Raw genomic sequence first — 60,948 nt, forward strand, 5'->3', positions numbered from 1 at the left:
GATTTATATATTAAATACTTTTTATTTAACAGTTAAATTATCCAAATTTAATATAGAAATGAGTTATTGAGAGAAATAAATTAATTTCTCCTTATATATATATATATATATATATATATATAAAAAGAGATTAACTTACTTTAATAATAAATTTATTAAAACTTACGTTACTTAATAATTTATGTTTTATATCAAATTTTAAAGATTAAATCATTGAATTAAAAGTTTTTAATGTAAATTAAGTTTTAAAATTTTAAAAATTATTTAATATTTTATTTTATTTATTTAAATTAACGGACAATCATAAAAATATTTTATACTTTGATTTAAAATTTTAAAATATTTACATACTTAATCTATAAATTAAATTTTTTTGATTTAATGGATAAATATAACATATATTATTAAATAAAATAAATCTAAATAAATTTATTCTTAAAATAAGTATATATATATATATATATATATATATATATATATATATAAAATGTGCAGTGTGCTACATTACAACTCCACTCTTAACAGAAGTCAAAGATCAGTCATCAAAATTGTCACGGTCACACTCGAAGGTGAGAACATGATCCAGTAATGTTCAAATTAAATACTATCTGAGAAGAAAATAAGGGAAAAAATTAAACAATTTTTTCATAAATTTAATTTATTTTTTTGTATGAATTAAAAATATATTTTTCAAAAAATTTAATATAAAAGAGTATCTATAAATTAGTTTATGATAAAAATAACTTTAATCTATGAAAATTTTATTTTATTTATTTTCTATAAATATTTATGAAAAAATTTATCTCAAACACACTTTATATAACTTGTCGTAGGTTTTTGAAATGAAATTTTCGAAAGTTCAGACAATGTAAGATACACTTGTTTGCACCTTTCCAACTTATGTTCCAAAAATCCTATATCATCAAAATTATTAGATATTATTCTTACAATCATGTTAGATTAACTATAAAAAATGATAAACAATGTTAAATGAAATAAAAAAAAACTTCGCAAAAAAATAAAATAAATAGAGAGAGACGGGTTCTCACTTCTCTTTAGAATTAAAAATGAGTCGAGTTAAGTCAAATTTGATTAAGTTCGAAAATATTTTATTTTTTCATTTTGAACTTGACTTGATTCAAGTTTGTTTATAGTTCAATTTAGCTTATTAGTTCGATTCACATGAAACAAAAGTGTTTTTTTCAATCTTATATATTTCAAAATTTTAATCTAATAATAAATTTTAGATAAAAAGATTGTTCAATTTTTTTAAAGACAAAACGTAACTTATTTTTATTAGTTTTGTAAAGTTACGATGTTTGATTTCAAACAAACATAATTACAACTAAAATCTGTATAAATAAAACTACTTCATCTTGTATAAAATAATTAAAAACTCAATTCATAATCATGAAATTATAAAGTGTTCACTTATTAACTTATAACTAAATTTTGAAAGTTCTTAAAAATTTTAATAAGTCAAGATTGAATAAAAAAATTATATAAATTATATATGTATATGTCAAGTTGATTCACATAATAAACTAAATAAGTCGAATTATACACTACTCAAGTTTAATTCATTTATTTATTAAGCTCAATCTTTAATTAAAATTAATTCATTTAATTTATGAATAAAATTAAACAAGTTAATTATCAAATTGAGTTTAAAACTATTTTTCAATTAGTTTGATTTACTATCACCCATAGTCTATCCTGCCATTGTAACTCTATTTTTTCCTTACCTTGATGACAAGTGACATGTCACATGTAAGAGAATCTAAAAAAATAAATAAAATAAAATAAAATAAATCAAACTTTTTATATAATCTAAAATTAACTTATAAAGTATACATATAAAAATTTAGCAGAGTTATGCGAATTTTATGAGAAGGATCTACTACTAGAAGTATCTAATGATGATATTGAAACAAAGTATTTATAACCAGAAGTATTAGTGTTAGGAGAGAACTAATGACATCCCTCTCTTCATAAAAAAAAATTATGAAAAAGGTCAGGATGGATAAGATAATATTAGTACAAAATATTTACTATTAGAAATAATAACTAATTTCTACCAGCAATCATCATCACCTATAAGATATGTATTTTTTTTAAAAATAGTTTATTCCAAATTCTAAACAAATTAATTAATGGAAATAAGTTAGTGTCACTTATGTCAACCAATTTCGATTAATCAAAATTAATATTCGACACTTGAGAACCATGTCTGAACCAAAATCATGTGACAATGTCTATTTTATTTTGCGTCAACATGGTTTTTGACTTTTTTGGGCTGATGTTGCAATAGGTTTAGTTGGGTACATAAAGAAACGTAAAACTACTGGGCCTCTTTTCGGGTACTACCAATCCACCATTTTCAGCTATGTATCCTACTTAAGATAAAGCAACATTTGGACTAAAAAAAATGAAGGAAAATTAATTTTTTAGACTAACCATAGATAAAAGTTAATTCATCTTATAATGGTTACAAGCATATTATGTTTTAAAGAGTTTACCTATGACATCATTCTCACTCTACCTTTTTATTTTTATTTTTGCATTTTCTGAAATCTTATCTATTAAAACGGCATTTAAAAAAAACTTTATATAGTTCATATATGAACTTTTTATTTTTATTTTTATGAGCTATATGTATTCTTACCGGTTAAAGACGATTCTACTTAAGTTGAAAAAGACAATTACAAAAATCTTCTAAATATTTATGTTTTTGTATAAGGATAAAAATTAAATACATTACATGTTATTTTTTAATTAAAATTAAAATCTCAATTCGGTAATATAAAAATTGTTCCATTAAATATTAAGATATGAAAATTCAATTTTGACCAACACTAACAACTCTTATATATTACATATAAGTTATATTTTTGCATGACTAGGATTTCGAGTTACTATACCTCGAGTGCATGCAATTGTCATCATCCCAAAATTCTCCCTTAACCCCTTCTTCCATACTCTTAATTTTTATGCACATTAAACAAACACATACACATTAATGGAGTTGGCTCTAGTTGTAGATTTGTGACGCCACTATTTTTTCTCTCTTTTCCACTTCTGCCCCCACCCCCTTCTTCTTTATGTCTAGATTTTATTTTTTCATCATGTCACAACAGATATGCACTTATGGAAGAAGAGAGGAAGAAGAAGAGAAAAAAAGGGGACACCAACAACCAGAAATTGTCTCCAATAGTGATGCACGGTGGTTGACGCCACTTTATGACTGCATGTTGTGGTGGATGGTTGGAAAGAGGATGAGATGAAAATAATAGGACGTATCATTAAAAATGTGAATGATAAATTAATTTAATGAACAATAATTTTTATAAATAGTAGACTATCCATAAAGGTAGATCACCGTAAAATTCATCATAATTAGTAATATAAGTTCATAAATGTGTATTTATTTTAAAGGTTATAAAAATAAATTATGTAATACGTGACCTAAATACTAATATATTATCATCCCTAATAAATAAGTATTTATTTTAAAGATTATAAAAGTAAATTATATAATATCTGACCTAAATACTAGCTACTGTATTTTCATCCCTAATTCACTAGGGCACAAAAGAATGGTGTACCTAACTTGTGTTTTTATTTATTTATTATTTATTTTTTTATTATCATTTACTAGTATGAACTGCCCAATGAAGATGCATGTGAGTTGTTGTAGCAAAATTGATGTCCCACGTTTTTGTTGTCGTGCAGCTGACCATCTCTCCCTTTATAATTAATTTCTACTTTTAATGCTCTTTTATGCCACATTTAGTTTGATGTTATTAAAAGTAAAAGAAAGTGTTATTAACATAATATATATGCTCTTTTTTATATTTTATTCAAAATTAAATATATTTTTAGTTTTTCAAATATAAGATAAAATTATTTTTAATTTTTTAAATTTAAAATTGATTATTTTTAGTTTTTATAAATTCATAAAATTTTATTTTAATTCTTATACTGAAATTTTGATTAAAAAAAATATGTCAAATACTATTGTATAAAATTTACTTACTAATACGTTTTACTTTCGGTGAAAACATCATATTAAATACAAGTATATAATTATTTTAATTTATTATTTTCATATATGTTATTGGTGATTTAAGAGTTTAAAATAATTATTTTAAAAAATTATAAAGATTACAAATAACATTTTTAAATTTAAGATATTAAAAATAAATTTATTCTAAATTTAAGAAAAAAATATATTTAAGTCATTTATTTACTTATCACATTACTAAAAAAAAATATATTTACCTATCACATTTTCCATTTATTTTCTTTTTCAGATAAAGCTTTTTATCTTTGTCTTTCTTTAACGTATATAGCCAAGATTAGAGTGGACATGTAACATTTTGCTTTCGTTTCTCAATCATGCTCATATACATTTATGTATACCAGCAGTACGAAGATTGAAAAAGGAGCATTAATTTCTGTTGACATAGCTATTATTTATAGTATTTTTTTTAATAACACAGATATAACACTAAATAAAATTATGTTCGAATCGGATAAAGATAATATGTACCAAAATTCTACTTCATATAATACTTTTATACTCTATATCATTGATTACGTTATACCAATCAGAAGTTAATTGATTTACGTATTCTGTAGTTATTGTTATAATTATTTGAAACACTGTTTCATATTCCAGCAAATTTCGTTTGTAAAATATGTTGCCATGAGAGAGCAAAAGAAATCAAGAATACTGATCCATAGTAGGTAACTTCGAGAAAGAAAGAAAAAAAAGCACATCAAAAAGCTTAGTGATATAAAATGTTATACTTGAAATTCTTTTCACAAGCAGAAGATAATTAGTGAAAGATTTTTTTTGGGTAAATTTTTTGAGTTAATATAGATAATAATTTATTAACTTATATAGACAATAATTTAATTCTATTTTTCATCATTGTTTCACGTGAGATTTGTGAGTGAATATTTTTTTTCACTAAAATATATTTTCATGTTTAATTTTTTAATTATTATTTTGTGAGAGATTTGCGAAGAGATTGTTCCCCTCAAAATTATTAAATTTTGTAGAGCAATAGGGAGAGAAAATAAAATTGTAGCTAACTATCTCAAATTTGCAAGAAAATAGTGAAAGATGTTATTTCTTGACAAAATGAGTCAACTTAGACTGCCCCGAAAAAAAAAGTTTGTACATTTATTTTAAATTACTCTTGCATATTTTTTTCTCTTAATATATAAAGGACCTACACAAATCATTATATCTAAATAATAAAAAAATCTCAAATAAATCACATCTAATTTGATCTGATTTGCTACATAACAAATATCAAATTACTTATAATAAAATAAATCAAATGCACAACAAATTTTTTACATAATAAATTACAAATTATATTCAAAATAAATTTGAAATGACTTAATTAAATTTATATTAAAAATAATAAATAAATAATTATTAAAAAAGGGGCTAGTGGGCAAGCCTGCCTTGACATGCCATTTGACCCAACAGATTGACAGGCTAGGTGGGATGGGCCAAAATACTTTGTCTAACCTGCCAATTTTTTTACTGGTCAACTCATAGGCCATGACCCATTTTATCATCGCTATTCATTCCATGTCCAACGTGACCGAGTTAGAGAGCTCCTCAGTAACTCACATCTGACTCTACCAATCTCATGTCTAATGTGGTCAGAGCAAATAGTACCTAACTTGAGTAAATCCCGACACCATGAAGGTGCATCCAATGTGATGAGAATTTTTGCATTTGGCAAAATCTCATTTTAGCTTAATCCACTTGAAATACAGAAAAGGCTCACATGCAACATATAATACAATATTTAAGCATCATAAATAACTCAAAATCAACTTAGTACACATGTAACCATTACATTTCATTAACCATCAAATTCTCCACCAAAACACCTTCTAACACCAAGAAAACTCAAAACAACCTTACATCCCTTTTAAATTCAATCAAAACAACCAACATTCTATGAAATTAATCACTGCATAAGTAGTATTATACATCAAGTTTAAATGATTTTTTTTTTGAAAAAAACTGTTGACAACTGAAATTATAACCACAAATTTTAATTGTAAGATTGGTCTTTGAAACTAGGTGACCAATATTACAACAACTAATTTTGTAGTTCTAGCAACGTCTACATTTAATTGTTAAGTTGTAACGAAAACAATTTCAATTGCTATTAATAATAGTAACTAGGGTTTTAGTGACAATTTTTTGTCCGTCTCTAATTCGATTATTTAACATAAAAACGATTGAAATAAACTAAATAACAACGAATTTGATTAGTTGTTAAAACATTTTTTTAATGACTAACATCACATAATTTAATAAAAAAACACGTTACTTAAATCACTATAACCAATAGCGACAATATAATAAATAATTCCAAAGATATACATAATTTTAAAACACCCTTATTTACATAATAAATTTATAAAACTATACTATAAGAGTAAAAAACCATGATTTTATATTTATGCAATAAGAAAGACGATAGTCTATAGTAAATAAAATAAAATATGAAATGTGGAGTGCGGTAAAATACCACTAAACCCATTATTTTTTTTATAGAGGAATTCTAATTCCTTCAAAAATATGATTCAAAAAAATGTCGACTCATTTAAAAACTTATACCTGTCAATACATTTAATTATAAATTAATTAATTTTAACTTTTTAAAACTTTTATCTTTAGTTGAAGGATGATTCGGCATATTTGATTGGGAATATATATATCAATTCTCTCTTTTTTTATAAAGAAAATAAAAAATTATTTATGTTTAAAAAAATAATTTAGACAAAATTATTAATAAATAAATAAACCCAAAGTGAACCACAATAAGGCAAACACGAAATCCACCTTGCAGTAAATTCCTATAAACTGTTGGAAATTTAATTCATGTTTGTTGCGTGACAAGTTGCAGCTGTAGTAGCTGTCCATCTGTTGCATGGGTCCATCACATGCCTTTTCCAAATCTGAATGCTTCCTAACATAAATTCAATTGCATTTTTATTTTAAAATATTACAATTTATACACTTTTCAATTCATTAAATTGTCATCGATTAACACAAATAGTATATCATTCAATCTAAATTTATGTTTTCTACTATGAGAGTTTGAAATCTAATAATCATAAAATCTTATTTTAGATTGATATATTTACTAAAAAAAAACTCTTGCTGTCAAGAGTGAAATTTCTCTGATAAATTTTTATTGACCCTTAAATCAATAAGTGAAATTTTGAGTTAAACCAAATACTTTTAACTTCAACTAATTATTAAATAAATAATGATGTCTAATCTATTTTTTACTACTAGCCATGAACTATCATGAACTTACTACTTGATATAGTTACAAGAGTAATGATTTAACCTCCGAATTTTGTGTCCAAAATATAACGACCCAGCTAGTTACTACACGCGGCACAGCACACCGGAAACACCAGACAGATAGAACAAATATATAATATAGGATCTAGAATATATATATATACAAGGTCCCAATCCGACTAGAGTTAGAGTGTATAATAAAATACAACAAAATTACTCTACTCGGTAATTAAAACAACAAAAAGATCCAAATCAGATCAGCTTCGTCTGTCAACTATAGACTCACCATCAGCCACCAACCTATCCCTGCTCTGCTCCCATACATAGTATGATCATTGCAGTCCAAACAACATGAAGACAACAAAGGGTAAGCTAGTGTAAAGAAATCAACATACATATATAAATATGTGAATAGAAAACATCTACAGCTATCAGCACATCCGCACGGCTTATAATACACCACAGCAATTCAGCAATATCAGCACCGCTCAGCGGCTATAACAGCACCACAATAGTGGCTAACAGCAGCACCGACATAGCGACTATAACAGCACCACAATAGTGGCTATAACAGCACCGACATAGCGGCTAAAACAACACCACCATAGTGGTCATACACAACATACAACTAAACAGCTCACAGTACAACACATCAATATACAGCACAGCACAGCAAATCAGCATACAACACGGCTAAGTAGTATTCAACACAGCCTACTACTCACAACTCAGCTCATCATTCTAGAGCACCGCAATATCTTGTAATACAACATTTAAAATCATCAATAACAGCCCATTTCAGCACATCTATATTCATGTATTTCAGCTTAACAACAATTTTCATCTTAACTCAGCAATAAACATCATCTATCTAAGATTTCAGCAAGGTTTAACAGCTATTGATATATAAATCATCATCATCATACGCGCCCGGCGCATTCATGGTCGCGCCCGGCGTGGCACAACCAGAGAGCACCAGGGACCAGCGCGCCCGGCGCAAGGGTACTCGCGCCCGGCGTGACCCAGCCAGAGAGCTCAAGGCTCTCACGCGCCTGGCGCAATATTAATTGCGCCCAACACAAGCCCAGGCAGAGACTCTAAGGAGTCTCACGCGCCCGGCGTGGCCTAACCCGCGCCCAGCATGGGGAAGGCAGAGACCTAACAAGGTCTCGCGCCCGGCGCAATTCGCATTGCGCCCAGCGCCCTCTTAGCAGAGACTCCAAAGGAGCCTCCGTGCCCAGCGAGTCCAAACGCGCGCCTAGCGTGGCACCAGAACACCCAAAGTATGTCACTATTAATATCGCGCCCGGCGCAGCTCAAGTCACGCCCGACGTGGGCCAACCAGAGACTCCCATTTGCAAGCTCGCCCGGCGCACACAGCTTTGCGCCCGGCGGGATTGCCTAAATAGAGTCCCCTGGTGGTCACGTGCCCGGCGCGAAGAATAGCGCTCAGCGCGAAACTCAGTAGCAACTTCCCCAAGTTTGAAAATTGCCCAAATCCTACAAAACTTAATAGAAAACCAGCATGCAATCTAGGGGTGAGCAACGGGTGGGTTTGGTCGGGTTCGGGTTAAAAATGTTCAACCCGTTGTAAACCGACTTTGAAAAAATGTGACCCATATCCGACCGACTGAGCTTTCGATTTGAGGCGGTTCGGGTTGAAACGGATTCGGATTTAAGCGGGTGGGTATAATCGGGTTTGAATTTTTTTGTAGACCAATTTATCTTAACGAAGATGAAGCTTAAAACGATAAAAAATATTTTTAAAATAGTGTATAAAAATAGAATGAATGTGACAATAGATGGTGTAAATAGATTCGTAGTTAAAACATTTACAAACTAAAGAAGCAAAAATAAAAGATAACAAAATTCATAGTTGTTACATGGAAAAGAAATATAAAGTTAGATTACAAAACCATAAGAAATCACAGTCACACAAAATGTAATCAAAATGGAGATAAGAAGATGGAAAAGAAAGACAAAGAAAGAAGCAAAAAGATAACTCTAAAAATGGACTAGTGTGTTGAGAAGTTGAATGAGGAAGGAGAAGACAAAATAAATATCTAAGTTATGAGAAAAAGGAAAAAAAATAAGTTACAAATTGATGGCTATATTATACTTGAAATAAAGACTTTTAAATTTGGACCATTGTTGTTTAGTTATACAAAAGTAATAAAAATTTAAACTTATCTCATTTTCGGTTGGGTTCGGTTTTTAGCGGGTTTAAAAATTCAAAACCGAACCCGCCCAATATAACCCGTATAAAATCAAAATTTTAACCCGATTTACCCATAAGACCCGCCCGAACCCACCCAAAAGAAATATTTTTTTTCGGGTTTTTCGGGTTCGGTTCGGGTGTCGGTTTAATGCTCACCCCTAATGCAATCTAGCCAAAAGTTCTCATTTTCGTCAAAGATCAATATAAACGCTACATTTTCCACATGCAACCACAAAACCAGAATTTCTCAAAAATTTCCTCAAAGACCCAAAAACCTCGAAACCCTTAATTTTCATCCATCTCAGCTCAAATCATCAATCATCAACAATCAAGTGAGTTTCTAGACTCATTTTCAGCCAAAATGCAGCAAAAACTAACTTCCCTTACCTCGGTTCGAAGATCCGAGCTCCGGGAAGAGAAGGACGAGAGAGAAGATGAAGGAGAAGAAAGCTTGAAACGAGCGGAGAAGAGAAACCACTTTAGCCAGCTTCGCAACACCTACCCAGCACTTTCAACCCAAGAGATCACCACAAGGAAAGGTTAATGAAAAGGGGAGAATGGAGTCAAAGAGAGTGTTTGAGTGAGAGTTGGGGAAATGAGAGAAAAGTGAAGTGAGTAGGGGGAAAAAAGAATTAGGGACGACTCACACAAAACTTCGTCCAAATAAATAAAATAATAATATTTTTTAATAAATTTATTATAAAATATTTTATAATAAATTTATTAAAAAATATTATTATTTTATTTATTCGGACGAAGTTTCGGACACAAATTACTGTATCAATACTCTAGTTATAATGTATCATCCACTTTTTTTTAATCATTTTTTGTGTAAAAAAAATTCAATTACCTGCTATAAAAAAACAATTCATGAACATATATATATGCTTTGCTGAAATTCCGCGGTAAATCTGTTTTTATAACAATTCCGCGGTAATTCATGTAACATCCATGGTCTCCAATTAATGCCATTAGAAGTTATAAAATAAAATAAACTTTTAAAACTAAAGTTAAAATTATGAGAAAATTTAAAGATATTAATTTTACTTCTTTAATTAATTTTATTTTCTTATATATATATATATATATATATATATGTTTTTTTCAAAAAAACTCAAACATAATATGCTTAGATAAGAGAGAGAAAAAAAGGGAAAACACACATCTTTATTTTTAAATTAAATTTCAAAAATTTCAAAGTATGATTAAAAACAATTTTATATCGCTATATAAATTGTCAAGGTCGACGTAACGGTTCAAATTAAAATTTTCTTTTTCTTTTTCAATTAATTTTTTTAAAAATTTCCTAATCCATCGTTGTAAAGGGAGCGCAAATGTTGTCATGATTATAGCTGACGTTGGTTAATCAATTTATGAATGAAAGTCACGAATGACACAGGCTGCAGCGCCAAAACCTAGTACCAACGAACCAATGCAATGCAATGCTTGATGCGTGCTTTCACAGATTGTGTTCTAGAGGGCATGTCATTGTTGCAGCAAAGGAGAGGGGGAAAAACACGTAAGAAAGCTGGGGTTTTCTTTGCAAATTCGAACCGGGACCTCAAAACTATTTTCACAAATTTCAAGCATTTTTGCAAGTCATGTATCACTAATTATTTCCAACCGTTTATGTACATCACAGTAAATTCAACATCGGTGTGGGGGGCCCTTCTTTCTGAGGAGCACGGAAGAGGTGAACTGTTTTTGTGTCAGTATACTTTTACCAATTACCATGCTCGGAATATATGAATACTGCCTCACAATTACACCTTCCCTCTCTAGATTTCACATCAATTCCAACCTTTTTGTGTACAATTCAAATTCTCCATTTATTATTGGTTAGGTTTCATGAAGAAAATAGCGTATGTTCATTATGAACGCAACTATATTTTTGCATCCAATTGTATCTTAGACTAACCTGTCTATTTGGAGTATATTGAACCCAAATAAAAGCTCGTTTAGTGCCATTTATTAACTTTTCTTAATTCTTCTAAATATTACGATTTTTTTATTATTTAGTCTTTACTTTTATATAAATTACATAAAAGCTCGTGATGTTTAAAAAAGTTAGAAAAAATAACAAAAAGAAAAAGAAAAAAAACTAATAGAATAACTATTTAACAGACGGACAATATATCGTTCTAGAGGAAAGGAGATTGACCTTGACTGGAAGATGCAATATAAGTAATGTAAGTTGCATTAAGTATGACGTGACCTTAAAATAATGAGCAGGTTACCATGTTTTCCTCTTGAATAAATATAAAAAGCAAGAATCCACGCACAACCCCACAAAACTCATATATAATCTATCCAACAACCAGTTCATGAGGAATTGATGAAAATTATATATATTTTTTAAAAAGGAACTACACTGTTTTTTATGCAAAAAAAAAAAGAAGAAAGTATTATCACATCCTATTAAAACAAATAAAAACTAGGAAGTACAAAAAAAAAAAAACATAATACCCTTTTAACAGTGCGCCAGGCTTCAATCAGTCACATTAGGAACTGCACACACCTTACTTATTAGGTAATGGACCCTTGAGGGATTCATCAATAATTATAGTTTACATAAAAATAAATACAGATGCATAGTGTGACATTGATGCCTGTGTTAGGAGAAGCTTAAAATGTAGAGTTGCCTTTTCTTTCTTTCTTCTATTTTTTCCCCATCATTTTTCTCCTATTTAAAATGAGATACACAATTAATTAATATAACCTTACTTGAGAAGAAAATCAGGAAGTTTGAATGTGGTTGCATCCTCAACATTGTTGATCCATCCAAACTTCTCCAAGAAAGGGTTGGCCAAGGAGTCTGGTGGGTAGCAATCAATGCAGTCTTCCCACACATTTGCATTCTTCAGATCCTTCATTACCTCCCACAAACAGCTGTTGCATTTAAAGCCAGCACCAAAGCTTATCATCAATACTCTGTCACCTTTGTTGAGCCTCTTCTTGGCCTCCATGTACCCTAGCACATACCACAGGCTACTAGCTGAAGTGTTGCCAAAACGGTGCAGTGTCATCCTTGCTGGCTCAAGATCATGCTCACACAGATCCAAGCTCATTCCAATCCCATCAATCACAGCTTTTCCACCTGTGTGGAGGCAAAAGTGATCCACACCCGTCTTGAAGTTCAAAGGAGACTTACTAGATTTGTTAGATCCCCCACTTGAAGAAGACTTGAGTGAACTACTTTGCCTCAGTTTTTTTATGAGGGACACAATCATAAACCTCAGCAACTCCCTAGTTGGCAAAACCTTTGGTGACAACACCCTTAAGTTCTCAACAAAGGCTCTTGTAGCAGCCTTGGGGAGATTCTTCGCAAGGTAAAATCCAAGCCTTCCTTGCTCATCCTCCTTCTGGTTGCAGCAACTATAAGCGTCTTCTCTAGCCCCATGATGAGTCCTCACCAAGCACTTCAACCTCAACATGGCTTTGTGCTTCAAGGACCTTTTGTTTGTCAAAAGTATGACACAACCCCCAGTCCTGAACAAACAGTTGGCAAGAATCATTGATCTGTCGTTGCCATCGTACCAGTTTGGACTCAGAGATTCAGAAGTGACCAAAAGAGCACACTTGTTCTTCTGGGACTTGAACACGTTTCTTATGATGTCCAATGAGATAAGGCTAGCACTACACCCCATACCAGTGAGGTTATAAGCCTTTATGTCATCCCTCATTTTGTAATGGTTGATGATCCTGGAAGTCAAAGAAGGAACACAAGCGAACATAGAGACATTCACCACAAGGACATCGATCTGTGAGGGGGACATGCCAGACCTCGCAAGAAGCTTGGCAATGCTGTCGTGGAAAAACTCCTCCATCTCAGTAACACCATCGAGCAACGTTGGATTTGCCTCACGACCCTCGATGACGTTGCTTGGAGCATAAGTTTCTTCACCTATGCCAGAGTTGACAACGGCTTTGAGGAGGAACTTGTACTCGTTCAGACCCAAGTGCTTGTTCCTCCCTATGATCTTGCCACAACACTCGGTTCCAAGCTTTCTCTCATCGCTTGGCTTGTAGAGTTGGTAGTCCAATATGTAACACTCTCGGTCCCTTCTCTGATCAAACAACTTCCAGATCAGGAAGCACAAGTACAATGCTGTAGCACCATAAAGTAAAGTGAGGAACTCCATTGGAGAGAGAGAGAGAGAAGAGAAGAAGAAGTGGACTTAAGAGTTAAGAAAGAATTTGATGGGTTTGAAATTCAAATAAAGGGAGTAGTACAATTTATAATGAGAGAATGAGTTGGATGTGTGAAAAAATGTCAATACTCAATAGTAATAGTGTAGCTATATCTCAACCCCCAACAAACTTGTTACGTCGTTGAAGCTTTCGTGTGAATCTTTATTACTAGAAACAAAGGAAGTACTAGTCACACCTTGAGCATGTGTAAGGAAGAGTTCCCTACTTTCCCTGGTTTGTGTGTATAAGTCTTTATTCCAGAATAGGACACTGCATGGTCACCTTTATTATCAATATTTTTCTCCAAACGGCCTATATATTATATTACAAACCAGCTAGTTTACGCTGTAATAATGAAAAATGCAGCAGTTGTGGGAAACAAAATGAAAAGGCCGCGGATAGTAGGTTACCCAATATGGTTATCCACATTTAAGGAAGAAGAAGTATGGTAGATACAGTGGAACACATTACACAGTAATATTGCATAAAATTATTAAATAGATATATATGTCTGGCGCCCGTACGTGATAGAATTTAATGAGTATGCATTTTCACGGTATAAAACTTTTTAACCATTATAAATATGACTTTGAAGTAATTTTTATAAATTTTAATGGACAGACTATTTTCTCAAAAATATATATAGAACATAAATGAAACGAGGAGCCTCAACATCTTATGCCAGTTTTCTTATTTTTAATTATTTATCAGATTTCACATCCACTAGTCATAATAAAATAATATATATAAATTAGAAACAAATTTCACTTAGCATACTAGCGATTAGCACAAAGGAAACAAGCAATGACTATAAGCTTAAATTATATATATATATATATATATATATATATATATATATATATAAAAGATTTGATTATTTTAAAAATAAATTTATTTATACTTACTTAATTCAATAATTTATGTTTTATGTTAAATTTCAAAGATTTAATCTTTGAATTTAAATTTTTTAATACATATATCAAATCTATAAATTTTTAAAAGATTTGTCCAATTTATAAGATGTAAGGACCTACTTGTCCTTCTCAAGCTAGAGAACTCACTTATAGAAGAGCTTAGCTGCAAATCTGACTTGAATAAGAAGGGCTACAACTCTTCTAGTATGTCTTTTCTTTCTCGTCCAAGACCATATAAAGAATAATAGAAAAAGGAATGAATTTGAAAAATATTTGATACTTAATTTTATTAATTCAAATAAACGTATAAAATATTTTTATAATTATCTATTAATTTGAATTAATAAAATAAAGTATTAAATAAATTTTAAATTTTAAAAAATTTGCATACTTTTTATGCAAATTTATTCTTAGAATAAATGAATTCCTCCTTATATATATATATATATATATATATATATATATATATATATATAACATTTTAGAATTTAAATGTGAAATAAGTTTTACATCGATTAAATTTGAGAATGTTGAGTAGTATATAAATAAAAAAGATTTACTTACTAGATGTTTTAAGGTTTTGGATTATATTGTGATGTTTCTTATGTTTAATACTCTCCAACCCAACAAAGCATACATGCAAAGTACACCTAGTTTAGTGAAAGCTTAATTAGATAGGGAAATTAATCAATAAGTGCTCCATTATAATATTTTTCTTAAATTACAGATGTTGAATTGAAATATAGATGTTTAAATCTTAATTAAGGGTCCTAAAGTATATATAAATAAAAGACAAAAACTTAAGAGGCTTACCGATTAAGTTTTAGTCGGGATTTATACTTATATATGGCTTACCAATGAAAGATTATCGACAATGATATATAAAACTGAAAAACCATTGCCATTACTAGCTAGTTAAGTCAACCTTCATGAGTGTTATATTATGTTAAAAGTAAACAATTTCCTGTGATATTTATATATGATTTGTTCATGAAGATCCAATTTTAATTGTCGAAATCTAGACCTTTCGAGCATCGCCATCATATCTTTTTAGTTGACTCCGCTAGCCTTAATTGTTGTCAATATCATAATAAATATTAATATTGATATCTCACATCACGCACATGACAATTTCGAAAACTGATTGTTGTTTACGGCGATTTGATGAGCAATGTGTGACTTGAATTCAGTCCATTGATAAGTTTATTACAACGCATTTGTTGTTCGATGCACGTCTCTTGCAGCCTGGTGTGACCACAAGAAGCAATGTGCATGTTCGACTGAAAATGAAAATGAAATAAAAGTCAAATGAAAGAAAACAAGAGAAAAAATAACTTGAATTAAATTGTTAGAGTTACACATTTTGGCTTCTTAATGTATCATGAGATTCTATATTAGCGCCTATATGTATATTGTAGGTATATGTTATTCTTAAGCTGGCCTTTGCTACTCTTAATTAGCATCTTGCTATAAATACTTATATACGCGTGTAATTCAAAATTAGAATTGAAAAACACAATTTTATTGATTGATTAAGTAAAATATCTAACCCCTAAAACATTGTATGAACTACTATTTAAAGACAAACTTACAAATTTAATTACACGTTTTATTTAATAATTAAAGACTAACTGATTAAACACCATGTGTAACTTGTGAACTTATCTTCACAACTCGATCAAGATTCGGACATGTCTCGGTCAACACATTCCCAACTAAATCGATCAATTCAACACTTAATACCCTATTTGACTCTCACTGATAATTGAATGTATGGATAAGCTTAAGTAGTAGTATTTTGCGTATAGTCAACGAAGGCCAAAGAAAAGAAAAGCTACTAAATTATTTATAATTAATTTCCGTGTGTTTACTGAGGCAAAGGTACAGATATTACATGTAAGAAGTCAACGGGCTGAAGATGACCGAAGACAAGTTGTAAAAGAAAAAATGTGTCTACTTTAATTACTTGGTTTGTTGCGAATAATGTGACCCACATGCGACCACAAATTGTACATTTGTACTAAAGCTAGCATAATGTTGGGGCCAACAATTTTGATTCACTGCGCTCTGATCTCTTTTCGGGTTCACAGGTATTAAGTTGCTCCAACGATCTCCAGCGAGGTGGAGTTACCTACACAGAGACAGACTCAAGTAATATTTAATTAACTCAGTGAGTCAAATTAAAGAGTCACTTGTATCTCCAAACTGCTTTTGAGAGATATTTATAGTGAGTGTGAGGCAATCACAAATCTAAAATCCTGTGTCATTACGGATAATTTTTAAAAAAATAAAATTTAATAATAGTCATCATCATAATGTATATACCAACAACAAAATATAAAAGTTGAAAACAGTTATGAGTTTAATATATAAAGTTAGAGGTTAAAAAATAAAGAAGTTCAGTTATGATGAAACTCTAATTAAAAAAATTAATAGTCTTTTATATATTAAAAATTGATAAGTATATTTTCACTATGAATTCAAAAAGGCTTAAATGCAAATGTCCCTATATGGTATTAAATAATATTTTTATATAGTCAATTAAAATTGTATCGAGTTAATAAATAATAAAAACCAAATGTTGTTAACCAAATATTATATATATATATATATATGAAATTTGATATGCATAATTTTGAGTATATTATCAAATAATTTAATAATTGAATAAGTTAATTAAATTTACATTACACAAAAACTTATTGAAAGTATTACGACTTGGTGTGAATTTATAGATTTAAACTTGGTGTTAAAGAGAATGTCAAATTCTGTTGACACCGGATGTAATTGTAAATACTTATATCAAATTTTATACTTTTAATAATTTTTTGTAAAACATAAATTTAACTAATCTAACCATTAAATTATGTGATATCAAACTAAAAATCATGCATATCAAATTTTACATGATTCTAAAATTATTTTGTAGTTCAACACATGACTTCATTTTAATGTATAACATGATACTTAAAATACGTAAATATTCATTTTTTGATAACATATCTAAAAAAGATAAAATTATATGAAATTTGATATACATGATTTTGAGTATAATATCACATAATTCAATAACTGAATTAGTTAACTTTGTGTTATACAAAAAATTATTAAAGAAATACAATTTGATGTAAGTGTTTAAACTCACATTATGTCAACGGTTATATATATATATATATATATATATATATATATATATATATATATATATATATATATATATATATATATATCATAAGAATAATTCAATTAAGATATCATAATTTATAACTAAAAATTATTTTATTTTATTAAAGGTAGTGAATTTAAATATTAAAATTTTATAAAATTGTTTCTTTAACTTCTATCAATGAAATTCAATTATAAAATTCTTTTTTGAAAAATATAAAATGACATAAATTACAATTTAAAAGTTATTATGATATATACTCCTATTATAAGAAATTCATTAAATAGAATCCATTTTAGACATTCAATCACTATATATAGGTTTAGAGACTTAAATAATTCAGTCTCTAAACCGGTTTCCTAAGTTAATAAAAATTGAAATATGATAGATTCTAAAGTCTATAATCAACTCAAAAAATTACTTATTTAATTAAAGATTGATTTTATCAGTTTCTATTAGAAATGAAGTTAAAGATTCATTTTCCCATTATAATCTCCTTTAAGAGACCGGTTTTTCTGTCTCTAACTGAAATAAAATTACAAACCCTCTGATTTCAGTCACTATTAACACATTTTAGAGAAAAAAAATAAAGAAAAAACTGTGGCTAACTATGAAAATATAATTTTAGATTAGTTATAGAATTAATATTGTTTTTTTGGTCAAAATAAAGATATTAATATTGTTAATACTATAAAATATTCATAAATAACTATGAAATTTTTATAATATTATAATTTTTTTCAAACTTAATATGAAATTATTATTATTAGTATAGTTAATCAAATATAAATAAATATTTTAACATGAGAAATTATAATGAAGTAAGTAGTCAATAAAAAGTCATTTATTAAAAATGCATTGTTATTACAAAAGACTACTATTCATAATAACAATAATTAATATAATTTAATTTAAATTTTAAAATAATAGTAATTATCTATTTTAAAATAAAATAAGATTTAGTATATTGGTGCTTTAAAATATGTATGGATAAAAATTATTTATCACTTTTCTTTAATCCATCATTTTAGTTATTAGAAATGAAAATATGCTGAACTTTAAATAGAAATTTATAATCTTACTTAATCTATTGAATAAAAAAAAAGTGATGTTTAAACTTTAAAAAAGTCTATGTATTTAAAAGTATTAGACTTATACTTATAAAAAAAACGGTTATAATATAACTATAATATTATATTATTAACAATATAATTAAATAAATAAATTTATAACTCAAACAATTTTAATTATTTATATTTTTTTCTATACTTAAACATTTTACATTTTCCATTCTAAAAAAATCAAAAAATAGAAAATAAAAACTTTAATTATTATATTTTTCAGTTGTTATTTTTCTTCAACTTCATTATTGATTTTTTAGAGTATTTCAAATGAAATAAAGGAAATATTTAAAAAAAATTGATAAATTTATTGACTTGTTAATATAAAATAAATTTTTAAGTAGACTAATAGATTAAACTAAACTTTTAAAAAAATAAAGTTATACTTATAAAAAAGTTTATAATAAATAATAAATCAGATTTAAACTTTTATTTTATTAAACATGGTCAATGTATATAGTAAAATCTAACATATTCCCATTCTTACTAATCACATAAATGGAATTTATCAAATACTTTTGTTTTTCTTAATTAACATGGACAGAATTAATAACCAAACCCTTAATCCTATCAAATAACGTACCAAAAAATTGACAATTAGTTCTGCTTATTTAAATAGGGTTACATTTGATAAAATGAAGGATGTCTTCTATTCATAAAAAATAAAAAATAAAATAACCTACGAAACACAATATAGAAGAGAATTGCAATGATGATCATATTAAAAGAAAATTCGGGCAGAGAAGAACACTTGAAAGAAGCCCCAGAAGAAGAACGAACACTTTCGGCCAAATTAATGAGGGTGGCTACGAAGAATGGAGGATAATACCATATAATTAATCTCCCTTCTTTCTCTACTTCAGAAGTTTCCATGTCGTTGTCTGCCATGAATGATATAGAAGCAATTTAGTTTCATGTATGCATCAATCCACATCTACGCTATATATACTTCTACCATTTTGCTTTTCCATTCAAAATAATAGCAACCATAGAGTGGGACAGTGCAAAATTAACTCTTTATTATTAGTAGTTAAAATCTAGTACTATTAGGCATATTATAGAATTCATTAAATAAAAAGGGATCTACCAAATTTTTATGTTTTTCAATAATTAATAATTAATAATAAACAGTATATACTAAAAAAACAAGCGTGTTAAAGAATATTTTTTTAGTTAAAAAGTTATTATCGGCCCCATGTCTGCAATGTTAATTAGCTCAGTTAATACATTATATTAAGATCCTGCAACTCTGAATCTGAACAATAAAAAAGGGTCATTTATATCTGTCACATGCAAAACTTAATTAGATCCGCACAATGTACAGTTAATTAATTGATCATATTCTTCTTCTTCTTCTTCTGTTTTTTTCCCCCTTTTTTTAGTTGTATTTGTGTTTAATTATTTTGTCTCTCTCAAAAGAATGGTTCAAAAGAAAGGGGCAAAGGCACACTCTCTCGTGATATTTGTATGCTAAAAACGATCATTAATGTTTTACCTTTTTTCGTGATGAATCTTAGATCAAAGGTAGCTCGGCATCTCTCTGTTTTGGGGCCAATTTTATTTTTCTTTTTTATATATAGCCAAACAAAAAATATGTAATCCCACAAATTTGTGCACTGAAAAAGAAGCTTTAGGCTCTGCTTGATTGGTTTTGAAATGGATGATGGAAAAGGAAGGGTAGTTACATAAAGAAAACAGTTGTTGTTGGCATATTTAATTCCAGGTTGTCTTGAATTTATGAATGCATGGGTAAGTGTTTGTGTTTGTGTTTGGAAAACGTGGGGTGGCTGCATCCAACAACAAAGATTGAACGTAACATAGCGATGGGTCACTTCTAGTTTTCTCGATTTAGAGCTATATATTAGTTTTGTACAGAATTTTTTTTTTTTTTTCCGATTCGTTCATGGAGTATTTACCGTCGATAACAGTGACTAATTTTCTCGCTACGTTGGAGGTACCTCAAAGGGTGAGATAGCTGGCCCCAAGATTTAACGCGGTTGCATACACAAGGCAGGATTTGAACCCCTGACCTTGCTTAAGGGTAGATCAACCCCTACCACTAAATCACACGTAGAATTTTAATTTGCGGCAGTGCCCAACGGTGTCCATGTTACATAATGATGCCATTTAATTTAATGCAATTCAATTCTAGCTATGGCCGAACTATTAGATATGCAAGTTTATCAAGCTTTTTCCAATTTTGGTTTCGTATACTATTCTTTTCAACTGATTCTTTGTCATTTCTGCATCTTCATAATGGAAACACAAACACAAACATACTAAACTTAAGAACCTAACCTTATTATGAATATATTTCCATTTTTAAATATTTAAATTATTATAACTTGTGATTTATAATTTAAATTAAGCTATGATTTATGATAAGGTTTTATTATCTGAAACATTAAAATAATTTCATCTCCCAGTTGTTTCGCCATAAAGCATTTCGAAAACTAATTTTGGGTTTACAAAAGAAAAACCGGTGAAGAGAAAATAATTGCGCCGGACAAATGTTTGTATAGTTGTCATTTGCATTGGGCCATTTTTCTTGTTGGTGGACACAAAATAAAACATTTAACAAATGTTTTTTTATGACAAAAAGACAAAAAGTTTTGGTCTCACAAAAATCCTCAGCCTTTAAGTTTTAACTTGGGCCAGCACCTTCTTCCTTCCCCTGCCCCCTCAAAAAAAAAGAAAAAATCTATCACTTACCAGAAAGATATCGAAAATAGTACAGTAGTACTTTTCTATGTTTTGATATAAAAAAAAAGTATAATACTTTTCAATATTTTGTTTTGATTTAATTTGAACTTGTGTGTCAATTGTTGTTTTTGTTTCAACTATGAATTTTATATTATTACGCTTACAGAAAATTTTCTTGATGATGTACTACAACTAATTGTCAAGCGATTAAGCAAAGGACATTCAAAGCCAAGGATTTTTGGAAATAAAATAAAATGCATTGATAAAATGACAACTAATGAGTGAACGTGTTTCAGTGTTTGTTATGAAAAAAATATCTTGATAAGAGACTTGAATTCAAAAGAAAGAAAGCAGCTTAAAGAATACCTTTTAAATTACGTCTTTTGGGGAGTAGAAAAGAAAATTATAATATGCTATATGTCATGTAAAACTGAAATATCTTATAATATAATGGCGTATTACTAAAAATGGTTTTTATTAATTAATTGTTAAGATCATCAAACTATAGGAAACAATATAAGTTATAATTATTAACGAATGTTTAACTCAGGTACTATATGTTTAATTTTTGTTAAGTGTTGGGTTTGATCTTATAAATTGAAACTTTCTCATTTAAATTCAATGAGCTAACACTATCTTGGCATAGACTATATATATATAATTGTATTATTGATTAAAAAAAATATTTATAAATCACGTCGATGAGTAATTTTTATTAAAAAATTTTACTTACTATCTTTAATAAGTTTACCCTTCCAATCATAGACATTTATAGTTCAAATAGAAATATTTTGTATGACAAATACATGTGATTTTTAGAAGAATAAAAAAATTCAAGTCAATCTTAATTAATACCTTCACTTAGTAGTATCAACATTGATGTTCTTTAATATATACTAAGTTTTCTGTTTATCTATTCTTTTTATGTGCCTGTTTGGAGTCAAACAAACAATGTGAATCAACATTCTCTTTCGACATCTAGCAGCATAGAGTAAATTTCTTATCAATTGATATGATTATAGTTTAAATATATATTCTAGCGGATGTGCATCCAATCATGTCCTAGATGATTTGTTCAGTTTAGAATCGTTTTTCTCGAGATATTAGAATTATATGTAACAATAAATTACGAGAACGTACAATAACAAAAATTAACAGTTGATCGATTATCCATCTGTGGTGGCCAGTGAATAGTGACGATGAAATAAATAATACTACAGAACCAAACAACGCGTACAAATAGATGGAGAAATTTCACCTTCTACCTCTCTTCTACATTGATTGCTCAGTTTTGTATTTTTTTTTCTTTTTAGATATTGTAATTGTGTGTACCAACAAAACAACTCACAGAAAAAAGCACAAAAATTAGCAATTAATTTAATTGATTAATCATTTGTAGTGGCCAATGAATTATAATGATGAAATAACACGGAACAAAAAGTTGGAGAAATTGGCACTTTCTTTAAGTCCACAAAAATCCAAGAAAAAAAAATTAAAACATTTAATCAATAATTAATATTGAGTCGTTGAAGGAGATAGATTTTCCACAGGTTGGATAATTGGTTTAGAAATTGTGGAGTGTGCATAGTGATTAGTGAACACCATTACTTTGCTTCCGTTGCGTTTGGCTCCAGAAATTAATAGCAAAAAATAGGGATCGGTGTACCTACTACTAGTCCTCTATCGTTTGTAGTAGGAGTGGTTACCATAAATTAAAATAAATCATTAAACCATTCAACATAAAAAATTAAAAAATCAACTTAATAAATTGAAATAAATTAGTTAAATTGAGGCAGTTTAATGATTATTAATTTGATTTGACCCGAACGTGTGTTTTAATTGATTTAATTTATAAAATTAAAATACATTTACTTGAAAATAATTTAATCAACTTTTATGTTTCAATATAATGTCCTGTAATAAAAAAAAATTCAAATCACTTTTTTTTAAACAAAATTAGTATTGTGTTTGATTTTGAAGGAAAAAAAACGACATACAATATTTTTTAAAGGTGTAAGTGGATACGAGTAATCAACGATCCTAAATTGACCTAATCCAATTCAATAAGTTTAGATTGGATTTTTTTGGTGTTTGAATCAGACTAAATTTAATCCGATCAAAATTCGATACTGTATGAGTCAAGTAATGAGTTTTGTGTTTTCAACACGGTCATATATAATAATAATAATAATAATAATAATAATAATAATAATAATATTTGAATGATCATTTATTCAAGACAATATTCACTATCATCACTCTTACTGAGTAACAAGTTTTGTATTTTAGGTTGATAATATATTAACAATATAATATATTATTTTAAATTTTATTTTGTATAAATTAATATTCATTTTTTGAGTTAATAATAATGTAACAAGTTAATAAATTTATTTTAGAATTTAATTTGTATCATTGTTTGTTTTGTAAGTTGATAACATTGAATTTGTAATAAGGTATCAAATGATTTACATCTATTTTAAAATATTTAAATTTTTACAAAAATAAATAAATATAATTATATTGACCCGATTAATTCAACCAAATTCAACCCTTTTGTAATTGGGTTGGGTTGGATTTTTAAAAAAATTACACAAAACCGACTCAATCTAACCCGTTAAAATTTTGATTGGATTGGATAGTAGGTTTATCCAAATTCGACCCAACCCAACTCCCTTACACCCCTAATATTTTTAAGTTATTTCATATAAAAATTTATAGTTTGTTTAACTTATTAATGCATATTTTACAAATTTTTCACATTTTTTTAAAATCATTTTTAAAAGAATTTATAAATTAAAAAAGCTCATGAAAACATAAGATTGTAACTATTTAGTGACAATATTATGAGTGTTCATGTGGTGGATGAAGTTGGAATGAGACTATTTACATTCTAATTAGACCCAAAAATTGATAGGAACAACTTGAATTTAAAACTAACCTGATTAAGACTCAACAGCTAGCATATAGTAAGATCAATTTAATTTATTGACATGGTATATGAATTATAATATTATATAGTTAAGCAGCACTTATGCAGTTAAGTTATATAATTAAATTTAACATTAACATAAATTTGTAGCATTTATGTATGAGTATTAGTCTCATAAAATCTTTAGATTGGTCAGTAAATATCATTACAGATAATCATTCATTTCCAAATTAGTTGATAACATTAAATTATATCTTAAATTTATTTATATTTTTAAAAATATCCTTAACAATAATATTGAGACCTTTATTCTATAAGTTACTCGTTGAATTAGGAGAAAAAAAACTTCATTAAAGGTATTTATATATATATATATATATATATAAAGTTAATGCAAGATAAATTTTAGAGATTTTGTTAAAATGACTAAGCAGCAAGATTTTTTTTTTTTGTTGATAATTATCTTAAACTTAGTTTTGAACTTATATAAATGTTTTGCTGTCATGGTTCATTGTTAAAATGAAAACAATTTTGTTTCATTTTCTTTTAATAAAGATGCTGATATTATATATATAAACAGCAATACAATGTGGAATATGTTACTAAATCGTTAGATTAGCATTTGAATAAACTATTCATATGAGTATGAGCATAACTTGTGTTTTTAACATACTTTCTAGCATACTTAACACACAAATTTAGATATCTAGAAAGGATGTTTCGGCATTCATGAAGAATAACTCCCAATTTAGAATTATCTGAAAAATTGGACTGAATTTTATCAACTGCCTCCCTGCAATCCATTTCAAACATGACATAAGGCATATCAAAATCAATCACCCATTTTTAGGCTTGAAGTAGTCCCAATCCAAAAGTTTTTCCTTCAATCGTCACTATGCAAAGATTTATCCAAGATGTTCTAGCTATCATGAATTCACCTTGATCATCTCTCACACATATACACCCAGCGGAATAAAAGTAGTCATCTACCTTGATCATCTCTCTAACACACACACTTGTTTTTTTATGTTTAAAATTCCAAATTTATTTATAAGAGTGCAAAAGCATTTTATAATGCACTGTAATTGTATATCATATTTTTCATTTCTTTACACCGCTTTATTTTACAACATTATTAAAATATATAAGTGAGAGTTTTAAATTATGTGATATACTCTATGTAATCAATGGCAGGTTCGGAATTTAGAATAAAAAAAATAACAACATTCTGCAATAGTGCAGACATATCTAGGATCCCAGGTACCATACGCACGGTGTCTCTGTACAGTGTACACAAAATCCTATACAGTATCGTATCGTGTCCTCATCTGGGCCACTTTCTTGTCTTTACCGTTAACCAAAAACCCAATAAAGAAACAACCGGTGGGCCCATCATGTTTTTCAAGTCATTTTGCTACGATTGGAGGAGGAGAAGGACCACGCCACGAAACGCTACGCGATTCTCCACTCCCACACAAAATCTCGCCAAGGTAATGCTCCATATCTTCGCTCCAAAACCCCGATACCGTTTCCGACCCGACCCGATACTTCCCGCACATCTCCTTGTAACGTGCCACCAGCTTCAAACCTATCGACGCTTTTATTTCCTCTCGCAGATTCGGGTCGGGTACGACCCACGTGGATTGTACCCTACACGCTTCATGGAACGCCGCGTTGAAACTCTCGAAGATTCCTCTGGCTTCCTCCGGCGTTGGATTTTCCGGCAGCAACGGGAAAGCCTTGCTCCATCCCACGCGCTCGTACTTGGAAACGTACTCTTTCACCTTCGCTTCGTGCTTCGTCAACCACTCTTCCCCGAGGATGAACCCTAGGTTCGATTTGCGGACCTTTACGACGACGTATTGCATGTTATTCGCCAGGAACAGGTAAGAGAGCGCAACGTCCTTGTAGAGCTCCGCTTTGCCGTCGAGCTTGCAGAGGACCACCAGAATCAGCCACGCGATCCGTTCCGCTATCTCCGACGACCGATTCTTCTCCTCGCGATCAGGACTGCGGTAGTAAGACTCCGGCAGTGGATTTTGCGGCCAACCGGCGACGATATCCGCCAGCGCGTCGCGGTAATCGGCGAGGAACGCGATGTAGTTCATGACGTAGCGCGTGAGCGGGTGGATCCCGCCGCCAGGGACTGGAATCCTGGAGGATTCCTTCTGAATCGCGGATTCGAAGTCCGTCAGCATCGTCCGAACGGCCTCGCCGAGTTTCACCAGAGAAGCGGTGGCCTGAGACCGGACGGAGGAGGTTGGTTCCGACGAGAAGATGGACGCGATTTGGTTCCAGTTTTCTGACATGGCTTCGTACATGTCCAGCGTCCTGAACATTTTCTCAGGCGTTTTCTTGCACCTCGCCACGTTCTCCGGAAATCCGAAGAGCGACGCGGCGCCTTCTCTGCAAACCGCGGCGAAACATGACTCGGCGATCATCCTCTCCGGCGAACCGAAAACATAATCGCAGAGCGTTTTCTCGGCGTGAAACAGAGTGCGGACGGCGATTTTGACAGCGTTGAGCCAGCACTTAATCTTGGAGTGGAGCGTCTCCCAGTCCATCTTCTGAACCTGAGAGAAGCTCAGCCTCTCCACTCCGAGATGATACAGCGCCTCATCCACGACCGATTTTCTCATCAGAATGTAAACCTTGACGCACTCTTTTCTGTAGCCAGCGGAGACCATGCACTCCGCAATGGCTTTCAAGTCCGCCATGGCGACCGTGGAGACAGAGTCTCCGGCGAAGCGGAAATCGTCCTCGGAGAAGTCGTCGTCGTCGTCGGAGACGCTGCTGCTCCGGCGGTCGGTGGAGGCGACGGATTCGGGATCCAAATTGTCCCTGTTTTGGGTTAATATTCGGTAGAACTCCATCTGGAGTCTGTTCATGGCGAGTTGCATTAGGGATTGGGCTTGGATGAGGCTGAGGGAGGAGGAATCCCGTGCGACGAGGTACTGCATAGTGGTTTGCAGGCTCACGACGGCGTCAAGGTACTGTTTGGCTTCTTGGCGCGTGTTCCTGAAAAGAGGAGCGGAAGCGGAATTATTTGGATCCCATTTGGAGATTAGGGAACGAGCGGTTTCGATGTTTTCGTCCATTAATGAGTCTGAGAAGGTCCTCGAGGGAGGTGGCAACGGTGTCGTTTTGGAGAAGAAGATGTTTCTGAGTCCCATTTTCGGCATTTTAGTTTGAAAAAAACGGCCACTCAGTGTGAGTTTCAGTTCCTTTTGGGTGTATTTATAGATGCGTTTAAGATTCCATTCATTGACCCTCTGACAATATGGCAATTAATGTGCAAACGCGGTAGAAGAATAAAATGTGAACCTAGTTTTTGTTTTTTCCTTATGAATTTTACGGCTAGGTTTAACAGAATGAGTGAACTGGGAGGGAAGAATCTTTCTTAAACACGTACAGTTCACAACTTGCTTTCAAATTGTGTTTCTAAAGCGTGTCATCAATTATGGGAAATATGATCTTGGGTTCTTTTATCGTACTCAAATGATTTTTCTCGAACCACTGTTTCTCTTTTCTAAATCCCTTTTTTAGTTTATTTTCGAAAACAGTATCTGAATCAAATGATTTTATTTAAATTCTTTAACAAAAATAGATACTTATAGTAATTATCCTTTAACTTATATCAAAAGGAGTATTATAGTATTTTGGAAAAATTTGTAAAAATTAAATTATAATTATCAGAGTTGAGTATTAATTGTTTAATCTTTAAATTTAAAATAATTTTTAATGATGTTATTGAATAAATAGCATCAACAGTAATAAAAGGTGTGGAACAAATCAAATGATCTTATTTAACTAGAGTTATATATTCAAATCGTGAATAATCAATTTTATCCGGACTCACAAAAATAATGAAATGCACATCTACCCAAAGTATGTAGGCAACACCATATGACAACAAGAAAGTTTGAAGAAAAAAAAGTGTTATGTACCCAAAACGGGCCGTTCCAAACTCGGAACGGGCTGTTCCAAATTTGGAACAGGCTGTTCCAAGTCAGTTAAAAGACCTACAACCCTAATCAGGAGCAGGGCATTTCGATCTTAGAACGGGCAGTTATTAATTTAGAACGGGCGTTCCAATATTGGAACGGGCCGTTCTAAGTGACTGAAAGGATCTAAAATTCCTTAAGCGGAACGGGCCGTTCCAAATTTCAGAACGGCCCGTTGCACGCTTAGAACGGGACGTTCTGAATTTAGAACGGGCCGTTCCAGAGTCACATTTTGCTTGTAACGGTATGATCCAGAACGGGCCGTTCCGATTTCGGAACGGGTCGTTCTGGTCAAGTCTGATGTCTATAAATAGACGCGTTGGGCACAGTTTTCAGGACCGGGAAAAATTTCGTCCAGTACACTTTAGAGCTCGAATTTTTTTTTCTCTCTCTCCCCCTCTCTTTTGTATTTCTTGAGATCTGTGAGACACCTCTGTAGTGTGAAAGGTAGCCAAAAAACATCTTCTTGATCATCATATTCGAAGATTCATCTCATTTGGTATCGTTCTTTTCTTAACTTTTTTTTTTCCTTCTTTTTTATTTATTTGTTTATTTTATTTATTTATTTATTTTTTGTTTATTTGTTTATTTATTTTTTGTTTATTTGTTTATTTATTTTTTGTTTATTTGTTTATTTCTTTTTTTTGCCTTTAAGATTATTATTTATAAAAATATTTAATATACGACCAATAATAATGTTAAGTGAATAACATTTTTATCCTTAACATTATTAGGACCTAGGAGTTTAATGACTAGTCATTTGCTAGCTTAAACTCTCCTTAACAAATTTCTTCTTTTAAAAAAATAAAGATATGTTGCAACCAATAATGTTAATTAAGTAGCACTTCTATTTTTAACATTATTGGAGAGATTTATTGATTAGCCATTTGCTAACTTGAATCCTTATGCAAAATCTATTTCTTTAGATAAAAATATAAAAATATAAACATAATTTTGTTTTACGTATACATTATTTTTATGGTTAATGATATTAATTGAGTAGCATTTCTACCCTTTAATATCATGTAAATCTTTTATTATCAACAAATAAAGATCAATAACATTTGATTGAATAACAATTCTATCTTTCATGTTATTGGAGGGGTTTATTGATTAGCCATTTGCTAACCTAAATCCTTATGATGTTTTTTTTTAATAAAAAAATATACAAAATAAACATCTCTCATATTTAAAAAAAAAAAAGATATATATATATATATATATATATATATATATGTATACACCTTTTTGAGGAATAAAATAAATGTTTATAAATTTATACAATTTTGCGCAATTAATTAAAGGTACGGGCGTTGTAGGGTGCTACTACAAGAAAATGACGATTTTGCGACGGTTATATGGCCTACATTGCGACGGTTAGAACTGCCGCAAAGACAACATTGCGACGGTTTGGGAACCGTCGCAGAATCGTCCGTCACCAGGCAATTTTGCGACGGTTATCAGAACCGTTGCACAAACCGTCGCAAAATTGGAATTGCGACCGTTTCATCAACTGTCGCACCAAATGCCTCTATATTAACATTGCGACCCTTTCATCAACTGTCGCACCAACTGCCTCTAAATTAATATTACAACCCCTTTTTTTACCCGTCGGAAATTATAATTTTTTTTTATTTTAATAAATTTATTAATGTAACAATCCTCATATTTTGGCCTTTCAATGATTTTATTTCACGATATTTCACTGTTTAGCATGTTTTATCCTTACTTGTGTAATTTCTGGGAAACTTCCCAGAAGGTCACCCATCCCTGTACTACTCCAGGTCAAGCACGCTTAACTGTGAAGTTCTGATGAGTAAGCTACCGAAATGTATATGTATGTTGTCAGTATAACTTGTACAAATTAATTCATTTAAGTCATCCTCAAATATACAATATCATATTTGTACTATAATAATAATATATAATAATTTTATATTACAAATAATAATAATAATAATAATAATAATAATAATATATTTAGTTATTCTTTATTTATATGTACTTACTTTTATAATTAACATCTACTTATTTCGATTTAAAATTATAATTTAAATTATTTAAATTTTTTAATTTATAATGACAATATAATTTATAAAATTATAAATATTTATTTATTACATACTTATAAATTAAATTTTAATATTTTAAATAAATTATTAATTAATTTAATATATTTATTTACCTTAAATCAAACATATAAAATTCAAAAAAAAATGTATTTATCCTTATTTTATTTTCTAATTATCAACTATTAATAAAATAATAACTTAAAATCTTATCTAATTATATATAATATTCTCATATCAAATTTAAAACTAGATATTAGTTATACAAAAATATTAAGATCATATAGTAAATTGTCAATAAGATTTTAGTTAAATAATTTAAAATAATTAATGTTTCAATTATATTGTTAATTAGAATAATTTATTCCAAAACTAATTAATTTTTTATATTAATTATTAGTAAAATTTAATAATTTTCAAATTAACAATTAATTGGATCGATGAAATTCAACACACACGATGAGTTATTGAGCGGAATAACTTTACCAAGAGTTATTTTGTAAGTTATCTTAAATCAAACATATAAAATTCAAAAAATGTATTTATCCTTGTTTTATTTTTTAATTATCAACCATTAATAAAATACTAACTTAAAATCTTATCTAATTATATCATAATATTTTCATATCAAATTTAAAACCAGTTCTTACATTTTCGACAAATATAAATTTTTCTGAAATATTCCATCAATAATATAGCTTTTTCTACAAAAATTTTCTCATCGAAAATATAAATTTTTCGACATATTTAAATTTGTTTTTATAAGAAATCATCTTCGATTAATATAACATTTTGTATATATGATTAACAGTAAAAGATTTTCAATTTAACGGTTAAATTTACAAAATTCACATTTAATATAAAGTTATTGAGTGGTTTAACACTTAGTAAAATTTACACTGATGTAATTATAAACCCCCTCATATATATATATATATATATATATATATATATATATATATATATATATATATATATTAAATGTGACTTTTACTAAGTATTACACCGCTCAATAACTTTATATTAAATGTGAATTTAGTAAATCCAACTGTTAGATTGAAAGTTCATATCTCTCATAGATTATATATACAAAACTTTATATTAACCCAAGATGATTTGATACTTCATTTTTATAAAACAAAATTGATGTAATATATTCATTTCAAAATACACTAAAATATAAACAATTTGATTACCTTCCAGTTGTTGTTCAATTTTAACAAAATTTGATATACACTTATAAAGTGATATGAACTTTCAATTTAACGGTTGGATTTACAAAATATACATTTAATATAAAGTTATTGAACAGCATAATACTTAATAAAAGTTACATTGGTATAATTATAACCCCCTATATTATATATATATATATATATATATATATATATATATATATATATATATATATATATATACAGGGACGGATGTACGTTTGGAATAGTGGGCACTTGCCCCACTACTATTTGACATATACATAATTTTTTATCTAAAAAAATAATATATTTTAAAAAATAAAAATTATATTCTAATAAAATAAAAATATAGATTCAGAAAAAATGTTTATTTATTTTATATCTATTAAATTTTTGAAAGAAATTAATTCTCATGTAATAAAATTTTTTCTTAATAATGAATTAATTTTTAAAAAAAGTTTAATTATAATATATATATGTATATATATATATATATCTTAATATTCACATATATAATGTAATATATTAAAATAAAAAGTTTTTTGATAAAATAAAATTTTTACCATGCATGTTTATCTTTTGTGTTTTTTATTTATTGTATACGTCGATTGAAAAAATCAAAATAGTAAAATTGTATATATTGATTACAAAAATCAAAATAAGAAAAATCAGAAGATTTATGTTCCATTTAGAATTGTTATTATAAGATATATTTTAAAATAAATTATCATCTAAAAATATATATTAGATATTAAAAACATATTTATATCATAAATAAATTAAAATGGATTTTTATAAAATTTAACATATTTATTTTTATATTTTTAATAGTGTTAAAAAGATGGACATTTAAAATAAAATTTATAAAATTTAACATTGTAAATTATTCAATAATATGTGATGTGATAACTCAAAAATTAAGTTATAAAATGATAATTATACTTATTTATATACTCTAACACATCTTACATACAAGATAAATTCATAAGTTTGTTGAAAGATAAATTTATATTCTAGTCACGATTTTGAAATTATATAAAGAAAAAAAAATCGTGTACCTCATGTTAAAGAAAGTATATATAAAATTGTTAATAAAATATAAGTTCATTAAGATAATATACATAATACTTAAAAAAAAAAACTTTTAAATTCTAATAAAAAAAATGCTGAAATTTTTGCGACGGTTTATGACTAACTGTCGCAATGTTAAATTTGCGACGGTTTATGATTAACTGTCGCAATGTTAAACTTGCGGCGGTTTATCATAAACCGTCGCAATGTTAAACAAATTTTGCGACAGTTTATGATAAACCGTCGCAATGTTAAACAAATTTTGCGACGGTTTACGATAAACCGTCGCAATGTTGAACAATTTTGCGACGGTTTTGAAAAACTGTCGTATGAAGGGTCGCAATATCAAAGCGATGACGGTTTCTAGACAACCGTCGCAATTTGTCCGTCGCAATTTATCATTTTTCTTGTAGTATAATACCTTCCCTACACGTAATCGACTCCCGAACCCAACTTTAATTTTAAATATTATCTTTTAAAGGGTTTTCCAATGTTTTTCCCTTGAAATAAAATATTGGTGGCGGCTCCATTGAAAAGAAATGTTAGCGTCATCCTGTCGTGATCCCGGTTACGACACAAATGTTATTTTAGGTTAAGTTGATTTGACTTTTTTAAATTATTATTTTATGGTCTAACTTAACTCATGTTAAGTGATCAGATCAAATTAGTCTAATTAAAAAAATACATTTAAAATAATTAAATCTATTTTTTTTACAATAAAAAAATAAAAAATATAATATAATTAGTTGATATTATATATTATCATGAAACACTTAGTTAATTTTGTACGATCATAAAACTATCATTATAAGTTAATTACAAAAATTTATTCTATCAATATTTCAATATAAATTATGTTGATTCCATTTAGTATTCTTTTCTTTGGAGTTGGAAGTCTAACTTGGTTATTTTCTAAATCATATTTTATTGTCCATAATTTAATGCTCAAATAACATGATAAATAATAATTAAAAGTCACAAAGCAAATATAGTGACAATGAGTCTATATTGTCATTCTGAGTACAAACACAAGCATATTGTGTCTTCTTTGACAAACGGATCAAAGATAATGAGTGATGGAGTCAAGGTGTCAAGAGGATAATGAGATTATAAAAGCAGTGAAACTCTCACAACAATTAACCCTAACTCTAAATTCGTGACTATAAATTTGTAAGCAAATACAAAAAATGTAAAAGACTACTATTTGTAGTACTATTATATTTTATTATATTATTTTATAACATAATATTATTTATATATTGATATTAACTTAGATTATTTCAATTACTAGTTTAACAAATGAGTCTATAAGCCTACATGTAAGCCTAACCTGCGCTTGTTTGGTCTATTGGGCCAAGTAGACTAGGCTAAAATGATTTGATTCTATTTCGATCATCTTTTTTAAGACTTAATAACTTGACCTTATTTGTAGGCTAACCTAATCGACTAAGGGTTCAAATTGATAGTTTTAAGTAGCAACAATAACAATAATAACAAAGGAAAAAAATGAGTATGATTTTAGTTAATTTTTAATATAAAGTTATTTAATTTAATGATTAAGATCAATTTTTTTTGTCTTAAGAATTTCACTATCATAATTATATATATATATATATATATATATATATATATATATATATATAAAATGAGAGAGAGCTTTCTCTAGGAGTGAGAAAAAATAATTTTGATTATTAAGTTTTATTATGAATGGTGAAAATTAAAATGAACAATTTCATGTGACTTTTAAACGGTTAAATGAGCTTTACCATACAATTACATATAGGGTTGGATAGCCCAGATTTTTCAATCTCTTTCATAAAAAAAATGGTTTTCTCACTGAGTAGTTGTGTATATTTTGCTCATGAAGAAGATGTTTATATAAATTTAGTATAGTAATTAGTTAAAGAAAAAAGTTATCCATACCTATACCTAGTCTACTCTTACAGGTTTGGTTTCGAAAAGTTCGAACTGAACTCTGCCTGTGCGTTGATGTGAAGCATGAAACTAGATTCAGGAATTAGTCCCACTTATTTAGTTTTAGTGCCGTCGGCTTTATTTAATATTTATTATAATTGTAGTTATCATTTACTATTAAAAAGTTCGTGACCAAGTATTTTCCCACAGTTTTTTAATATATATTCATAATTAACGACTATATTTTGATCATATGGGGTGTGCATAGTTTATGCATATCAATAGGAAGCAAGATGACATATACGTACGTGAATAATGTCATGAACCAGTCAGAATGGAACATACCATTTGGAAGTTACGATCCTTTTGCAGTTTTAAGCCTTTGGAAGTGATGAATGATTATGATTATTTAACTAAATAAATTACTCTCACTTCCCACCTATTCTGTATGAACTTGTTAAACAAAAATATATATAAAATCAACACAATATTCGATCTTCTTACCTTGCAAATATATAGCCTTATTATATCTAATCACTAAATAGCATAAAAAAAATATTTTCTTAAACATTATACAAAAATTTCTTTATGAAATGATTTTTCATTTTATTATTATCTTTTTATGCTACTTTAGTGTTATTATAAGCTTACCGTCTATCAACAAGTGTGTGATCCAACTTATATACAATTATTTTGAGTTTGGAGAATACTTTTGTTAATAGTAGTCTTATTTAATTTGAAAAGGAATATTGTTTCGAGTAAATAACATCTGTACTCTCAAAAATAAAATAAAATAAAAAAATAAAAAAAATTTACTTAAAATTTGTTTTTCTCTCCCTATAATAGAGACTGTAATCTACCACGATATATATACCTCGTTTTGTTCTAATACTGTGTGGTTCATATTGTTTGACATGCACAACACAACTTGCAAATTGCCAGTGAAACATGCTTACGTTTGGTGTTAATTAAAATGGACCACTTCCCTCCTTTAATGAATTTCTTTCTTAGTTCGTCCTTTCTGGTCAGCTTTTTGTGCTTCTGAATTCTATATCAGAGATTCTAAATATACAGTTACCCCAATTCCATTTTTCTTAGTTCATACATTATTTCATTTACTTACGGCACTAGTACTTTTCTTAAAATCAAATGTTATATTTCCACGGTCAATTGATCATGTAATTCTCGTTTTTCTTCTAATTATATGAATAAGGAGTGTAGATTTTTTCTCTCCCTGGATTTATATTATTTCTTTATAATTCATTTTCCTTTTCTTAAGTTAACTCTTTCCATTATATTCGTGTCAAAAAAAAATCCCACTACATCATTTTTTTATCTCATATTTTTCTCTCCTCTTTCTATTTCTTTACGGTGTAAAAAATTGTAAAAGTAAAAAAACAAAAAAATTACTTGTTAACTGTTTGCTTCACTCTTCATTTTGATAAAGTCTTTGCAGATTTGCAGTGAATCGGAGATCACCGGCCTTCTTCTAATTTTATAGTATTAATTTTGAAGGTATTTTCTATTTTTTCGTTTTTATTTATAAAAACAAAAACAAGGTCCAAGGGCAAAAAAACTAATTTATTATTTGTATAAAAATGGCTATAATTATTTACTGGTGAAGAGGTTAGAATGAGAATTTAGATTTGATACTCATATAAATTAAAATTTAACTTAAATTTCGATTTTTTTATAGTGGTATGTTAAAAATAAAATTAAAAAAACACACACACAAAAAGGTCAACTTATAACAAAGTTGTCATTGTTAGAATAGTGGATTAAGCCTAACTCAACCCTACAAAATCAGATTGTAAGGTGAGGGTTGCTTTCCACTTATATACTATTCAATTGTCTAATCTCTAGTCGATGTGAGACTTGAGTTTTTCTCAATAGTCATTTGTGAATAGTGGGGTAAAAATTATAAATATACAAATTCAATTTCTTACTTCTCAACTTTTATCTTTTCCGCCCCTATTATAAGATCTATATTTTTTTTATTGATAAAATAGTGTCTCTTTTTTACCAAATAAATCTTCTTTTTTTTTTTTGGTCAATCTTGTGCTGAGAATAACTTGTATGCATATAAGTCTTTATTGCTACGCTTATCAATCTTATTGTACGCATAACGCATCACACTAATAATTATTTCATCTAATATTTTAAGTTTTAAATTTTCTAATTATATGATATGTGTGTGTGTGAGAGCACACTCAAAATGAAATTGAAAAGCAAGAATGTGGCGTGCAAATTAAGTACGATGCAATTAAGAGAACAGTCAAAGTCATTCAAAGTAATTAACCGCGCCATTTTCTTTTCTTGTTCTTTAATTTAAAGACATGGTTGATCTCGCCTTTTGTAAATTTATTTATTTTTGAATGATTCCGATTATATGAATATAATTTTGATTAAAAAATAATTATATTTTAAAAAATTATCTTAAAAATAAAATTGTGATAAGTTTTAATATAGTTTAATTTTTTACACAACGTGAAACATTCTTTTTTCTTTTACAGTTTATCTCAAAAGTATTGCACACGGTCAATTCTATTCCAAATTATACATATGTATTTATTTAATTACTTTGATGGAAAATGGCGTTAGTCAAAAGCCCCACAACACAACAAGTGCAACTCATATTGGAGGGCTATTATAATTAAAGCTACAAACCTATAAGTAGTCAAGTTTGTTCTCTTTGGGCGGTTTAGGGCAAGCCACAACTTATATGAAATTAAATAAATATTAATAGCCAAAAATAGAATTCAGCCTACCATATTATTTACTCCATCTACCTCACTTTGCTTACTAGTGGAGGGCATTGGATATAGTTTCAACTTTCAATTGCTAAGCCACATTTATTAGGAGGGACAAACCAATGCACTCGTCTCAGGAAAGTCAAATTATGGTGAGAATTTGCTATATTAATCTTTCTGACGACTAATAATAATAAATCATATATAAATAATCACTATGATAAAATTAAGCAACAATAGAGCATGGATTGGAGATGAACTTCCCATTACATCACATAACAGAAGTTGACTAAGACATGCACGAGAGCTGTCAAAGAAAAAGAAAAGAAAATTTCTCCAAATTGCAGGCAATGTTGGCTAAACAATCGCTGCATTTGTTGCATTCTCTAAAAACATTCTTCACTCAAAACCTCAAATCCCTCCCAGCAACTTTTTTTGACAAGCAAGACCCTTTTAATTAATGAATGAATCACTTCAACTTCTTCTTTATCATTAAAAAAACTTTACCTATTTTTTTTAAAAAAAAATTATAAAACTCCTCATCACTTATAAATACTAGATTCATTACTTGAGTGATATAATACGGATTATTTTAAAAACTTGAGTAATGTAATATCTGTCTTTTTCTCATGATGATAATTGTCATATAATTTAGATTGGTTTTTATGTTATGAATCAATAAAATTATGCTTCAATCATGGTATGTATTTCTTAAATAATTTCATTTTATTTAATGATTTATTTGAAAAACTAACTATCCATTTAATGACAATATCATCATTTAATTTTATTATTAAAGTACCGAAATACAGATATAATTTTGTAACTTTATACCACTAGTTGCATCAGATAAAGGCAACTTGAAAATATATAGCTTAAGTAAATTATATATATATATATATAAGTTAATATAATTATTGACCATTTAATTAGCAGAAATAGTACTCACTTATCAGTTTTACGCATTAACAAATTTCTTCACCCTATTGTCCCTACTCCAAAAAAAGAGTTCATGAAATCCATTTTAATAATTTTTCATGTATCTTAAGATTGAATGTTCCCTTTAATCAGTTTTAAATTCTCTTAAATCAAAAGGATTTAGCCTAAATTAATAAAGCGTAAGATTACAAATATGGAAAAGAAAATGAAAATAAAACGGTGTATACCTATAGTTTAATGACTTCTTATTAGGTAGTCTTGGACAAATGCTCGAAAGGAAAGCGTGTGGGTCTGATGAAAGAAATTGGGATTTGGTATTTATAGGAATTCACCAACTGTAGCTGCAAACAATTGTTAAAAAGTTCGTCCAGCTAAACCAGCACCATCATAATAAAGACCCAACACGCCATGATTGTTAAACTATCTGTTTGATTAATTGTAATTAAGCCTGAATTGTCATGGCAACATACATTTTCACAATTACAAGTAGAACTTAATATTACAATTTCCAATTTTATTTTTTTTTATCCATAAAAATTCCATTATCGATATTAGAGTTCAAATTTAATATTTTATGCATGTTATCACAACCTTAACCACTAAGTCTACCCCATTAATTAATCTTTAATTTTAATTTTAATTAACACAAATAATTCATACATTCATTTCTATATTTTAAAAGAATTTGACAAATCAAAAATATTTTACCCTTACAAATATAGAGATTTAGGGCGATTCTTTGACTTGAAACATGAGGTAGAGACATATTACTCCTTGAGACTATCCAAACTATCATATCTTGGTATGATAAAATTAAGTTTCCGTATACCATTAAACATAATAATATGGTTGAACTTGATAGATTAATTTGTCAATTTGCCTATTCTTTGTGAGTTTGAGTTAGATAATAAATTCATCTACAGATAAACCTATTAATTTGATAGGTCAATCCATTGATCCATTTTTCTTTTGTTTTATGCTTTTAAAAAATAAGATTGTAATGAATTCATGCTGTATTAATATTTTTATTTTATAACTTAACTTTTATTTTCTATGTACTTATTTTTATTTTATATGAAATAAAAATATATTATTTTAATAAATTTTTTACTAACACATTTTGATTATAGTGCCTAGTTTTAATAAAAAATATATTCCCTTAACTCTTTACATGAAAAAAAAAAAAAACCTTTGATCAACTTTACAAATAATAATGATATTATATGTTAAACTTGTAATGCATGTTGAAATGTTTTTTTTTTTTTATATAAATTTGAATGAATTTAAAGTAGATCAATTAAAGAAAAAATCTCAATCCATCGATTTTAACTCACCAACTTTCGCCAATCCACTACCAAGTGAAATAGATTACATTATTAAACCTGTTTTCCTTACTCACTTTGTCATCCTTACATATCGTTCAGCTGAGAGCCCATTGGAACGGCAGGAAAAATCAATACAACTATTTTTTTTTCTTGTTTACCAAAAATGAATCACAATTATCAAGTGATTGTTAAATGGGGTAGCAAAGTGACATGATACTCAATTAAGCTTTGGCATTTACAGTTTTCTTATGGTACATTAGGCCACCGAAAATGCCATTATTCTCTTGGTTTCAGATATCAGTCCAAGCAGTCATTTTGTCAACACTATGGGCCAGTTCGGTGAGCAGAAAAATTCGCAAACGAGACTCCAATACATCTTTATAAACAAAAATGATCTATGAATCTTATTAAATGATGAATTGTGTATACAAAAGAATATAGATTACCTTGGGTAGTAAAGAAATTGAAAATTTTCATATGATGAAAAACCAAAAGCCAGAGTAAAACAAGCTAACTTTTAATTTAGTTTCATGGTGATTAAGATACTAGGAAGACACGGCATAAAAGCTGAGCGGCCAGGAACAAATTGTATGTCAAATAACAAATAGAAAGTGACACCAAAATTATTATCTGTATGTGGATAAATATTACACTTTAAGTGCATATTTTCGCAGTGGAAAATACAATTCCTTCTTCTTCTCACGCTCTGTCTTCAATGATACCTGTATAAAAAATTAGAGCAAATTCATGAAGCTACGTTAAATAAGAACCCTATACCGCTATACGGCCAGCAATATCTATCTCATTCATCAACTACAGATTGGACAACAATCTACAGAAAACATCAGAAGGGAACATTATGCTAATTACGATAAGCCCCCACAAATCAAAACAAGTAAACACCAGCCAAATAGAGACTGGACAACAATCAACCAGCATTTTACTCAACTCAAGGCCAATACTGATCTATGACACGTTTGGAAAGGAGCTGAAGCAAAGGAGGTATTGAAAATTGAAAACATGCATGGTACACAATACATCATTTCCATGATTCTTTTATCTTTTGTCAATCAACGAGTAATTTGAGGACATTACAAAATAAAATCCCCTAGACATTATCTATCAGCACTTCATCCAATTCACTTCTTTCTCTTTCAACCATAGCAATAGCAATTAGCAAACATAACAACATAATAAACAGAAAAATGCAACGAATGCAGGAAGAAAAAAGTACCTGGTGCTTGGTGAGGCGTCTTCTGATAGCCCTAGTCTTCTTGGGACGCAGATCCAAAGGCAAGTACTTTTTGTTCTTGTAAGCCTCCCTCAACGCTGCTTTTTGCTTCTGGGAAATCACCGTCAGCACCTGCGCTATCGAAAGCCGAACCACTTTTCTGCATTCACACGCAACAATTGCATTCGAATTTGTAATCAATTCAACTATATTAGGAATTATGGATTCGATATGAAACAGAGAGAGAGAGAGAAGGCACATTTTGGAAAGCTTGTTTGGGGCTCCGCCAGTGACCTTAGCGACGCGGAGAAGAGCGAGTTCTGCTTTGAGATCCTTCAATTGGTTGAGAAGCTCTGCTTTGGTTTTGTTCCTCAGCTCGTACACCTTCATTCTCGCCATTGCCAAACCCTACCTACCTTCACTCCTCTCCCCTAAAACCCTCATCTAATGTGCCCAAAAAACAACACATAACACAACACGGCTTAACCTATCAAGTGGATCTGGGCCCTTTTTGGGCCAAATCAGAAACTGGACCTCAGCCTCAATCACAAGGCCCCTTTTTTTTTCGTATTTGTAATTTTACTTTTTAAATATAATATTTTTCGCATATCACTTATCTTATATTGTCTCCGGTACTTATTATGAGCCGATGAAATCTTTTGGACTTTTCATAAGGCATCTTATAATTTTTAAAAATTATTAATTTTTTCTTTATTTACTTCTATTTAAAATTATCTGAATGTGTGTGTTTTTTTTTTTCTCACTTTTTAAACTCTCTCCAATTGATATTTATCATTTTTGTTGGTATTAATGTATAAGTTTTGATATGGATAAGATTTTCATACATCATAAAAATTTAATGATAAAAGGATAAAATTGGTAAATTATGATTTTATTTTATAAATTTAATAGAATCAAATAATATAATTATTTACATTAATCTGTACGATTTCGTTAAAAGTATCTTGTAATAAAAATTAGAAGGAATAATTGATATTTTTTAAGTTGTGCCGCATGAAATTTGTTTATTTATTTGTAATAATGTAATAATAAATTTTGAATCTAAGACTTAATATATATTATTAAACCTCCCAATTCAACTTATATTAGTATATTTGATTATATATTACGCTAAAAAGGTGAAAATCTTAATTAAAACTAAGTTAATCATCATGCATTTAAAAAGGTTAGATCACATCTATAAATAATACATCAAAATTAAATTTTGATTTAATAGAAAGCCTATAAAAAGATTATAATAAATCATAGATCTAAATTATTTTTTAATTTTATAGAATATGTTGGACCTATATATCTAAAATTTGTCTTAAATTATTTATTTCCATACTTATGATAAGGGAGGGAGCTGCTGTGATGGTTTAATTAACATGATGGATATATTTTTTTGTTGATGTGTATTATAACTCATTAATGAATATTACACATATTAGAATATTTTCTAAAACATTAATATAAAATTATAATTTACTAAAATATTTAAATTCTAATTCTATTTTATGGACTAAACTCGTGGAAGTTATGATGAGATAATTTCGAAAAAGGCTGAGCTGTACTTTTTAATTGTGGCTTAATTAGTTGATAAGAAAGAGATTCTTGTCAATCTTTTTACAACAAACTTCACACTATATATTGGGAGCAGAAGTGGAAGTTAACGAAAATCTTTTTCAAGTTTGAACTCCAACAGTGAAATAGAAAAAAGAAATGGGTCGACTTGTTTGGAAAGAGAAGGATAATTTAGCTGCGACGAATATAGTTGAGAAAAAGAAACGGGTCCACTGGACAAGAGAAGAACACTGGTATGTGTGTGAAAGAACTACATTTTGCATTTCTTTTTCTCTTAACAACGGTTTTTCTTGGATTTTTACTCCATGCGTTGCTTCTTTCTTGTTTTTCCAAATATATGATCACATTTCTTGAATGTTAAAAAGAAAAAGATTCTTGTTTTCAATTGTTAGGAATAAAGATTTTGAATATATATCCATTCTTTTTTGATGACAGGTTATTTCTGAAAGGCGTACATAAATATGGTAGAGGAAATTGGAAACACATTGCCCTGCATGTTGTGAAGACAAGATCTTCCAGCCAAATTGCTAGCCATGCCCAAAAGCATTATCTCCGCCAAGAAAGTGTCAAACAGAACAAGAAGAGGAAAAGATCAAGCATCCATGACATGACATTAGACTCTCACTTGCTCTCTTTAATTTGGAACAATTTTCCAATCCAATCCCTCAAACAGAAAAAAATGCCACACTCACCAAGTCATCACAACTCCACAGATCAACCCAACCCAATCCAACAATTACCATGTCACCACCAACTTCCCCTTTTCATTGACCAGCATTATACCAGGGTTCAACACCACCTTGACCAACACATGTTACAAGAATTAGAACAAGAGTTGAATCCACCACATAATATTTCACGATATGAAATGAGAGGCTTCAAGAATTGTGACTTCATGTAAGAAGAGTTAGATACTGTGTGATGGTCACTTGTTATGTCTTGTACTCTCTTCAGAATAAGTCAATAACACACATTCTACCTGCCCATTTCATTGAATCAATGAAATTCTGGAAATTTGATTGTATCATTTTTTTTCTTGAATAACACATCGTGGGTGTATCATTTTTTTTTATTTGAGGGATTGGATTGGAAAATTGTTCCAAAAAGACCAAGTGAGAGTCTAACGTTATGTCATGGATGGTTGATCTTTTTCTCTTCTGGTCCCTATTTGACTCTTTCTTGGTGGAGATAATGCTTTTGAGCATAGCTAGCAAGTTGGCTGGATTCACTAGAAGATTGTTAGAAAAAAAATATCAGAAAGGAGTCTTCAAAATCTGAGAAGATTGTATTACTCTTGACACACATCAGAGACACGAATTGAATCGGTAGTTTCTTTATCTAATTATAGTAGTGTAACTCTTAAGTATTAATTACATCACTTCTTATTAACATCATAACAATAACTCCTCAATTACTTAGTTGTTACCAAATAATAATATTGATAATGCATTTTAACTCATAATAACAAATTTTTATTTTCTAATTATTACTAATAGATATTCTTCTGTTTGTGTTTCTCAATTAAACTTGTTGGTTTATCTTAGATCTACACTAGGACATGACATATTTGTGGTTATAAGTGATATAATTATCTATTATGATTGATACACTTTGTGGATATTCAAATAGTAGTAGAACTGCTCACATATTTAAAATTTTATACTCACTCTATATGAATATGTACACTATGATGGATATTTAATGTTGCATGTGACACTCATTTTATCACTTTTAATTGGATGAATGAATATATCATTTCTAGATGCTCTTTTTGTGTTTGCATTTGGCAGTGACACAGACTCATAACTGGACGTGTGCATGGCTTGTTTTGTATCATAGGTACTCCCTCACTTCTTTATTATAAGAAAAAATAATTGGATGTATTAATAAAGTTAGTTATCTACATTAAATTTTATTGATTTATATTTTTTTTTTGTTATCTTTGTTATAAATGTTAAAAGAAATAATGTAATTAAAATATCATACATTAAAAAAGAAATATTTTAAGGAGAGTATTATAAAAATAATTGAAATTTGTTTATATATAAGTAAAAAAAATATTTTTTTATATATTAGAGAAGAGTACCAAATAGCTAATATTGTATTTTATATACCGTGATAACAAAAGAAGCAGCCATTTGCAAAATTTCAAAACTAAATGACCATTACACTAATAATATAATCTACCCTCACTCTTTCTTCTCACACAAACTTGTGTAATAGGAGGCCAATTAACCTAAGTTGGTGATACTAATGCTGCTAGTTGCAGGCTTCTGGAAAATAATTAAAGTCGTTAATTCCATAGGGTGACATATCATGTGGCTGACATAGGTCTTGTAACATGTAACATGTGGTCAAAGTTACAAGTGTTGATCGAAGTTACACGTGTTCCTGGCTAGTTGACGAGCTTGACAAACTTATAAAGAGAAACAAAGAGGGAAGAAATATAGCAAGACATAGGAATTTGAAGAACTCACATCTTTAAGGGCCTTAAAAGATCGACTGCAACTAGACAGGGTACGTTTCTTTTTGCACCCACGCAGAAATTAACGAGAGTCCATGTGCACTAGTACGTTACCCCAATACTTTTGCCTATTTATTCTATTTTAGTTTTAAGAATCATGCTCTAAAAGAATCACAACAAGCTTGTCAGATTAGTTTTATTTCATTGGAAGAATAAAAATTACTTATGCACCACAGCCTGAAGATAGTAAAATAAAGATAAATGGCAGGGTGAGAATTAATTGGGAAACAGAAAAAACACGTAATGATTAATCTATATATGCGCCATGCATGCCCTTTTGCCTAACAAAGATGCAACTTCTTTGTAATGATTTATTATACTATGGGGAAGTTTAAACATGAAACACTGATAAATTAAGACAAAAGTTGGCAATGATCAAGCTGGATATGCAGTAATTTAACAGCTTTATTTCATTAAAATGTATAATCTTAATGCTCAAAATTCAAGAATTGAATGTGAAGAGGAGCAACCTTCAAGATTTCGCAAAGTGATAATTTATTTAAAGCAAGTTCTTTATGGAAAAGTACCTGAAGTCCCGAACAAACACTGTCACACTGCCCTATGTGCAACAATGATATGTCCATAATGAAGTTGGTTGTCCTTAAAAAAGCTTTGTTGATTCCACAACTCTCACAGCAAATTAGATGAGCCCTCAAACTTGGAAAAAAAATAAATAAATAAAACTTACATGCAATATCGTAAGTATTGTTAATATTATTAAAATTTAATACAGTAATATATATAATAAATTCTTTTATTAAGTGTTATGTTAAAGCAAAACTCCAATTCTGACGAGAGAAATGAACTAGGAGTAGTATTGATGCATTTAAGTTTTGTGAAGAGAAAAGATAAAATGGTGTTGAAGATGGGATTCATATCATACGTTTTTCAAAGGAACTAGCCCACTACTTTGCAGAGAGACGTACACGTACATAGTACTATTTTAATTTTTTCACTCACCTTTCCTTTTCCCTCCCATCCTCCTTCAAGTTCAAAGTTAAAAGCAAGTTTAGTTGGCCTCATTGGGAAGGTCTTAACTCTTCAAACTCTTCGTTCATCCACTTCACAGCAAACCATTTCTCTCAACTCAAACATATCACAGCGAGCCATGAAAGGAATGAATCTGTTCTGCACTTCCACAGCAGTAACCTCTAGCACAGATCACCATTCCAAGGCACGTAGAAGCACCAAAAGGATTCGAAGGAAAAGCCAACTTGGCGTCCCTTGTTCATTCAGATTGCCTATTAATCCTAAGCCTCATAGCGAGAAGCACAGAAAGAGCTCAGCAGATAAGCAAAACGGTGACGCACGCAGAAAAAGCTCCGTTCAACTTAACAACCTATATAATAGTTCATCATCCTCTAGATATCTCCTCAGTGACACACCCTTCATTGATTGGGTGTCTGAATCTGATAAAATCCCCTCACACAAGCCCACCCTGCAAAATCAGGTTGTGGTTTTGAGGGTGTCATTGCACTGCAAGGCCTGTGAAGGAAAAGTTAGAAAACACATTTCAAAAATGGAAGGTCAGTCTTTTTCCTTCAATCCACTTTATAATAAATAACTCATGCACAATCCTCAACAAACATAGTTAAACTCCATTGGTAATGGAAGATCAACTTCCATACTATTTTTGGATCATCGTGTTATCTGATGTTCGAATCTATATACTTTGTTGATAATTTTCATTTTCGTTCTATAGAATCTTAAATAATGTTAACTACATACATATAATTGTAATAATTTCCACATTTTGATTAAAACATATATATCTTGTTAGATATTCATCCTTGTGGGTTTTATGGTTTCTTCAAAGCTTAAGAAAGTCAAAATTTATGTGGATGAATCTAATGATATAATTGACTAATAGTATTATATATGTGATTATGTGTATTGTGTAGGAGTAACATCATTCAATATAGACATGGAGGCAAAGAAAGTAACGATAATTGGACACGTGACACCATTAGGGGTTTTGGCAAGTGTGTCCAAGGTTAAGAAGAATGCGCAGCTATGGCCATCTCCAACTTCATCATCCTCATCATCTTTGCCATCATTGCCGATGTACGGCTCTATGGTCAACGCGAGTTAAATAAAAACTAACACGTAACTTTGTTGTTTGGTATGTATTATGTAACAGTTTTTATTGATTAATTACAAAGTTTGATGACCTGTCAAGCTTATAATGTTTGTGGAGTAAGATGTGTGAAAGGAATGCAGCTTTTTGTTGTTGTTTAGTGTTTTGTGATTGCTGAAGTTGAATGGTTTTTCAGTCCAATGTTTTTCTCTGTCTAACTAGCCCTCACCAAGAACTATAATTGTAAGTGATCGTATGATTATTGCAGTTAAATCAAAAGGTTCATGAGTATCAATCAGTGGCTTCAATTTCCTTTTTACTGTCAATGTTGTACTACCTCCCCTCCCAGCAATGCGACAGTAATGAACAGAGTACACTTTATGGTTGCATGGTTATGGTCTAGATCAAATTTGCCGGTGGTGGGGCTATATATTTTTCACGCCTTGTGTTTCATCTTTTTTGCTGTAGTTTGGAATATGATCCATTTAAACAATTTATGAGACAAAGCATTATGTGGAAAAGAAGAGAGTTCTATTCTATCTAACTTTAGTTTGCTGAATTTACTTTCCTTAGCGACCCGTTTGGTTGCTTTTATCTCTTTGACTAAATCATGGACGGCTGGAAAAGGAAAATGCCAGAACAAGTTGAAAAAAACATCTATGACCTATGCATGAACAGATTTGTTGGCATCAAATGATTAACCTCGTCTCATTATAACCGAATGATAACATTTGTTAAATGCTCACTATTATAATTTACTATACACTATCGGTGCATAGAATTTTTTTCTAATAAAAAAATATATCACAAGAAATTATATATGTAAAATGTTAAACCTAAAGTCTACATGGATATAAGCTAAAAAAGCTTTTAAGACTTTTTTTTTATAAAGAAAACTCTTTATTTTTAATAGAAAAGTTATTAAAAAAAAAAAAAAACTCTTATATGCTAGTTCTAAAAATGCTCCTAGTTGATGTGACTAATATCCCATAATATGGTAAAGCTAAGATTCAAATTCATGGTAAATTATTGATGTAATAGCCTAAATACACTAGAATGAGAAAGATTTATAATTTTATTCAAGTGCGAAATTATATAGTAGAGAATGACTTAAAGAAATTAATTTAATTAGTATTATCTATACCGATAAGATACATATACTTTTCGGTACATAGCTCATTATTGAAACATTCTATAATTAAGTATGCTTGACTTTGAGCGATTTAAGATGAACGACTTTCTAGGACAACATTTCAAAAAGTATGTGAATGAGTACAAAGCAGGCTAAAAATCTTGTGTTGGTTCGTGGAAATAGGACAAAACATGCTAAAAAAGTCTTATGTTAGTTTGTGGGGACAATCATTGATCCTAAAGGCAATCAACATCTCAAAAAGGGTTATGTATGGAGGGTTTTGACTAGTGAAGGGTTTTAACTAACGAGGAGTTATGTGAGTGTTATCATGTGAAGCGTCCTGAAGTGGAAGCGTTGAAACATCAAATCTAAGAAGTGTTACAAATGGTATCCAAGTTTGGTTCTCTCTTTTAGTACGGTATGGTTCGAAGACGAACAAGGTGGAACCTAGTGGGCTTCTAATAGACTGAGCACACCAGAATAAGAGAGTTATAGAGATTTATGCAAGTGTGAGACTATACAATTGATGATGACTTAAAAATATTAATTAATACTACTTATACCAACAATATGCATTTAGTTTTTGGTAGTTCATCACTTAAGAACTTCACAAAGTGTGCTTGACTTGAAGTGATTTAAAAATCAGTGACCTTTTAAAAAGTTTTCCTAGAAAGTATGTGAGTGAGGAGAAAAAATAGATTTTGCCTTCAAATGAAAACATACATGGAAAAAAATGGTATTAATGTAATAATATTTAATACTGTTAATGAATTATTAATGTAAATTAAAAATCAGTTTATTGATGTAAACATATAAAATTAAATTTAATAAAATTATTAAATTTTATATTTATTAAATTTAATAAATACAATAAATATTTAATTATTACATGACTTTTCATCTATCTATATACATATTAACTTTGCTATTAAAACGCACAAAATATATTAATGTAAAATATTTAATGAAATATATAAATAAATATTTTTGTTGCTTGTATAGTATTAATTATTGGCTTTATTAAATAAAATATAATTAAATAAAATAACATAATTAAATATTATATATTTATTAAATTAATAAATAAACAAAAATTTAATTATACACTAATGAATTATTTATGTAAATATATAAATAAATATTTTTATTACTTATATGGTATTAATTATTGGATTTATTCAATAAATATTGTATAATATATAATTAGACTTGATAATGTAATACTACTAAAGTTAACTTAATGGTTGAAAAAGAAGTTAAGATAATAAAAATACGAGAATCTAATGGGGTTGTATTGGATTATGATTTTAAAGGACTTTTTTAGTTAAAAAAAATCCTGCAGGTTTTAAAAGACTTTGTAAGATTTTCATGACTTTTAAGATTTTGCAGGATTCTACAAGACTTAAAATCAGGATTTTAATAGATTCTGCAAGACTTTTAAATCAAGATTTTAATGGATTCCGTGGGATTTTGTGGAGTTTTGACATTTGATAAGATTTAAAAAAAAAATTATACATTCAAATTTTAAAAGAGTCAAAGACAAAAATAATAAAAAAGAACAATAATGTTTAGATAAATAATAATAATAATTCTCCATAATATCCTATCCTCTTTTTATAGCATCCACTATCAATTGTAACAATTCATCGGAATCCTCCTTGGTCCAAACTTCATAGTTTTCTTTCTCTTTTCCTTTTTCTTTATTATTTCCTTATAAATCTCCCATTTGAATTACTAAAACAATATATGTTGAAAACTAGTTATATAAATAATTATGGATAAGAGACAAAACCAATAAAATTATATTATTATTTTTAGAAGCACATTAATCATACAAGATCGAATATATCTTGGCTATCCAAATGAATCAAATACCTCAGTCATTATAAAAAAAATGTAAAAACGAAAATATAGAAACATAAGATAATTTTTTATATAAAAAAACTAATATATTCGATACTGAGAAAATATTTAGATATATAATTTTTTTTATATAAACGGAAGTATTTAGATATAGAGAATATATATATATATATATATATATATATACTACTTTAGTTATATATTATATGATAATTTTTAACAATATTTATAAATGTAAATTATTCTAACAAATATTTTAACAATATTTCTTTTTTTAAAAAATAAGCTAATGAAGGCATAAATCCTAAACCCTAAAAAATTAGATACTGTAATGTCTTATGTTAATTTTTTTTAAAATATAAAAAAATATTAATTTCACAATATAAAAATAAAAAGAAAAATTCATAGTAAAAAAATAAAATAATTGTTGAGTCATAAAAGGAGGAAGGATAAGAGTAACAAATTCAAGGGAAGGAGAGAATTCGCAGTTTTTATGGTGAGAGGGTTCTTCCCCCAACTAAGATCTATTTTCATCTCATTCTACTCACAGAAACCCTAACAAATTCATCTTATATATATATATATATTGTAGAGATTATGATATCAATTTCATCTTTCACCTTTTTCTTTTCTTGACGTATGTTATAAAAAAAATTACCACTTAAAAGTTGAAATTTCAAGCATTTTTTTGTGTTATATAAAGGATCAAATTCAACTACATAGAATAAAATAAAGCAAGTCAATTAAAGAGAACGAACAGAAAAATAGAGCAAGTCAATTAAAGAGAACGAACATAAAAATAGAGCAAGTCAATGACACTATCATTTACATATCAGAGTTTCACAAAATAGGGAAATGGGATGAGAACAGTACTACAATATTATATATGAGCAATGAACAATAGTGTAGTATTATTAGTAGAGAAAAAATGGAGAAGACAGGAGCATATGAAAAAAAAGATGAAAAACTCACTTGAAAATTCTTGAAACACTTGAAAAATCACTTCAAATAATCTTTCAAAATCCAATGGGTTTGGATGGGATTGTTTTATGAATCTGCTATTTATAGATAACACTAGAAAGTCCTTCAAAATCCCTCTCACACAACAATCTTTTAAAATCCTTATATTTTTGAATACCAATGGATTATTTTTAAGTTGTAAAAAATTTCAAATGAATACTAATAGATTTTAATGGACTCTTTAAAAAATCTTGAAAATCTAGATTGAATACCACTGAATTGTTTTTAAGTGATATAAAACCCTGATTGAATACCAATAGACTTTTTTACTCAAAAAAAGTTTTTTAAAATCCTACGAAATCCTAAACCAATACACCCCTAAATTTGATCATATATCAACCATCTTTATAATATTTTTTTTCTTTTAAAAAATGTAACATAGTAACATACTTTAATATTATATATTTATTAAATTTAATAAATGCTTAATTACACACACTTTCACTAAAAATATACACACACCAAAAAAATTCCTCCATATATAAATTAGAATATTTCAACTAGGTATTTTTAATCCACCATAACTTACCAAAATAACCCTTAAAAAATTACTATTCAATATTTATTTTAGTTTATATATAAAGAGTATAATAAATAAATAATTTATATTTATTTAAAAAATTAATTTTTATTGAAATATGTGAACGCACACAAAATAGCTAGTATTTAGTATATAATTAGAAATCAAAATAATAACAAGTAATTAAATTTAAATATTTATATAGTATTTAATATTGTTAGTTTAAAAATTAATATAATATAAAAAACCAAAATGACTATTTAAGTATTTATCACGTAGAACATTGGAAAGAAGGGAGCATAAAAAGAGGAGTTGTTGGAATGGCTTGTCATGGACACGGTGACTAGTAGCATGGATTTCTGGCAAGTCTTGATTTAAATAATGGCTTTTGTTTAATTTTTATATAACTGATGAAATCATATCATTTGTGGATATATACACGTGCAATAATTTGAAGGTGGGGTTCAATATGCTTGTCCGAGAAACGCTATCACACGTTAATTCCTATATGATTGATGAAATTATAACGTTGAGAATCGGTATAATGTGTAATAGGTTTTATGTTCTAATTATAGACAAAATATAAAATAATAAAGTTATATCATAATTTAAATTATTTATTATTAATATTTTAGCATATAAAATACACACAATAATTATTTATCTTATATAACTAAACTTTATAATAAGTAAATGTTTCTGATTATATGTATTATATCATTCTCTCTCTCTATATAAAATAAAATTATCATATGCAGAAGTATTTTTAAAAGTTTTTTTTTAACAAGAATAACTTTAGATATTTTTTATACATTTTCTTTTACAAATTTTCACAATTTTTTAATCTATTTTAATTTTATTTGTCATTTTATTTATAATTAATTTTTAATATTTTAAAAATAAATTAAAAATAATATTGTTTCATAAATATAAATTATTAATCACAAATCAAAATATAATTTATATTTTCAAAATATTTACTTATAATTTTTTTAAAAAAATATTATTAAAAATATTATCTTATAAACTTTAAAAATATAATTAAAATATTAAAATATAATATTAATTTATATATAACTTATTATAAATTTTAGTTATATAATAAAATTTTAGTTTTTGAAATGCATATGTAAAATACTCGTTATAATTGAAATTTATAATAAATAAATATTTTTGAATATGTGAATTATATTTCAAAATTTATGCTGAATAATATTTATAAAAAAAATATTATTTTCAAACATTGATAATATTTTTTTTGAAAAATATTGAAATAAATATGAAAATATATATTCAAATAGATAAGAAGATAAAAAAAATATTAGAATAATTATAAAAAAAATTTATATATATAAAGATAAGAGATTAAAAAATACTTAAAAAGTAAATATAAAAATAATACAGTAAAATAATATTCAAATTTTAGAAATACATCATACATTTTATTTTAAATATTCAATTAGTGTATGTTAATGATAAAAGCGTTCATTTAACACAAAAAGAATATAAAGAGACACATGCACTTAAGAAGTGTAAAATTCACCTTTTAATAAGAAAAAGATTATTCAAATGAAAATAAAGTAGGCTAAATGTTTAATAAATGACCAAAAAATTATATTTAAAAAGTATATATACAAAATTTGAATATAAATTATATTTAAAATTTGTATAAATAGATATTTTAACATATAAAATATGTTTTAAATTTATGATAGATAATTTATATTATAATATAAAATTATTTATAATTATGATAATTTATTTAAAATATTAAAAATGAATTAAATAAAAATTTAAAACAATCCATAAAATCTGTGGACAAAGGATAGCTTAGATAAGAATGAATTAAAGAAAAAATAAGAAAAAACTTAATGAGGCTTTTATAGGAGTTACAGATAGAATGATAGACAGAAAAAAATAAAGAAAAACAGATTTGATCCTTAATTATCCATGATGTAAAACTGAAGTTGTTTTGATGGAAAAAAAGATAATGAAAAAAACGTGATTATGACAAGGATTGATTCCACGGATATTGAGTGTTATGTTTTTCTGTTACAGATAGCTCTATATATACGTATACGTATACCTTAGTCGCTGAGTTTTGACGCAGTTGATACATTCCAATTTCCAAAACCCCTTTCTGTCTTGATTCCGATGGAGATTGATCTCACTCCCCAGTTGCCGAAGGAGCTTTACGGAGGGAATGGTGGGTCCTACCACGCATGGTCCCCCTCTCAGCTTCCCATGCTTGGCCAAGGTAACATTGGTGCCTCCAAGCTCGCTCTTCACACAAATGGATTCGCACTTCCTCGTTATTCTGACTCTTCCAAAGTCGCTTATGTTCTCCAAGGTATAATACCTTCATTCACTTGGGATCATAAACTTCCCTCCTTTCAATAAACTAATATATTTTTAATTTCTTTAATAACTATTTATATAATTTCATTAGTTTAGATGCTCTATTCGGTATATTTATAAGTTACATTTATTCAATTTCTAAACGATCCACAATTAGTGTATTTGAAAACACTTTCGACACTACAGGCTGTGGATCTCCAAACACGTACTATAAAAGTTACGTGATTTCCAATTAGCAATACAGTGTAACATTACTAGAAATTGATATATAAAATTGTACCTTAAAAATGTGATGTGAGATACTATGTATTCACCCAAGAAAATTATACTCATTATTTTAAGTGATTTTGTATTATGAAGTTATGTTGTTGTATTGATTATTTGTGAACTTATGTTCTTGAATCAGGAAGTGGAGTGGCTGGAATAGTGCTGCCTGAGTCAGAAGAGAAGGTTGTTGCGATCAAGAAGGGTGATGCCTTGGCACTGCCCTTTGGTGTTGTGACATGGTGGTATAACAAGGAAGACACTGAGTTGGTTGTTCTGTTCCTTGGAGACACTTCCAAGGCTCACAAGGCTGGTCAATTCACTGACTTTTTTCTAACTGGATCCAATGGAATCTTCACGGGCTTTTCAACTGAGTTTGTGGGCAGGGCTTGGGACTTGGAAGAGAGTGATGTCAAGACCCTTGTTGGAAAACAATCTGGCCAAGGCATTGTGCAGCTGGAAGGAAACATAAGCCTTCCGGAGCCTAAACAGGAGCACCGGGATGGCATGGCCTTGAACTGTGAAGAGGCTCCATTGGATGTTGACATCAAGGGTGGTGGAAGGGTTGTGGTGTTGAACACCAAGAATCTTCCCTTGGTTGGTGAGGTTGGACTAGGGGCTGATCTCGTGAGGTTGGATGGAAGTGCTATGTGTTCTCCAGGATTCTCTTGTGATTCTGCTCTGCAGGTTACTTATATTGTCAGGGGTAGTGGCAGGGTTCAGGTTGTTGGTGTTGATGGTCGTAGGGTTTTGGAGACAACCATACAAGCTGGTAATTTGTTCATTGTGCCAAGGTTCTTTGTGGTCTCAAAGATTGCTGATCCTGAGGGAATGGAGTGGTTCTCTATCATCACCACCCCTAAGTAAGTCTTTATGATATTACTTCTTTACCTTATTGTCAGTACATGTTATTTGTGGTTGTTATACATTTCATTGCAGAAGTAATCATCCATTTGATATTCTCTTTGTTGCTTACATAGATTGGATATTTGTCCTAACCATATTATTTGTGCGTCTACCTTCTCCAATGTTTAGGAACCTTACCCTCTTGCGATTGATTTATGCTAGTCCTAAGATTTTTTGACCAACGATTGGCGTATAGAACCCATCATAATTCATAAATGAAAAAATACCTGATCCTAATACTTGCAAGGAATGTTTATATTGGTTGGAAAATGAAAACTCAATTAGTGAACAACTATTCTGTATTATTGCATGCATATTGTAACAATTGATTGATATATTTGATTGTTAAAGGCATGCTAGCCTCATCCATAAAGGGGTGAGGTTTATTTTTATCCATCAGAGTCAACCTAAGTGATGAAGAGACACACAATCTGGTCAACCAACTGAATTAGATATTCCTGATATTGATATCACCTCTTAATTAGTTTCATGTATGGTATAACATGCAATGGTACTTTTACTAATCCTTATGATTCATTCTTACTTTTGGCAGTCCTATATTTACCCACCTGGCTGGAAGTTCTTCTGTGTGGAAGGCTTTATCACCCACGGTTCTACAGGCTGCTTTCAATGTAGATTCAGGAGTTGAGAAACTCTTCCGTTCAAAGAGGACTAACGATGCTGTTTTCTTCCCTCCACCAAAGTAGAATAAACATTCCATTGCTTGGTGTAAAGATTCCCCACCCCATTCCCTCTTATCGATCTAGATGGAAAATGAAAGGCTTTATATGCTCTAAGAACTCGTTATCTGGAAGGGGAAATGTGTTGAGGAATTAGTGGAATTACTTTACAGTTTTAAAGTATTTTCTTTTAATGAGGCATTTCAACTTACAACCTCTTCTGTATTTTTTTTTACGTGTCTTTATTCTTATCCTTTTTTACATTATTAAAATATATATGTATGCTTGGTTTATCTTATCGAAATAGTAGCAAATATATTTTTATCAAACTTGAACTGCTTTTCTGTTTTTTCCTTTTCTACTCTTTTCACTTCTATATCATTTTACACCTGCACAAACTTTTGCAGCTTAATTATAACAGTGAGCATTTAACAAATGTTATCATTGGGTTATAATGAGACGAGGTTAATCATTTGATGCCAGCAAATCTGTTCATGCATAGGTCATAGATGTTTTTTTTTCCAACTTGTTCTGGCATTTTCCTTTTCCAGCCGTCCAAGATTTAGTCATAGAGATAAAAGCAACCAAACGGGTCGCTAAGGAAAGTAAATTAAGCAAACTAAAGTTAGATAGAATAGAACTCTCTTCTTTTCCACATAATGCTTTGTCTCACAAATTGTTTAGATGGATTGATTCACATATTCCAAACTAAAGCAAAAAAGATGAAACACAAGGCGTGAAAAATAGCCCCACCACGGGCAAATTTGATCTAGATTCTAGACCATAACCATGCAACCATAAAGTGTACTCTGTTCATTACTGTCGCATTCGTGGGAGGGGAGGTAGTACAACATTGACAGTAAAAAGGAAATTGAAGCCACTGATTGATACTCATGAGTCATGAACCTTTTGATTTAATTGCAATAACCATACGATCACTTACAATTATAGTTCTTGGTGACTGGTGAGGGCTAGTTAGACAGAGAAAAACATTGGACTGAAAAACCATTCAACTTCAGCAATCACAAAACACTAAACAACAACAAAAAGCTGCATTCCATTCACACATCTTACTCCACAAACATTATAAGCTTGACAGGTCATCAAACTTTGTAATCAATACAAACTGTTACATAATACATACCAAACAACAAAGTTACGAGTTAGTTTTTATTTAACTCGCGTTGACCATAGAGTCGTACATCAGCAATGATGGCAAAGATGATGAGGATAATGAAGTTGGAGATGGCCATAGCTGTGCATTCTTCTTAACCTTGGACACACTTGCCAAAACCCCTAATGGTGTCACGTGTCCAATTATGGTTACTTTCTTTGCCTCCATGTCTATATTGAATGATGTTACCCCTACAAAATACACAATAATACTATTAGTCAATTATATCATTAGATTCATCTACATAAATTTTGACTTTCTTAAGCTACTGAAGAAACCATAAGACCCACAAGGATAAATATGTAACAAGATATATATGTTCTAATCAAAATGTGGAAATTATTACTATTATATATATGTAGTTACCATTATTTGAGATACTATTGAACGAAAATACAAACTAGTTATCAACAAAATAAATAAATCCTTCACATCAGATAATACCATGATAAAAAAATAGTAGGGAAGTTGATCTCCCATTACCAATGGAGTCTATCTATGTTGATTGAGTATTGTGCATGAGTTATTATAAAGTGGATTGAAGAAAAAAGACTGACCTTCCATTTTTGAAATATGTTTTCTAACTTTTCCCTCACAGGCCTTGCAGTGCAATGACACCCTCAAAACCACAACCTGATTTTGCAGGGTGGGCTTGTGTGAGGCGATTTTATCAGATTCGGACACCCAATCAATGAAGGGTGTGTCACTGAGGAGCAGGGACGGAGCCAGGATTTCAATACTGGGGGGCCGAGAATAAATTCCAAAGTGATACCACATAGCAAGCCGTACCAGAAGTCCAAAAGTTGAATAAAAAAATAAATTTGGGTTATTCATTTAATTATACATATGAGTTTATATTAAAAATAGGGGGTGCCATATAGTAATATATATGTATATAAAAAAAAATTAAAATTGTTGGGGGGGCCGTGGCACCCGTAGGTCCCCCCTTGGCTCCGTCCTTGCTGAGGAGATATCTAGAGGATGATGAACCATTATATAGGTTGTTAAGTTGAACGGAGCTTTTTCTGCGTACGTCACCGTTTTGCTTATCTGCTGAGCTCTTTCTGTGCTTCTCGCTATGAAGCTTAGGATTAATAGGCAATCTGAATGAACAAGGGACGCCAAGTTGGCTTTTCCTTCGAATCCTTTTGGTGCTTCTACGTGCCTTGGAATGGTGATCTGTGCTAGAGGTTACTGCTGTGGAAGTGCAGAACAGATTCATTCCTTTCATGGCTAGCTGTGATGTGTTTGAGTTGAGAGAAATGGTTTGCTGTGCAGTGGATGAACGAAGAGTTTGAAGAGTTAAGACCATCCCAATGAGGCCAACTAAACTTGCTTTTAGCTTTGAACTTGAAGGAGGATGGGAGGGAAAAGGAAAGGTGAGTGAAAAAATTAAAATAGTACTATGTACGTGTACGTCTCTCTGCAAAGTAGTGGGCTAGTTCATTTGAAAAATGTATGATATGAATCCCATCTTCAAAACCATTTTATCTTTTCTCTTCACAAAACTTAAATGCATCAATACTACTCGTAGTTCATTTTGCTTTAACATAACATTTAATAAAAGAATTTATTATATATATTACCGTATTAAATTATAATAATATATTACATGTAAGTTTTATCTTTCTTTTTTCCAAATTTGAGTGCTCATCTAATTTTTAGTGTGTTTGGAAAAAAGTTACGTTCAACGTAATTTGCTTTTAATCAAATGGAACAAAAGAGTTATTTCTCGTTTAGTGCATTGAAATGTGTAAAAGTCCGTTAAATGGATTTTAAACAATAAACTAAACACACTTTCTCTTATAGTTGTGGAATCAACAAAGCTTTTTTAAGGATAACCAACTTCATTATGGACATATCATTGTTGCACATAGGGCAGTGTGACAGTGTTTGTTCGTGACTTCGGGTACTTTTCCATAAAGAACTTGCTTTAAATAAATTATGACTCTGCGAAATCTTGAAGGTTGCTCCTCTTCACATTCAATTCTTGAATTTTGAGCATTAAGATTATACATTTTAATGGAATAAAGCTGTTAAATTACTGCATATCCACCTTGATCATTGCCAACTTTTGTCTTAATTTATCAGTGTTTCCTGTTTAAACTTCCCCATTGTATAATAAATCATTACAAAGAAGTTGCATCTTTGTTAGACAAAAGGGCATGCATGGCGCATTTATAGATTAATCATTACGTGTTTTTTCTGTTTCCCAATTCTCACCCTGCCATTTATCTTTATTTTACTATCTTCAGGCTGGTGCATAAGTAATTTTTATTCTTCCAATGAAATAAAATTAATCTGGCAAGCTTGTTGTGATTCTTTTAGAGCATGATTCTTAAAACTAAAATAGAATAAATAGGCAAAAGTAATGGGGTAACGTACTAGTGCACATGGACTCTCGTTAATTTCTGCGTGGGTGCAAAAAGAAACGTACCCTGTCTAGTTGCAGTCGATCTTTTAAGGCCCTTAAAGATGTGAGTTCTTCAAATTCTTATGTCTTGCTATATTTCTTCCCTCTTTGTTTCTCTTTGTAAGTTTGTCAAGCTCGTCAACTAGCCAGGAACACGTATAACTTCGATCAACACTTGCAACTTTGACCACATGTTACATGTTACAAGACCTATATTAGCCACATGATATTATGTCACCCTATGGAATTAACGACTTTAATTATTTTCCAGAAGCCTGCAACTAGCAGCATTAGTATCACCAACTGAGGTTAATTGGCCTCCTATATATTACACAAGTTTGTGTGAGAAGAATGAGTTCGGGAAGGGTAGATTATATTATTAGTGTAATGGCCATTTAGTTTTGAAATTTTGGAAATGGCTACTTCTTTTGTCATCACAGTATATAAAATACAATATTAACTATTTGGTACTCTCCTTAAAATATTTCTCTTTTAATGTATAATTGTTTAATTACATTACTTCTTTTGACATTTATAACAAAGATAATTTAACAAAAATATTATAAATTAATAAAGTTTAATGTAGATAACTAATTTTCTTAATATATTTAATTGTTTTTTTTCTTATAGTAAAGAAGAGAGAGAGTACCTATGATATAAAATAAGTCATGCACACGTCCAATTACCCATCTGTGTCACCGCCAAATGCAAACACAAAAAGAGCATCCAAAAATGATATATTTATTCATCCAATTAAAAGTGATAATATAAAACTAAATATGTATCATAGTATGCATATTCATGTAGAGTGAATATAAAATTTTAAGCATGCGAGTAGTTTCACTACTATTTATGGATTCCAAGAAGTATATCATTCATAACAGATCATTATATAACTTGCATCTACAAATAAGTCATGTCCTAGTAGACCCAAGATAAACCAACAAGTAACCCCAAGCGTGTGGTTCAGTAGTAGGGGTTGATCCACACTTAAGCAAGGTCAGGGGTTCGAATCTTGCCTTGTGTATGCAGCCGCGTTAAATCTTGGGCTAGTTATCCCACCCTTTGAGATGCTTCCAACATAGCGAGGAGATTAGTCATCGCTATCGGCCCTGGATACTCCAGGGACAAACCTAAAAAAAAAAAACACTAACAAGTGCAACAGAGGAATATCTATTAGTAATAATTAGAAAATAAAGATTTGTTATTACGAGTTAAAATGCATTATCAACATTATTATTTGGTAACAACTAAGTAATTGAGGAGTTATTTTTATGATGTTAATAAGAAGTGATGTAATTAATAGTTAAGAGTTACACTACTATAATTAGATAA

The 60,948-nt window shown here is 29.3% G+C and overlaps 5 protein-coding genes and 1 long non-coding RNA gene across 7 annotated transcripts; 3 read left to right on the forward strand and 3 right to left on the reverse strand.

The window, feature by feature from the left end:
• Window positions 1-11,897: 11,897 nt before the first annotated feature.
• Window positions 11,898-14,095, reverse strand: LOC109806452 (3-ketoacyl-CoA synthase 12). The gene has a single exon (XM_020368864.3). The coding sequence runs from the start codon at window positions 13,712-13,714 to the stop codon at window positions 12,293-12,295; it is 1,422 nt and encodes a 473-aa protein (XP_020224453.1). The 5' UTR covers window positions 13,715-14,095; the 3' UTR covers window positions 11,898-12,292.
• An 11,571-nt stretch (window positions 14,096-25,666) lies between these two features.
• LOC109806733 (exocyst complex component EXO70H1) lies at window positions 25,667-27,964 on the reverse strand. The gene has a single exon (XM_020369228.3). It carries the CDS (start codon window positions 27,779-27,781, stop codon window positions 26,006-26,008), a length of 1,776 nt encoding a protein of 591 aa, XP_020224817.1. The 5' UTR covers window positions 27,782-27,964; the 3' UTR covers window positions 25,667-26,005.
• A 12,355-nt stretch (window positions 27,965-40,319) lies between these two features.
• On the reverse strand, window positions 40,320-41,564 carry LOC109806445 (large ribosomal subunit protein uL29). Of its 2 annotated transcripts, XM_020368855.3 has the most exons (3): window positions 41,358-41,557; window positions 41,102-41,258; window positions 40,369-40,589 (listed from the first exon to the last, which is right to left on the reverse strand). In XM_020368855.3, exons 1-3 carry the CDS (start codon window positions 41,495-41,497, stop codon window positions 40,515-40,517), a joined length of 372 nt encoding a protein of 123 aa, XP_020224444.1. In that variant the 5' UTR covers window positions 41,498-41,557; the 3' UTR covers window positions 40,369-40,514. The 2 variants fall into 2 exon arrangements, with proteins under 2 accessions (XP_020224443.1, XP_020224444.1); XM_020368854.3 differs by having other exon boundaries at window positions 40,320-40,589; window positions 41,102-41,564.
• A 322-nt stretch (window positions 41,565-41,886) lies between these two features.
• LOC145952682 (uncharacterized) lies at window positions 41,887-45,557 on the forward strand. Its single transcript, XR_014430200.1, has 4 exons — window positions 41,887-42,915; window positions 43,118-44,007; window positions 44,473-44,521; window positions 45,043-45,557. It is a non-coding gene; the product is annotated as an uncharacterized LOC145952682 (long non-coding RNA).
• Window positions 45,558-46,206: 649 nt separating this feature from the next.
• On the forward strand, window positions 46,207-47,578 carry LOC109806693 (uncharacterized). The gene is made up of 2 exons (XM_020369166.3): window positions 46,207-46,732; window positions 47,108-47,578. Exons 1-2 carry the CDS (start codon window positions 46,315-46,317, stop codon window positions 47,296-47,298), a joined length of 609 nt encoding a protein of 202 aa, XP_020224755.1. The 5' UTR covers window positions 46,207-46,314; the 3' UTR covers window positions 47,299-47,578.
• Window positions 47,579-53,884: 6,306 nt separating this feature from the next.
• LOC109806449 (glutelin type-D 1) lies at window positions 53,885-56,355 on the forward strand. The gene is made up of 3 exons (XM_020368860.2): window positions 53,885-54,168; window positions 54,583-55,303; window positions 55,900-56,355. The coding sequence occupies exons 1-3, from the start codon at window positions 53,973-53,975 to the stop codon at window positions 56,051-56,053; spliced, it is 1,071 nt and encodes a 356-aa protein (XP_020224449.1). The 5' UTR covers window positions 53,885-53,972; the 3' UTR covers window positions 56,054-56,355.
• The last annotated feature ends 4,593 nt before the right edge of the window (window positions 56,356-60,948 follow it).

This window comes from Cajanus cajan, chromosome 10 (genome assembly GCF_000230855.2).
Source record: "Cajanus cajan strain Asha chromosome 10, NIPB_CcT2T_4, whole genome shotgun sequence".
Classification (NCBI taxonomy): Eukaryota; Viridiplantae; Streptophyta; class Magnoliopsida; order Fabales; family Fabaceae; genus Cajanus; species Cajanus cajan.

Bases quoted from the DNA above. Each gene is read 5' to 3' on its own strand.
- LOC109806452 (XM_020368864.3), bottom strand. From the start codon at position 13,714: ATGGAGTTCCTCACTTTACTTTATGGTGCTACAGCATTGTACTTGTGC.
- LOC109806733 (XM_020369228.3), bottom strand. From the start codon at position 27,781: ATGCCGAAAATGGGACTCAGAAACATCTTCTTCTCCAAAACGACACCG.
- LOC109806445 (XM_020368854.3), bottom strand. From the start codon at position 41,497: ATGGCGAGAATGAAGGTGTACGAGCTGAGGAACAAAACCAAAGCAGAG. The intron at 40,590-41,101 runs GTACTTTTTTCT...TTTTTTATACAG, and splicing joins GACGCCTCACCAAGCACCAG to GTATCATTGAAGACAGAGCG.
- LOC109806693 (XM_020369166.3), top strand. From the start codon at position 46,315: ATGAAAGGAATGAATCTGTTCTGCACTTCCACAGCAGTAACCTCTAGC. The intron at 46,733-47,107 runs GTCAGTCTTTTT...TGTATTGTGTAG, and splicing joins ACACATTTCAAAAATGGAAG to GAGTAACATCATTCAATATA.
- LOC109806449 (XM_020368860.2), top strand. From the start codon at position 53,973: ATGGAGATTGATCTCACTCCCCAGTTGCCGAAGGAGCTTTACGGAGGG. The intron at 54,169-54,582 runs GTATAATACCTT...TTCTTGAATCAG, and splicing joins AGTCGCTTATGTTCTCCAAG to GAAGTGGAGTGGCTGGAATA. The intron at 55,304-55,899 runs GTAAGTCTTTAT...TACTTTTGGCAG, and splicing joins TCTATCATCACCACCCCTAA to TCCTATATTTACCCACCTGG.